General features: G+C 46.3%; 1 protein-coding gene across 1 annotated transcript; it reads right to left on the bottom strand.

Moving 5' to 3' along the window:
* Positions 1–22,459: 22,459 nt before the first annotated feature.
* On the bottom strand, positions 22,460–60,807 carry ONECUT1 (one cut homeobox 1). Its single transcript, XM_036441470.2, has 2 exons — positions 59,226–60,807; positions 22,460–24,434 (listed from the first exon to the last, which is right to left on the bottom strand). The coding sequence occupies exons 1-2, from the start codon at positions 60,337–60,339 to the stop codon at positions 24,145–24,147; spliced, it is 1,404 nt and encodes a 467-aa protein (XP_036297363.1). The 5' UTR covers positions 60,340–60,807; the 3' UTR covers positions 22,460–24,144.
* Positions 60,808–72,089: the final 11,282 nt, after the last annotated feature.

Genomic DNA, 72,089 nt, shown 5'->3' with positions numbered 1-72,089 from the left:
GCTGGGGGAGGGCAGGGCTGCACCTGGAGAGGGCGCTCAGGCCTCGAGCCAGGCCTGCGGGGCCAGGGACCCTGCTGCAGCCCACCTCACGCTTCCCCAGAAGCAAGAGGGGAGTCTTGAGGTATAATCACAGTTTCAGAAGGCTTGGGAAAAGCTTTCCCCAGGAACATGTCTTCCCTCCCCCCATAACCAGACACCTGGAATTCTCTCACTGACAGATTCCTTTAGCTGAAGACACGTGAAAGGGCATCTCTTCCCAAGAAAGGTGACATTACAGATCATTGTGTTAAACAACAACAAAACTTACACATCCTCCAGCAATAGCCCATACACACCCTGGCATCTGTGAGGTGGATGTGCCCGTCTGGTCCCCTCCTTGGATTTTTACCCACATGTGAGGAAACATTGTGGCTCCTTGCTCCCCCACCTCCACCCCAACCTGTACTCCCAACTTTTCTTTTTTCTCTCTAGCTTTCTTTATATATGTAATGTTAATTGATCTTTTAGGAAGAAAGAAATGGAGAGGGAGGGAAGGAGGGAGGGAGGGAGAGAGAGAGAGAGAGAGAGAGAGAAACATTCATGTGAGATTGACCATCAATCAGCCGACTTCTGCACAATTCCCCCGACTTCAGGGGTTGAGCCTGAAACCTGGGCATGTGCCTTGACCAGGATCGAACCAGAAACTGGAATGGAACTGGCATGGGGTGATGCCCAACCAACTGAGCCACACCAGTCACGCTTTTCTTTTTTGTAAATGATAGCCTGGCCAGGGATGGACCCTGCAACCCTGGCACATCGGGAGGACTCTCCGACCAAATGAGCTAAGTGGCCTTTCCACAGAGTGATGTACACAGAGGGCAGCTTAGCACTCGGAGATGGAGCGCATCCTCTGGGCCCTGCCCAGTGCTGCATGAGCGCCATACAGAGGGCAGCGCTGACCAAGAATGGTCCCCAAACTCTGCATTTCCTTGAACAGAAGAAATGGCCAAAATCACATATGGTGGCTTCTTTGAGTCAGACCCAGGCTCATAGGACAGATTATTTGTTCAATAAAACATGGTAAAATAGTTAGATGTTGGGGTAAAGTTTTGAAACTTGAAGCTCTTACATAAACTCTGAAAGCATGGTAGTACGCCAGAGGTCCAACCTTCCTCCACCTTGATTTGTTGTTGCTGCTCTTGACTTGTCACCCTGGGGCAGGGCTGAGGCAGAGAACACGTGGGAAGTAAATGGACTGGACTCCAACCAGAACCAGCAGGGCCAGGGTAGGGTTGTGAGTCAAAAAATGAAATTAGATCCATTTCCTAAGAGGAAACAGGCATGTTTCCTGTAGAAGTTTTAAATATTCTGATTTCTTTTGTGCCAACTTTTTCCCAATCCCCTCAGACCACATGTTTGTGACTTATGAGAGTCTACAGACAGAATTTAAGGAGATTCCCGTTCATGTGATCAGCATATAAGTAGATTTTGTGTTTCATGAGTTAAGATAAATGTGATCTGATTGAGCATTACCAGTTGATGCATGTGTGAGATTTTATAGGTCATTGTCATTTATCTCATTCAGCATTCCTGTGGGATATTTTCTCCATTTTATAAAATATACTGAGAATTCTGGCACATTAGAAATGTTTGGCTTGCCCTGACCAGTTTGGCTCAGTGGATAGAGCATTAGTCTACAAACTGAAAGGTCCCAGGTTTGATTCCGATCAAGGACATGTACTTTGGTTGCAGGCACATCCCCAGTAGGAGGTGGGCAGGAGGAACTGATTGATGTTTCTCTCTCATTGATGTTTCTAACTCTCTATCCTCATCTCTTCCTCTCTGTGAAAAATCAATAAAAATATATATATATATATTTTAAAAATGTTTGGTTTGCACCTAACTTTTATTTATTTATTTATTTTAAAATATTTTTTTTTTATTGATTTGAGAGAGAGAGGAAGGGAAAGGGAGAGAGAGGGAAACATTGATGTGTGAGAGAAACATTGATTGGCCACCTCCTGCATGCGCCCTACTGGGGAAAGAGCCCAAAACCTGGGCATGGGCCCTGACTGGGAATCGAACCAACAACCTTTTGGTACATAAGAGGATGCCCAACCAACTGAGCCACACCAGCCAGGGCTGCATCTAACTTTTAGACCTAATTCTAGGTTATAGGGAATTTAAGGGACAGAAAAACAAGCTAAACCACATCTGGAAGTAGCAGTCAGACACACCCACACATTTTACAAGTCAGCTGACCGCTGTCTACAGGGAGTCAATAGCATGAAAAAAGCCACTGTTGTAGAGTAAGAGATGATAGGGATTTAAAAAACAGATACAATGTATGGACCTGTTATTGGATCCTATTTTAGTTACTATTGTTGGAAGCATTACATAGGTCTTCCTTTATCCCCTCCCCTACCCCATTAGTCTCTTCCAGCCCGCTCCCTAGACCAGTGTTTTTCAACCTTTTTTGGGCAAAGGCACACTTGTTTCATGAAAAAAATCACGAGGCACACCACCATTAGAAAATGTTAAAAAAATTAACTCTGTGCCTATATTGACTATATATAAAGTAATTCTCTTGAATAGGAATCAAATAAACACAAAGAAAGTATTTTATAATTACTTTATTATGAAATATTAAGTAAACAAAATAGTGAAAAATTATAAAATTCTTGTCTTGTCTGCACCTACGGCACACCAGGCAACATCTCGCGGCACACTAGTGTGCCGCGGAACAGCGGTTGAAGAACGCTGCCCTAGACCCTATTTTAGACAAACCAACTATAACGGACATTTTTTTTTTTTTAAATCCTCACACAACAATATATATATATATAAAAACCTGGGCATGTGCCTTGACCAGAATTGAACCATAAACCAGAATGGAACTGGCATGGGGTGATGCCCAACCAACTGAGCCATATATCTATATATTTTTTTTTCATTGATTTTCAGAGAGAGGGAAAGACAGAGAGAAACACTGATGTGAGAGAAACACATCAATTGGTTGCCTCCTGCACGAGCCCTGACCAGGGCCCAGGCCGGGGAGGAGCCTGCAACCTAGGTACGTGCCCTTAGCTGGAATCGAACCCGGAACCCTTCGGTCTGCAGGCTGATGCTCTACCCATTAAGCCAAATTGGCCAGGGCATGGACAATTTGGGAGAATCTGAATTTGAACTGGAAATTATATATTTAAAGAGTATAATTAACCCTAATTATATTCTTTAATATATATTTAAAAATATGTAATTATATAATTTATCTTGGTTAAATATGAAATGTTACTTTGACTAAAAACAAAACAAAACGAACAAAAAAACACCCCAAAGTTCTTATTTAAAAAAAAATGTACATTGAAACCTTGACTGGCATGGCTCAGTGGTTAAAGTATCAGCCTGGGCACCGAAGGGTATTGGGTTCGATTCCTGGTCAAGGGCACGCCCCTGGGTTGCCGATTTGATCCCCAGCCCTGGTCAGGGTGCGAGCCAGAGGCAACCAGTCAATGGAAAAAATATCCTCTGGTGAGGATTAACAACAACAAAAAGATGTACACGGAAGCTAAAAAATAAACAGCCAACTCTTCCCTTTCCCATCCGCGAGAACTTTCTGAGTCCTTAAAAAGAAGGTTTTCAAGATCAGGATAGGGTCTTAGGGCTGTGCCATGTTTTCATCTTCATTGTGGTTAAAAGCGAGCATCCTCATTGACAACTGGGGGTGGGGTGTGTAGGGAGGAAATAACAGTGACTCAGAATGTGTGCAGCCCTGCGCGGCTGCCCTTCTTGAGTTGCCTCTGTTGTGGGTACTGAGCTCTTGTCTTAGGCTGTGCACTGTCAGCACTCGGGCCATGTGTTATCTAAGCCATGGCGTTATGCATCACAGTATTCAAGCCCTCTCACTCACATCCTGTCCCCTTCCGCTGCAGGGGTGGCAAGAAGCTCCAAAGCAATGCAATCGGCCTGCCCCCAACACTGCTGCCTGTGCTCTGGGCCTCAGCACAGGGTGGGTCAAAGTGAACTGCATGCACTCAGGTTGGGAGGGAAGGCAGATGTGAGTCACATGGGCCTTCAGGGCCCTCTCCAGCCTCCAGACTTCAGAATCATGCCCGTGCCTCTACATTCTAAGGCGTCCTTCCTCAGGAGGAACCACCGAGAAGAACCACCTGTGATCTGGGCCCTCCCACGTCCTAAGACTCCCACAGTGATGGCTTCCCTCAGTGGCCCCAACCTGGGCCTGGACCAGAAACTCCAGAACAGCTCCTGCTGGAACGGATTCTCTAAGCGCATCCCTGTCAGTCCTGATATCTCTCAAGCCTGGGCCGCGGGGATCCCTGCTGCTCCTGGCTGGCCCTGAAGGCCACGGCCTTGCACACAGCCTTCCTGCCTGCTGCTTTGCAGAGTGAGCCGTGCGGGTGGGGGTGGGGGAGTGTCGGAAGGCCAGGCCAGGGCTGCAAACTGAGTATTTTAATACTGGTGGGGAGCTCTCTGAGCTGGCACCGCCATGCCCATCTGTCCATTAGCAGCAGGCTATGGATTAGGAGTGGCAGAAAGGGTATCTTTAAATAGATTTCTTTGTTTGTTTGGTTTCAGGCCTAGTGATTGAGGTCACTCTGGGAGAAGCGGCGGGAGCAGCAGGAAGCGCTGGTCAGAAGCTCTGGGTTTTACAGTCTGTGGCCATCCCCTCCCACTCCTGTGGGGAAAAGAAAAGGTTTGCTGGGTGGGGTGGTAGAATGAGGAGCAAACATTCTCAGTCTAGGAAAATCAGAATATACGGTACTTCATTATTAAAACACACGTTTTATAGTCTTAACCATTGCAGGGAAGGTTCAGCTTAGTTACTGCGACTCAACTCCATCGGGCGGACCTCGGTGCCCACACCAGAAATCAACCAGGATTCTTGCCCCGTTGAGCCCGGTCCTTCACAGATAAAAGGCAGGAGCTTGGACGCTCTGTGGAAGGAGTGGAGGGAGGCCTGGACTCATCCAAAGTCTGGTTTTATTTTTTTAAAATATACATTTTATTGACTTTTTACAGAGAGGAAGGGTGAGTGATAGAGAGCTAGAAACATCAACCAGCTGCCTCCTGCACACTCCCTCCTGGGGATGTGCCCACAACCCAGGTACATGCCCTCGACCGGAATCGAACCTGGGACCTTTACAGTCCACAGGCTGATGCTCTATCCACTAAGCTAAACCAGTTTCGGCCAAAGTCTGGTTTTAAATCCTACCTCTGGCACTTGATGGCTGTGGTATTTTAAACAAGTCTCTTGTCCCGTCCTTGGACCCAGCAACTTCTAAAGATAGCTGAGATAACTCCGGTCTTAGACTTCGATGGGAGCAGTTCTGGGTTTTGAGAGAGAAAAAGAACTGAGTGGCGTTCCTTCCAGGCCCACAATTCTAAGAAAAAAACCACCACCAACAACAAATAATTGGCAATCGTCTTATTTAAAAATTATTGAAGTTCTTATACTGTTCCTGATTTATTGTTTCTCTGTAATTCATTCTTTGAAAGGTAGAATTTGCAGGTCACCTTTGTTATTCCGTAACAGTGGGGCATCCGCATCTCAGCGGAGGTGACGCCTCATGCTCCTTCCTGACGCCCCAGGCTGGGGTGGGGCCAGGGAGGGGTAGGCAATTTTGCCTAAAAGCCTTACATCACTGTTTACAAGTTCTTTTCTCCATGCTTCATCACTGAAGTGCCCGTAAAAACGGCATCTCCCTGTAGGCGGGGGAGTGTCATTGTTTTACCGCCCTCCCAATGTTCAATCTCAGCTGTTTTCCTTCTGGGTTTTTTTTCTGATGAGAAACTGGTCAAGTGCTGCCACCTACTGGTCCAGGTTATATATAACCAAGGAGCCGTGCTATGGAAAATGTTAAAACAGGTTTCTAAGACAACCTGCTGGGTTGTTTCTTTTCACATTACTCTGTTAGCAACCAACCTATGAGGCAAAGAAGGGGTCCACACCTGATTTTCAGGAAAAAAATGAATCTGAACATAATTGTTTAAATCAAAGATTTAAAACTTTTTTATGTTGAAATAATTTTAGGCAGAAAAGTTAAATAATATAGGGAGTTCCATTTATCCTTTGCCCACCCCCCACCCCCTAATATTGACATCTTACATAATTATAATGCAATTGTTGAAACCAGGAAGCTAACATTGATACAATACACTACAAACAGTACAAAGGGTCTGATACGAGCTTCTCCTATTCTACACATTTATTTGAATTTTGACTGTTTTCCCACTAATGGTCTTTTTCTTGTCCAGGGTCTGGCCCAGGATCTCATATTGTCTTGTCTCCATAGTCTCTTCTAAAAGTGACAGCTTCCAAGGCTGTCTGTCTTTCTCTCTTTCTTTCTCTCTTTCTTTCTTTCTTTCTTTCTTTCTTTCTTTCTTTCTTTCTTTCTTTCTATATATTTTTGTATTGATTTCAGAGAGGAAGGGAGAGGGAAAGAGAGATAGAAACATCAATGATGAGAGAGAATCATTGATCGGCTGCCTCCTGCACATCCCCCACTGGGGACAGATGCAGTCCTGACAGGGAATCTGAACTGTGACCTCCTGGTTCATAGGGCATGCTCAACCACTGAGCAATACTGGCCGGGCTTTCCCGTCTTTCTTGACACTAACACTGGTCAGTTATTTTTGTATAGTCCCTCAGTATGTCTGATACTTTCTCATGATTAGATTGAAGAAATATGTTTCTGTCTCTCACCAGGCATCCTCGTGGGAGTGGCATCGTCTTTAAACCCTGTGTGGTAATTCCTGACGCCCTGCCGAGATGCCCAGGGAAGACAGGGTGACTCGGGCATGAGCCCTGGACTAGAAGCGAACATGGGACCCTTCAGCCCCCAGGCTAGCACTCTCTCCACTGAAGCAAACCAGTTAGGGCCCCATCACTTTCTAAAATTATTTTTTAAAATATTTTCATTAATTTCAGGAAGGACCAGAGAGGGAGAGAGAGAGAGAGAGAAACGTCAATGATGGGAAAGAATCATTGAATAGCTGCCTTCTGCATGCCCCCACCAAGGATCAAGCCTGGTAACCAGGTATGTGCCCCGATTGCAAATCAAACCATGACCTTCTCATTCATAGGTTGATGCTCAACCATTGAGCCACACTATCTGGACACTTAGCATATTCATTAAGGTTCATTCGTGTTGTAGCATGTGTCAATTCTTTTTATACCCAAACTAGAGGCCTGGTACACAAAATTTGTGCAGGGAGGGGGTGGGGTGTCCCTCAGCCCAGCTTGCTCCCTCTCCAATCTGGGACTCCCCTCAAGGGATGTTTGACTGCCTAAACAGGCAGTCGGACATCCCTCTCACAATCCAGGATTGCTGGCTCCCAACTGCTCACCTGCCTGCCTTCCTGATTGCCCCTAATTACTTCTGCCTGCCAGTCTGATCACCCTAACCACTCCCCTGCCAGTCTGATTGATGCCTAACTGCTCCCCTGCCAGACTGTTTGCCCCTACCTGCCCTCTCCAGCAGGCCTGGTCACACCTAACTTCCTCCCCTGTTGGCCTAGTCTCCCCCCCCCCCCAACTGCCCTCCCTTTCAGGCCTGGTCCCTCCCAACTTCCCTCCCCTGCTGGCCATCTTGTGGAGGCCATCTTGTGTCCACATGGGGGCAACCATCTTGTGCATTGGAATGATGGTCAATTTGCATATTACTCTTTTATTAGATAATAGTCCAGTATATGGACATATCACATTTTGTTTATCCATTAACTAGTTAATGAACATTTGACTTGTTCCCATGTATTTGGCTATAATAACCAATGATGCTAAGTACATTTGTGTGCAGGTTTTTATAGGAACATATGTCTTTATTTATTTTGTTATATACGTACAAGTAGCATTGCTGGATCAAATGGTAATTCATGACTAACTTTCTTAGGAAATGCCAGATTGTTTTCTAAAACAGCTGAACTTTTTTATTTTTTATTTTTATCCTCACTAGCTGAATCTATTATATTCCCATCAGCAATGTTTGAGTCTTCCAATTTCTCTACATCCTTGACAAATAAAAGATAACAAGTGCTGACAAGGATGCTAATCTTCACCTGAGGATATTTTTCCACTGATTTTTAGAATGAGTGGAAGGGATGGGGAGAGACAGAGAGAGAAACATTGATGTGAGAGACACATCAATTGGTACTGCCCTGACCTGGGCCAGAGATGTAGCCTGCAGCAGAGGTACTAGTACACGCCCTTGACAGGAGTCAAACATGGGACTTTTTAGTCCAAGGGTTGATGCTCTATCCACTGAGCCAAACCAGCTAAACTAGAGCTATTTTTAAAAAAAATAGGTATCCTAGTGGGTATAAAGTAATATTTCCTTGTGGTTTAGATTTGCATTTCCCAAATGACTAATGATGCTGAGCATCTTTTCACGTGCCTATATGCCATTTGTATACTTTATCTTGAATTTCTTGCAGTTGTGGTAAGCAGTTAGACAGACATGAGCAGGCAAGGCATGGACCAGGTACAGAAGGTCAGTAGGGTGAAGTCCTGGGTGCCTAGCAAAGGACAATTGCAGGGTGGGACCTTGTTCCTAGGATGACCTTTCCTTCCCTAGAGATAACATCTACTAGTAGGTCTCAGTTGCATTTCAGCTCCAGGCCCAGAAAAGTAGCAAAACCAGACAAGTGACCCCACGACTGACCTCAGGTCCAGCTGCATTGGATAATGACCCTTTGCCCTGGCGCTGACCAATCAATCAGTGGAGACCTAGTCCCTGAAAGGACACACCTGGAAACTACTGTGTATTCTACTGCAATCTTTTCCTGAGGCCTTCCCTAAAATCTCCACCCTTAAAACCCTTAGGACTGAGGACCCACAACTCTCCCTCCAGAGATCATGCCTGTGCCTTTCCTTCCCTCCTTCCTTCCCCCCAAGCTCTATCCCTACCCCCAGCTCCTTACGTTACCTTCCTCACTCCCAGTCTCCTGGAGCTCTTCCATTACCCCTATAATTTGTTTCCTAAGCTCATCTATTCTACGAATGACTCCTTCCACCTCTGTAATTTTATAAATAAACTAGTGGCCTGGTGCATGGATTTGTGCACATTGAAAGAAAATTAATTAGAATAAATATTTTAATATCACTATTCACCCTTTTTCTTTTTCTTTTTCTTTTTTTGTTTTCTAAACATATTTTATTGATTTCTTACAGAAAGGAAGGGAGAGGGATAGAGAGCTGGAAACATCCTTGAGAGAGAAACACTGACCAGCTGCCTCCTGTACATCCCCTACTGGGGATGTGCCCACAAGCAAGGTACATGCCCTTGACCGGAATCGAACCTGGGACCTTTCAGTCTGCAGGTTGACGCTCTATCCACTAAGCCAAACTGGCTTTGGCTATTCACCCTTTTTCTATCATAAAAGTGTCAGAGATGAAAGAAAATTAGTAATATGTATATGAAAATAGTATAGAAATTGATTAATAAATAAACAATAACAACAAAGACATGATGTAAAAACAACAAAAATATGATATAAAACAACAACAAAAATATGATATAAAACAACATTGATAAAAACAATGATTGATAAATTAATTAAACTTATTCTAATGTCTCCCTGTATACCACATTAAGAGTAAAAACACTTTCAGAGTGCTTGCCTAATTTCCCTTGTGATGAAGTATGTCACATGCTCTTTGAACTCAAGAGAAAGCAACTTATAACTGACCATGTCTGAAAATGGGTTCAGGTAGGAATATTCCTATTTTGTCTAGAGTTTGTCCTTGTGATTTATTAATAGTCATCACATATGCTGGCATCATGGGAAACTGTCTTGGAATTAATTTAAATGGGAGGCCAGTGTCAGACGGGGACAAATCAATTCTTTGAATCAGAACAACCTCCCCTTCCACAGATCCTGTTAATATTTCAGATTTGATTATGTTAGGTCTCAATCTTTTGATAATAAATCTAGTACCATTTACAAACACCCCATTTACTATTAATATTTCTCAGTAGCATGATGATTACACCTACTTTCAATTTTAATTTATGACAAAGCCTTTGCAAAGGAGTAATATTGTTAAGAAATTCTATGAGAAAATTTTCCTTTTCACCATTATCCATTGAATTGATGGAATCATCACTCAAATAGGTGTGAAAATCTCCATCAAGTATACTCAGAATGTCAACAAAGACAACCAAATTCTTTTTTTTTCTTCTAAAGTTTCTTTTTTTTTAATTTAATTTATTTTTTTAAACATTTATTTATTTATTTTTACATATTTTATTGATTTACCCCCCCCCCCTCCCACACATCCCCTCCCTCCCCAGAGCTTTATGTCCATTGGTTGTACTTATATGCATGGATACAAGTCCTTCAGTTGATCTATTATCTCCCCCAGATCCTCCTCCCCTCCCCGCTGAAATTTGACAATCTGCTTGTTGCTTTACTGTCTCTGTATCTATCTTTTGGTTCATCAGTTTATAATGATCTTTATTATCCACAAATGAGTGAGGTCATGTGGTGTTTCCCTTTCATTGATGGGCTTATTTCACTCAGCATGATGTTCTTCAATTCCATCCAGGTTGCTGCAAATGATGAGAATTCCTTCTTTTTTATGGCAGCATAGTATTCCATTGTGTAGATGTTCCATAGTTTTTGGATCCAATCATCTGCTGACGGGCACCTAGGCTGTTTCCAAATTCTGGCTATTGTAGATTGTGCTGCTATGAACATAGGGGTGCATATATCCTTTCTGATTGGTGTTTCTAGTTTCTTGGGATAAATTCCTAGGAGTGGGATTACTGGATCAAATGGGAGATCCATTTTCAGTTTTTTGAGGAAATTCCACACTGTTCTCCACAGTGGTTGCACCAGTCTGCATTCCCACCAGCAGTGCACGAGGGTTCCTTTTTCTCCGCAACCTCACCAACACTTGTTGTTTGTTGATTTGTTGATGTTGGCCATTCTGACAGGTGTGAGATGGTACCGCATTGTTGTTTTGATTTGCATCTCTCGGATAATTAGTGACTTTCAGCATGTTTTCATGTGCCTTTTGGCCTTCCTTCTGTCTTCTTTTGAAAATATTCTATTTAGGTCCATTGCCCATTTCTTAATTGGATCATTCACCTTCCTTTTATTTAGTTGTATCAGCTGTCTGTAGATGTTGGAGATTAAACCTTTATCAGTGGTGTTATTTGCAAATATGACAACCAAATTCTTGATTGACAATGACAGATAAAAAAACATACATAAAATTGGCACTAGAGAGAGCTTTATATAAAGCACATGAACAAGTCAGCATTTATTTTTAAACTAGAGGCCCAGTGTACAAAATTTGTGTGTGGGTATAGTCCCTAGGCCTGCCCTGTGACCAGGGCCATCTTCCCTGGCTGCCTGCAGCCAGTCCCACCCCCTGCCACCACCCATCTCTAGTTCACTGTTCACCATTGAGTGATATGTGTCTGATGGCCTGGGAAAAGGACTGAGAGATTGGCTGTTTCTGCCTGCTTGCTGGTCCCGCCCCCATTGCGGGTCACCCTCTGTGTGTGGGGTGAGTGGTGGGGTGGGGTCCTAGGCCTGGCACCACCCACATCTCCCACCACTCACCCCCAGTTACCCATTCACCATCAGGCAATTGGAGCCTGCTGGCTGGGAAAAGTGACCAAGAGGTGGTTAGTGCACATCACTGTGACTGGTCCAGTGATTGTTCTGATCTTTCTGCCATTAGGATCAATTTGCTTATTACCCTTTTATTATATAGGATAGAGTCCTGGTGTACAGGTGGAGGGCTGACTGGACTGCCCTGATGGGGTCCCTGAATTGGGGTAGGCGACCCACTTGGGGGCAGGGATGGCTGGGGCAAAAGGCTGCAGTCATTCTGGTCTCTGGTCATTCTGGTTGTTCTGCATTTTCAGTCACTGGGCTTTTATTATCTAGGACTAGAGGCCCAGTGCATGAAATTCATGCATGGGGGAAGGCTCCCCTCAGCCCAACCTGCACCTTCTCCAATTTGTGGCCCCTTGGGTTTAGGGGATCAGGTCTAAACCAGCAGTTGGATATCCCTCTTACAATATGGGATCACTGACTCCTAATTGCTCACCTGCCTGCCTGCCTGATCACCCCTAACTGCCCCCCTGCCAGCCTGATCACCCCTAACCACCTCTGCCTGCTGGCCTGATCACCCCTAATGCTCCCCCCTGCCAGCCTGGTTGCCCCACAAAGCCTGCCGTTGAGTTATTTGGTTGTCTCTCACTAACCCCCTTGCTGGACTGGTTGCTCTATGCAGCCTGCTATTTGGTCATCCATCCAGTTGTTTTGGTAGCAACAGCCCATGGATTTTTATATATTAGGACTAGAGGCCCAGTGCATGAAATTCATGCATGGGAGAGTGTCCCTCAGCCCAGTCTGCACCCTCTCTAATCTGGAATCCCTCAAGGGATTGGGCCTAAATGGGCAGTCAGACATCCCTCTCACAATCCAGGACTGCTGGCTCCCAACTGCTCACCTGCCAGCCTGATCGATACCTAACTGCTCCCCTGCCAGCCCAATTGCCCCTAACTGCCTTCTCCTGCTGGCTTGGGAACCCCCAACTGCTCTCCCCTGCAGGCCTGGTCCCCCCCAACTGCCCTTCCCTGGAGGCCTGGCCCCCCCAACCACCCTCCCCTCTAGGCCTGGTCTTCCCCCCACCTCAACTGCCCTTCCCTACAGGTCTGGTCTCCCCAACTGCCCTCCCTTGCAAACCTGGTTCCCCCCCCAACTGTCCTCCCCTGAAGGCCTAGTGTTCCACTTTCCCCCTTCCCCTCAACTGCCCTTCCTTGCAGGCCTGGTTCCTCCCAACTGTCCTCTCCTGGAGGCCTGGTCCCCCTTCAAAGCCCCCCTCCCCCGACCCCTTGCAGGCCTGGTTGTCCCTAACTGCCCTCCCCTGCAGGCTTGCCCCCACACTTCTGGCCTCTCTTGCAGGCCTGGGTGTCCCCAACTGCTCTCCTCTGCCGGCCTGATCTCACTCCCAGTGGCCCTCCTCTGCCAGCTGATCTTACTCCCAACTGCCTTCCCCTGCTGGCCTGATTTTGCCCCAAACTGCCATCACCTGCCATCCTGACTGCTCCTAACAGTCTCTGCCTCAGCCCTTACCACAATGGCTTTGTCTGAAAGGAAGTCAGACATCCAGAAGATGGCTAGCTAGCCTGGTCTAATTAGCATATTACCCTTTTAATAGTATAGGTAGATTATATAGGATAGGATTGCTTAAATGAGGGGGAAAAGCTTTATTCAGCAGGAGGAAATGCTCTTGGCAGACAAAAATACATAATCCCTATATCTGGACTGATAGCCAGCCATATACATTATATTACCAAACCTGCCATTAAAAAATTGGACTATTTTCTTACACCTTACACCCAAAAGCTACTGCCCTTAAAAGCCCTCCTCAGCCCCTACCTTAGGTTCTGCCTTCGCAGTTCACCCAGATTTGATTCTGATTGGTCAGTTTTTATGCCAGTCAGTGTCAAAAGTTCTACCTCCTAGGCACCCATTGGCTCCTCACACTTCACCCAGATTTGTTTCTGATTGGTTGGTTTCTATGCCAGTCAGCATCTCCAGGCCAATCAACGGACCTAACCAGAGAGGTGGGTCTGATCAACAGCCCTAGGGAGGCCTGAGAGAAAGAGATATGCTGCTGCTGGCCAGGCCAGATATGCTTCTATGTCTCTGGATCTCTCTTTGGTTCATCAGTTCACTGTCCCCAGTCCAGGCCCTCAGGACCTTTGTGTTTTACCCTGTGGGGAAACAGACTTGGCGTGACAAAAACAACCGCGGAGATGTTACAAAGGTCGGAAAAAACCTAGGAGTTCTAAAGGTTGTTAGCACTGCCGTGTGGTTATGGCTGCCTTCCAGAGAGGGCTCCTGGCCCTCAGCTCTGCGGCTTCATCTTTGGGGGGAGGGAGAGGAGGAGGATGGCTGAGAAAGGACCTCCAAAAGCCACTCCTACATAAAAGCAATGGCAACATGGGCAAAATCATCAAAACGAACTTTTGCAGACAGAATTCTGGGATTAACCACAGGCTTGCAACATTCTGAGGAATGTTTATTAAAAAAAAAAAAAAAAAAAAAAAAAAAAAAAGCTGAATCTTAGTGGGTAGAGTTAGCTTTGTGTTATCTTCATCGGTGCTCATCTCAGCTGTGTCCCCCTCTTGGTTCTGTGGTGGCCTTGACAAGGAACAGCCCTAGAATCAGAGTGAAAACTAACAGATGGGATTGAAGTTCTTCCCTAAACACTGTTCTCAGAATTATTTTTTATTATTTTTTATTTTTTTAGAGAGAGTGAAAGGGAGGGGGAGAGACAGAGAGAAACATAAATGTGAGAGAAACACATCTGATTGGTTGCCTCCCACATGCATCCTGACCATAGCCTGGTATCAAGCCTGCAACCGAGATATGTGCCCTTGACAGGAATCAAACCTGAGACCCTTCAGTCCATGGGCTGACACACTAATCACTGAACAACTGGCTAGGGCTCATAATTATTACTTGATCCATCTGGAGGTTCCCTCAAAACCTCCATTTACAGTGCTTTTTAAAAAATTTAACCTAACTCGGAGTTTGCTGGATTCCCCAAACCTTGTCTCTGGACAAGAACAATCAGTAACAATGGCCTAATCTGCAGCTGCCTGAGACACTGGCCACAGTGGGGGAAAACAAGAAACTCACTATAAATCTTAAAAGGCAAAGCTGGGAATGAGATGCTCATAAAGAACTTTGATGAGCTCTGACATATTTCTGGGAATCAGAATACCTTTATGCACCTGTGTGGGATAATCTCCTTTACTTAAAGTCAACTAATTATGAATATTAATACAATAGCATGCACAGAATACCATCACAACACCTAGATTAGCATTCGGTTGAATGAACGGGGAATAGAGATTACACAGGTTGACACATGAAACTGACCATATCCGGAGAGAACAGAACTATAGAGGAGCAAGGTGTCTATGCACCATTAAAATAACGTTGATATTAATCCTCCTTGGGGCAGAGCCGAACACCCCTCTGGTAGGTCACACAGCTAGCAATCAGCACGTCAGGAATTCCAAACCTTGTTTCTCTCTTCCTTACACCAGGCCTCTTGATCATTCGCTGCCCTCTACTAAATAGAAGATCTAATTTCCCAGCCCCCCTATTATAGGATAGCAAGAAGCTAGAACAATTTCAGGGCAGGGGGAACAGGGAACGGGAGACAAGAAAATTAAACAAAGCCAAGCAGTATGGACAGCTCGCAGCTGGTTTGAAAAACCAAGCCATTATCTTCCCCAAACCAAGGGCACTTGAGAACAAATGGTTAGAAAAGCCTTGTTAAGGAGAGAATGCAGGAAAAGAGCGAAGGGGAGAGAGGAAAGGGGGAAAAAAGGGCAGTTTTATTTCACTCCCTAAACAGAAAAGACAACAGTCTCGGGATTTGGCAAGATGAAATTGCCAGGCGCTTCTCACAAATTCTGGGAAGGCCACAACAAAGTAAAAGGGGGACCTTGAAAATTAATCTGTACCAAGATATTCAGCGGAGGAATTTAAAAATCTATAGACAGAAATGTATATAAGGTAGAAACTCTCCACCCCTCTTGCTCCTCCGATTAACTAGTGAGCAGATCCATGCTTTATGTCGGATGATAGATTTGTTTGCCTTGCTTCTTTAATAAATTTGTATGTTTTACTTTCTTTTTTAAAATATTTTTTTATTTTTTAAAAAATATTTTTTTATTGATTTCAGAGAGAAAGGAAGAGGGAATGAGAGAATAGAAAACATCAATGATGAGAGAGAATCATTGATCAGCTGCCTCCTGCATGCCCCACACTGGGGATCCAGTCCACAACCTGAGCACGTGCCCTGACCAGGAATCAAACCCTGACCTCTTAGTTCATAGATCAATGTGCATAAGCCCCAACCAGGATGGGGATGGAACCTGCAACCCAGGTATGTGCCCTTGACCCGGAACTGGACCCACCACCCTTCGGTGCACAGGCCAATGCTCTATAACATGCTTCACTTTCTTAATAAATTGACTTTATCACAATGCAATCACCTGGAGTCACTCATTTGAATTCATTCAGAGAAGACAAGAACCAGGAAGGGTCAGCACTCTCCCTCTGACTCAGGCAGGGGGCTGTCTGATAACACCTTTTCGGGTGTGTTGGTTGCCTGTAACACCTCCAACTACCCATAGCCTAAGGCAGACTGACAGACAGACACCCACCCCCAACAACACAAACCATTATTTTACTGGAGAGGACTTCTTAAGGTTATATTCTCTAATAATAATTTTCTTTCTTCCGAGAGTCAATCAGGTTAATATCAATGGCTAAATCTACAAATAGAACACCGCACTTACATTTAAAAACTTCCTTGAGTTCCACTAGAGAAGACCTTCTTCTCCCCCATCCCCACCCCCACTTACTTAATCTTTCTTTATTTTATTTATTTAAAATATTTTTATTGATTTCAGAGAGGAAAAGAGAGGGAGAGATAGAGAATCATTGATCAGCCACCTCCTGCATGCCCCACACTGGGGATCGAGCCTGCAATCCAGGCATGTGACCCAACTGGGAACCAAACTGTGACCTCCTGGTTCATAGGTAGATGCTCAACCACTAAGCCATGCTGGCCAGGCAGCCACTAGTAGCATCGCTTTAAAACATGGCCTTGGCTTTCGTTTGCAAGCACGTTGCCTTCTCAGCTTCACCCTTCTTCCAAAGAAAGACCATTAGTCACTCCTGAGGTTTACAAAGAATAAAACAAAAGACAAGAAATTGTCTAAATTTAAAGTGCTGGAAAATCCAACATTTTATTTACTACATTTTGGTGACTACATAAATGCTGAAACATTTTAACACTGAAAAGCATGATGGCATCATCACTTGCTTTTTTTTTTTTTTTTTTCTTTTTTCTTTTTTTTCCTCTTTTTTTTTTGCTTAGCAAACACAGCAGATGATATTGCACGGCATAAAGGGAGAACAGTAGCGAAGCTTAAAAAAAAAAAAAAAAGAAAGAAAAGAAAGGAACCTTAATGCAGTACAGGAAATACTCATAAACAAACCAGAATAACGCCTAATGCATTACACGCTTTGTTGCTACACACAAAAATACAGAAGAAGCATTGGACACAGAGAAAGAGAGAGACAAAATATTAGCGAACAACCGTAACTGGGTACAATAATCATTTCATCTGAAATGTAGATGCAACGTAGAAACTACCACTGCTTTCTAATCGACAAAGAAAATGACAGCAACATTTGTTTTTATAAAAAATCTAAGCCCCTCATGGTTAGGTTGTTAAAATCAATTTAATCATTTATTTACTTTTTCTTCCTCCCTCCCTCCCTCCCCATTGCTAAGGAAGAACTCCCTCTGCTCTTGGAAGATTTTCTACTCTATTGACCTTTTTTTTTTTTTTCCTCCCCGTTATTTATATATATATTTTTTTACCTGATGATTGTCTTAGGCACCCTCCTTACATAATAAACCATCAAGCTAACTTGAACAGGGAAAACGAGTCACACTCAAACAACAGCTGAAGTCCAAGGGGCTTTGAAGAGAGAAGAGCGGGGAAAGGACGGCCTAAGGGAGCAGCAGGTGGGCTGACCTCGGAAGGGATGAGAAAACACGGGGCGATATGAAGACGATCACCGAAGCAAGTGGAAGACAATGCTTTAAAGTTTATTTTGTTAAAAAATACTCGTCACGTGGTTCCAAAGGCATATCTAAAATGAGTCCACAATGATTATGTAATAAATGCAGAACATCCACACAAAAAAAGAGAAAAAAATCGAGACTAGCACAGAAACAGGAAACACGACCTTGTGCATACCGCTCTGCTCAGCGTTTCCCCGCTGAGGGTCCGAGTCTTCTCCCGCCACCGCCCTCCTGGCTTTCTGTAACTCACTGCCCCGTGTCGGCAGGAAAAACACACGGTTAGTCAATGCTGACCAACAGAGCGCTGAATGGTCCTGCGACTCAGAGCAGACGTGTTGCCCTACTAAAAATACACAACGAGTACAAGGATGCTTGTAAGAAAGTGTAGCATTTGACCCAAAAGCTAAGCCCTCCCTTTCCTTCCCCACCCCAAACACCCCTGCAAAAGAATGTGAATTTCTTGTATTGAGAGGAAAAGTATTTACATCTATGGATGTGTGCCATGTAGCTGAAGCAACTTCAACTTCAGCAACATAGCGGGCGGGCACTGGGCCTGCTGAGGATGCCGCGGATTGGCTGAGAAGTCTGCGTGTGCTGATCTGAATGGAACCGGGGCCAAGTATCTGGCCAGCCTGGGCGCAGGGGCCAGAGGCAGGGGCCGCCTCCGGTGCGTGGAAACGAAAAACAGAGGCAAGATGAAGAGCGAGAGGAGACAAACTCAAGCAGGCCTGGTACGCTCGCCAGGGGACTCTGACATTTGAGGAGAATTGGTTGGGGGTCATGAGTAGCAGATTCTAAGAAACAGATGTGGGTTTGGAATATGCAACTGTGACCCATTTCCCTTAAACTGGGCTAGCAATCGGGGCCGAGCAATCCTGTTTTGCTTCTTTCTCTCATGAGTCAGGTCCAGGCCCCTGCCCTCGGCCTGGACTTGCTCTGTCAGGGCGGGAAGCCATTGTACACCCCTCTCAGCTCTGCCCCTGCCTTGAAGCCATTCAGAAACTTGGGGAAACTGAAGAGGATTTCCAAATTCAAGTTAGCTTGTCTCTTTGAGTTTCTATACTCTATTTCTCAGACCCGTGCGAATGGAAAAAAAAAAAATTAGCCAAGTATCTCACAAATGCCAGTGCTTTGGAACATAAACAAGTCTTAAATTCTTTGGAATTTCAGGTCTAACCTGCAAGGTAATCTTTTCTTTAAAAAAAACCAACAACAATAAGTTAAAGGAGGATCACAAATAACGCCTTTCTTCTTTCCAAGGGACAAAAAGGACTGCCTTGAAACACTCACTTTGGCATGTACAAGTCTTCGGAGGGGGCACAGGCAGTGTCCACAGCACACGCGGAGGTGCCTGCCAAGAGAAGCTGAGGCCGCACCCTGCCTTCAGCTCATCTTAGCATCAAGAACAAAAAGATTGTAACACAAAGCTTCGGCCGTTTGGGTTCTACTATATACATTTAAAAAACTACACAGTCATAAATTAAAGCAGTGATTAAATAAGCTCATATAAAATGTAATTAAATTAAAAAGAATCACAGCACATTATAGAGAAAATAGAAACCAGTTTCACAAAAAAAGAGATTATATATATATTTATATATAATATATTTTTTTACCCTGTGGAAACAAATTTTTACTACGAAACACAAAACTATCTAAGTAACCATCCAAATGAAAAGCATTTCTTATTCCATTCTTGCATTTTTTTTTTTTTTACACAACCCTTCACCCACGTGGGGGGACGTATCCAGAAATTAAGTCTTCCTTGAGCAACAGAGCAGTTCTGCCAAGAAAATCAACCCCAAACCGAAGCAAGGAGGGGGCGGACATCCCAAACATACAAACTATAAAATAAATAAGAATTATAAAGGTTTGTGTTTTGTTTTTTTTTGTTTTTTTCAAAGTAACCTTAACAATTATCAAACTAGTAAGTTCTGCCTTATCACATAGACTCTCTATACAACGTAACCCTAACACGTTATTACTATGAGGTATTTGGAGGAATTGGTAAAAGTGATGCACGGCCTGCCTGGTGAAGGGACTCGGTGAGGTGGGGGGGACCTCAAGAGGGAATGAGGAGGAGGAGCTTTGGTTTCTCAGCAAGAAATTGGGGGGAAAGTCATCCTTTGGTATCAAAGAAAGTTTCATTGCATGGTTGCACGGAAAAAGCACCACGGTGAATAATTATTCCTTTTTTTTTTCCTTTTCTTTCCATTAGTGGCCTTTCTAAGAGGCTGAGGTATTCAAAGAGTATAAGGTGAGAGAGGTCAACAGCGGTTTAACACTTTGGTTCAAGCAAGGCACTCGTCCTAGGAGTTTACAAAGTTTGCAACATGTTTGCCTAGAGATTTACAAGGAGAACTAGCAGTCATAAGAGTAGTATTTTCCTAATGTGTTGTTGTTGTGGTCTCATTATTATTAAGAATGAAGACAAGTTTACACACTGAGTGAAGAGTGAGGAGGGGCGAGGAGGTGGGAGAAGGGTGGGGTGGAGTTCCCTCGGCAGACGGAGGCCGTGCATGAAAATATCTTTGGTATTCTTTGGTATCATATCAATGTGATTAAAATCACCAATGGAAATCGAGTGAGGTAGCATCTTTGGTTCACACTATAAATAGTAGATCTTTACACTTTTTTTTCTTTTTTTTCTTTTTTCTTTCCTTTTTTTTTCCTTTTTTTCTTTTCTTTTCTTTTTTTTTTTTTTTACACGTGGAAGTAGCTATTTTTTACCTTCTGCTTCTTTGTCCTTCCTATTTAGGAAATAGTTACCCAATGCACTGTGAAGCTAACCACACCACAAGAATAATCCAGAAGGCCAATCGCATCTCAAAATGGCCTCTGGTGTTTGAATGCACCCTAAACAGCTAGATAGGAAAGGGGGAAGTGCTTTCTCTTTGTTTGCTAAATGCATAGTTTTCATCCTTTATGTACAAAGAAGGGAGGATCTTTTTGAGGGAAAATGCCTTATAAGCTCATGTGAAAATGTCCTAGGACTCTTTGGTATAGTCAAGTTTGCATTTAACCTGCAAAGATGGGTCATTCGCCTGGGGTAGCAATGGGAGAGGGGGTGGGGCGGGGGTAGGGGAGTGGTGGGGACATGAGTCCAAACATAGCATAGTGCTTTTACCTTTGTTCCCGGAAAATTAATTACGGTTTTCTGAGGGAAGGAGGCAGAGTGAGTGACATGTTCAGTTAGAACTTTCCCACACATTTTCTCTGGTTTTGGGGGGCCTATTCCAGCTGCATCCAGGGACCGGAACACTCAGTTCTCAGCACCCAGAATTTTTCCACCTGAACATTTACGGAAGTCTGGGCTTTTGTGGTGTTCACTCTTTCTCTTGGCTCCCTTTCAGGGAAGCGTTTGGTCATGAGAGGACATAAATGATTTCTGGCCAAAACCAGTCTAATTTCCATTCTGTGAAAACCCCCCAAAATGTGTTATTTGAAGTGCAGTTTTGGAATATATATATATATATATATATATATATATATATATATATATATATATGAGTTTTTAGGGGAATTTTGTTCAAGGACTGGGAAATGGTGGGTGAACAAAATTATGTGATCTGTTTAGCTATGTTGGGTTTAGAACCTGAGCCGTAAATTAGTGAGACAGAAATGGAAGCATTCCCTCTCTGTGACAAGTCAGAAGCAGAATAGAACCAGCTGTACTTGATGGGATAAGTGTATTGCTGTGAGAAGCTGAGTTTGTCCATTGTGATTTCTCAGAAGCAGAGATTGTGAAGATGTTTAAACAGTCAAGTAAAAAGATTGCTTTTCAGGCTTGGATTTGTGCATCTGTTTGTGAGAAAATATATCTCTAGGCCCTGAAATTGCATAATGGGTGCACATTCAATGCTGGTATGAAAATTATCTTTGGTGTTAGCAAATAGAATCACTGGTTATTTTTCAAAAAAGCATGGTGAGAATATTAAAAATGTAGTAATATTCTTTGACACTGTGTCTACACAGTACCAAAAGAATTGGTTGAAAACTTAAAATGTGGTTAGATTAACTGGGCAAGTCATGTAGTAAAATCAAAGCAAAAAAAAGTGGTCATCTGAATTCTACTTTTGTTTTTCCTGGGGCATTGACTTTGGTAAGATTGGGTGTAGATACAGCTTGAACTTCCCTGTTTTTAACATTCTCTTGTTTTAAATAAATAAGGCTTTCCTCCCTCCTAAATTAGATTATGTAGCTGTAACCAGGGTCCCCTCTATTCAGGGAAAGAGAAAACGTTAATCAGTTTTTTTCCTTTTAGTTTTTGTAATTGACAAGATTAAATGTTTAGCAAATCGTGGAGGTGGCCATTTAAATGGTATCTTTTAACAGCTGAATTGTAATTGTGCCATGTTTAGAAGGGAAATTTTTAAGCTGGAATTTGAGGTGAGAGAAAGAAAATAGACAGCATGTGTCAAGGTAAATACGTTCTTTCATGAAAGAGGACATAAGTATGCCGGCTTCCTTTCCCCCTCCAGCAGACATGGAGGAGACAGGCTGGTGTGGCCTCCTCTCTCCAGGTGCCTGCCTCTTCTAGACCTAGGCAAGATGGTTTAATTTTTTAAAGCATTTTAATGACTCTCAATAACAACTTATTGTTGCCATAACATTTAATTTTATATTTCTAGTTAGATGTGCTAATTAACCAAGACTATGCAGTTCTTTACCCAATAGTACAAAAGACATCTAATTATATGAGTGATAATTCAATGGAATTCAGAGAGAATTTGGTGGGAGGAGGGGGGAGAAGAGGGAAATCAAATGATTGTTTTCTTATTGAAATCAAATCATCACAACTGTATTATCTTTGGTTTTTGTTTTGTTTTTTCCTTTTCGCCTTGATTCCTATAGGCCTGGTTAAGTGATTTGAGAAAATATGAATTTAAATGTTTACTTTTGGAGGTTCAGGTCTAGTTTTTATATGTCCCTGTTAGAGAGTGGAATCTATGTTATAAAATTTTCAGCTTAATGCAGCAGCAGGAAAGAAGGTGGTACGCTCCGGAGGCTATGCGGAACGAAGTAAGCAGTTGAAGACCGGGAGAACTCCCATTTCTGGGCTGGACCTGCTATTTTTGTTCATGTCCAAGTCATAAAATGTTTGGGATTGGCAATAACATAAGTTTGATTATATTTTTAGGATTATTCAAATATTAGATAGTTCATTTTAATAATAAAGTTGGTCAGCTCCATTTTAGTTTGTATTTTTGAAATGTATTTGGTGTCAAAGGCATGCAGCAAATTTGTCAAATTAATCTAAGTATGGAGTCTTAGTTCCATGGTCTTTTTACCGAAAAGCATTACTTTAAACAAATTTTCTAATTCAGTTACCTGCCCTGTGTAAACTTAGTTTTCTAGTTTACAAATGGGATCCTATTTTTGGGAGCATCAACAGGTTTTCCCAGCTCTAAACAGATTCTGGAATCATGTCATATGTCCACCTAAGTGACATTTACGGGTCCCGAAAGGGAGTGTGCCACCTGGGTGTACATGCATACTGCATCAACCTCTCTGTGATGGTAGCAATTGCTTCCCTGAAGCGACATTCTTTCTTGCCAGTTCTGAAAACAAATATTTCAAATGCTTTAAGAGTCATAAATAAAAGTCATGATTCTACATGGCATGTGTGTTACAGCTAGATTAGTTCTTATGTATAACTTTACATAGTATCTTGTGTAAAAATAGCTTTGGTTATTAAAATCATTGCAATAAAATACCTGCACTATAATATTAAGTGTGTTCTTTGGTACCTAGGTGATTTTTTTTTTAATGGATGGACTCTTATTTCATTTCTTAAAAAGTATCTGAACAGTCCTTAACAAACAAAGAGAATGCACGAGTTTAGGTGTCATTCAAATTTTCTTTGCTGGGTTTGAATCTGCATTTAGGTTGCAGGCTTGGCAGGTTCAAACAATAGGCTAGGTGAGCGACATCACATCCCAATCCAATGAACTCAGACAACCCCACATGGATGGTTGCTCTCCTACCAGTACAACCCTCCCTGAAGGCCCGCCCTGCCTAAGTCCCTGACCACTGGTGGTGGTGGTGGTGGTGGTGGTTGTGTGTATGTATGTGTGTGTGTGTGTACACGCACCCACACACAGTACTGAGATATCATACACCTTCGTGGCGCAGTGGAACAGATGAGAAAGTCTGATCTTAACAGATGTCCACTCAATGGCTCAAAAGCACTGCTCCAAACCACGAAACAGCCAAGCACAGCGAGAAGGGTCATGGGTCGAAGGCGTGAGATCCAGTGGTGTTTTCCTGCTCCTAACTCTTCTTGCCAAGTTGTCGACTCGCTGAAAGGTGTGTCTCCGAACAAAGTCAGAATGCAGGTGAACTAAGTCTTTGGTTTCTTTGGACTATAAATAACACTTCTTTTTTTTTCCTTCTTCAAATATTTCTAAGTATAAACCTGCTATGTTGAGGTCCTGGTCTTTTAAAAATTTCTTTTATTTAAAGCTTTTCCACCGAGGTTTTAGTTTGTGGTGATTCCTTCATGCTTTGGTACAAGTGCTTGATGAAGATGAGTTGCCTGAATTGGAGCTGCCCTCGTCCTGCCATTTGTCCAGGCTCCTCCTCCGCGCGTTCATGAAGAAGTTGCTGACGGTGCTCAGCTCCAACCCCAGCTGCTGGGAAATGGTGATCTGCAATTCTTTGGACGGACGCTTGTTTTCCTTGAATATTGCATGTAGAGTCCGGCGCTGGACGTCTGTGAAGACCAGCCTGGGCTTTTTGGGGGTGTTGCCTCTATCCTTCCCGTGCTCTTGCTCTTTCCTTTTGCACGCTGCAAAGAAACACAGAGGCCGTTAGAACACACTGCCTGGGAAGATCCAGAAAGGCACAGCCAAGAAGATGTGTGAGCCACTCCACACGCCTGCTTTCTGCCTGCTGACCTCTGGTTTTAGCACCATGGCGGGCTGGCAGGGAAGTGTAACAAAATGATGGAGAATTAGGAGGAGGTGGAGTTCTGGCAGTCCTGCGCAGAGTCCTGGCTTTGAGGCTTTGACAGAATCTGCATTTTATCTGTCGTAAATTGGTTAATCCTACCTGGACCTCACAGTCCTCATCTGTAGAATATAGGGCTTGGGCTAAACAAACTTATTGTTTGAATTTTTTATCACCATCTGCAAAATGGATATAAGAATACCCACTTGGCTGGGTTGTGGTAAGGATGCGGGAAATAGTATGTAGGGTGTTCCCAAAATCTGTATACCCACACTGTGGATAATTATAAAGGCAATGTGGCACCTGGCTCGCTATACTCTGAGATGAGCTCCAGCCGCAGTGACAGCCAGGTGGGCATCTTCCTCATGAAGGTAGGGACTGCTGTCCTTTCATATCCCCTCCACCCTGCAGTTGGCTGTCCGGCCTAGTGCCGCCTCCCACCCCTGGCTTTTTGTAGAGCAATTGAACCTAGAGCTCTCTAGGTTCTCAATTCCTCACGAGATGGCTCACCATCTCCGACTAGATGCAGCCTCTGTGCTTTCCCCGGGTAGCCCTGCTCCTCCGCCCGCCCCTACCTTTCCTTCCTAACTACTCCAGATCCCAGACTTCAGAGTTTCCCTAAGACCTTAAGTGCCCATTAGCACGCATTAGCTCAGCAATCAGATTAGCTGGAAAGCTACTGGGAGAAGGCTGAAGAAGCTTCCAGTCTTTGGAGCCCAATCTAGGGGTATCCAAGTATTTTTTTAACCATATGCTACTAAGTAAAAAAAAAAAAATGATTTGAGTGTAGACTCCCTAATACTATTTATCTATAAATTAAATGCATGTATAGATAGATGTATATACTATGTTATGTGCATTATAAAGCACATATAAAATATAAATTTTTAAATAGGTAAAATAAACATAAGGAGACATAGGAATTATTTTCTACAGATGCATCAGCCCGCCCATGCCTTAGAGTGCATTCACTCCCCTGAAGGAACCACTGACCTGGCCAGAATTTCAGAATGAACATGAGGGAGAGATCTCAGTCATAAGAGATAGATTTTGGGGCAAGTCAGGCCACATGGTACCTTTCATGACATACCCCGTATGTCACTTTCCCAATATAAGAGAATAGCATCAACACAATGTGAAGTATTTATTAACTGCACAGAGCTATATATACCAAGCCAGCTGCATTTCCACAGAGTCCCTCCCACCATAGGCCTATAGCCTTCATTGGACAAGTGGATTAAGTACTTGCAAAAACAGCAGCATAGACCAAAAATTCTAATTAGTTTGAGTCAGTAGACATATGTAGACATAGCTGTATACAATACTGACGTACATGGCTGATTCATTCGCATTCAAAAGTGAATGTAACACAGGCTTTGCTCTTAAGGAGGTCAGTCACATAAGCATATAACGCCAAGAGTAGAAGAAGGGTACACAGGAGATTAGTTCTGCTTGAGGATATTAAGGAAGGCATCACAGAGGAGTGGGTGCATGTGCTGGGTCCTACAGGATGAATAGGAGCTTGCTAGTGAGAGAAGTGGGACAAACTCATATTCAGCAGAGGCAGCAGCATCCATGAAGGATTGATAAGTTTTAGGAGACTGGTATTCGTGGGGCAAGAGTGCACGCAGGAGGAAAGCTGTGGGAGACAAGGCTTCACAGGTAGTCAGAGATCAGAATTGTATTATCTTGTAGGTGAGGTGGAGCTATTGAAAGGTTACGAGTAAGGGTATAGTGTGATTAAACTTGAGTTTAGTAAAACTCCTCTGGTAGTGTCATGGGGGATTGAAAAGCAACAAGATTAGGGATAGAGATGCTGTGGTATGCCACCCTCATCCCCTCAGAGCTAAGGCTTCTGGGAGAATTGGTGGCTGGCTGCTCTTAGTTGAGGTTCATTCTGGCCAAAGGTTATGGCAACCTGAGGTGGGGTAGGGGGTTGCCCACACCCAGTGGGGATGTGGAGGAAAAAGGGTTGGTGTGGATAGTAGAGGTTGAAAAGAGTGAAAATGTGTTGGTTTGAGGTCATACAACCTCAACCCCTTGTATCAAGTTGGGACAACTGTGAAGGGTCACCCAATTCCAGAGCACCCTGTAGGAATGATTGAGGCTACTCATGTAATCACATTGACATTCAACGTCTCCCTCTGACCACTCCCCCCCCCCCCCCCCCCGCCCAGGGATGGCTCCCCATAGCTCTCTCCAATAGCCTTCCTGCATGCACATTGCAGAAAACTAGATCTTTCCCCCCAGAAAACATAGCCTAAGATGGAAGCCATTAGAGAACCACTGTGTTGAGGACCCCAAATTAGATAATGCAGTTGAGGGAGCAAAGAGATAATAGGGAGAAAATCCAAGAGGACTTAATGACAACTTGGCTGAGAGGATGGTATTCAGAATACCTTCCAGGTTTCTGGTTGTATGGTAGTAAGGAGACCATTAGGCGATGCAAATGGGGAAATACTTTTTACAAAGACAGTAATCACTTCTGTGTGGGACAGATTTGAAGTGCTTACTGGACATTTTGTTAAAGATCTCCACTAGGTGGCTGTCCTGGCAGTGGTCGCCAACTGGTCGTCCGAGGACCACTGGTGGTACGTGAGGTCTGAAAGATTGGTGACAACTGGCACAGGACAGGAGGATATATGGGGTGCCTAGCTAAGGGGAGAGATCTGGGCTAGGAATACAGACTGAGATGGTAAATTGCACACAACACATACCTGGGGTAAAGTAAATAACTGAGTATTGGATGCAGATTCAGCTTACTTGTCATTCAAAAGACAGAGTGAAGGGAAATCATGAAGATATCCATTTCCCGCCTAACCAGGATGTATGCTTGAATGACTTCTATGTGGTCCTTGCACTTGGAAGGACTGAGCAGGCTGAAGCTACTCCTGAGCCAGCATTTCTCCAAGGGCATCAGAGGAATATCTCAAACAGGACTTCCTTGAAAAGATGTTTGCAGGTCGAGTACACTTACAAAAACCTCCTCAAAAGTCCTAATACATGTTAGCACATGTAATTCTGTTTCCCAGATGTTCTTAACCAGAATTCTTTTTGGTGGGGACTGTTTATTAATGTCTCACACAACACTAATGTTGGGCAAACAGTTTGGAAATTCCTGCCTTGAGCTCTCAAGCATTGCAGACATCACAATATCAGAAGTTGGGAGTAGCCCTAGCTGGTTTGGCTCAGTGGATAGAGTGTCAGCCGACAGACTGAAATGTCCTGGGTTCGATTCTGGTCAAGGGCACATGCCAGGCTTGTGGGCTCAATCCCCAGTGGTGGGCATGCAGGAGGTAGCCCATCAATGATCCTCTCCCATCACTGATGTTTCTATCTCTCTCTCCCTCTCCCTTCCTTTCTGAAATCAACAATATATATATATATATATATAGTACCTGGAAGCAAAATTCCCCCAGAGCAGAGAGCCTGGCTGACTTGTTCTATATATTCTAGGGTTTCCTGGCATAGTGCCTGGACCTAAGGGGAGCTCAGCACCATGTGGGTACCCGAGGGGGTGCCTGTGACTAAAAGCATGTGGTATGTGGTATACCTGGAAAGAACTCTGAGTGGAAGTTGGAGTCACTGAACAAGAAAGCAGAGATATTGGTAGAATAAAGAGTGGACTAAAGCTTGTTGAAAGTCCCTGGTGATCTCAACAAGGATGCTAGGAGGAATTACCCTCAGAAATAAAATCATACTTCTAGAAACTTTACAGAACTATAGTTGTTAGGACTGTTAAGAGAATATAAATGAGAGCAATGATTAGGAATTTCCATAGAAAATTACCTGTTATAAGGTGGGAAAAGTCAGAAGAGAAAGAGAGAGAGGGGGGGGGGAGGGAGAGAGAGAGAGATAGATAGAGAGAGAGAGGGAGAGAGAGGTGTGAGTGGAACATGACAAAAGGAACTGCTGTTTAGGGAACAACAATATGTGTTTTAGGGGAAAGTTACACTTTTTGTGTGGGTATATAATTTTGATAAAAAATAGACAAGCATTTCCCATAGAGCTGGATTTACATGAAGAGGATTCCTCTTGTTTGTGAAAGGTAATACTGAAGAGGAAGATGACCTATCATGAGTCACCTCCGTGAAAGTGGGCAAGCAAATATATTTTCAAGATGCAGTGGCAAAGTGTGGTGGGAGCTGTCTCAGACAGACTACTGTGACTTACTTTTCTTTTCTTTTCTTTTCTTTTCTTTTCTTTTCTTTTCTTTTCTTTTCTTTTAAAAAAATATATTTTATTGATTTTCCACAGAGAGGAAAGGGGAGGGATAGAGAGCTATAAATGTCGATGAGAGAGAAACATCAACCAGCTGTCTCCTGCACACCCCCTACCAGGCATGAGCCCTCAACCAATGTACATACCCTTGACCGGAATCGAACCTGGGACCTTTCAGTCCACAGGCCGACGCTCTATCATCCACTGAGCCAAACCAGTTTTGGCTACTGTGACTTTCTTTATGGGTGACATCAACCGCAACAAGTCCTCTGTGGGAAGCATAAGTAGGCATGGATATTGGTAGAAGGCAAAGTATGCTATAAACAAAAGAGTATAAAGAATTTTTTTAAAAGGTCACTCATGAAACCACCAACAAAACAGCAAGAAAGCCCATTGCATGGGAGAACATATTTGCCAATGTTATATCTGAAAAGGATTTAATCTTCAAAATTTATAGGGAACTCATACAACTTAACAAAAGGAAGATAAACAATCCAATAAAAAATGGGCAAAGGACTTAAATAGACATTTTTCAAAATAGGACATACAGAAGCCCAAGGGACATATGAAAAAATGCTCAAAGTCACTAATCATCCAAGAGATGCAAATCAAAACAACAATGAGGTACTGTCTCGCACCTGTCAGAATGGCTATCATCAACAAATCAACAAAAGACAAGTGCTGGAGAGGATATGGAGAAAAAGGAACCCTTATGCACTGCTGGTGGGAATGTAGATTGGTGCAGCCACTGGGGAAAAAAGTATGGAGTTTCCTCAAAAAATAAAACGAAACTCCCATTTGACCCACTAATCCCAATTCTAGGAATACATTCCAAGAAACTAGGAACACCAATCAGAAAGGATATATGCATGCCTATGTTCATAGCAGCACAATTTACAATAGCTAAAATTTGGAAACAGCCTAAGTGCTCATCAGCAGATGAGTGGATTAGAAAACTGTGGTGCATCTACATAATGGAATACTATGCTGTTGTAAAAAAAGAAAGAAGAAAGAACTCTTACCATTTGCAACAGCATGGATGGAACTGGAGAGCATTATGCTAAGCGAAATAAGCCAGTTGGAGAAAGATAAATATCACATGATCTCACTCATTCGTGGAATATAATGAACAACATAAACTGATGAACAAAAATAGATCCAGAGACAAAAAAAAAAAAGCATCAGACAGACTATCAAACCTCAGAGGGAAGGTGGTGGTGGTTGGGAGGATTTTTTCTTTTTTAAAGAGATCAACCAAAGGACTTGTATGCATGAATATAAGCATAACCCATCGACAAAGACAGTAGGGGGCTGAGGACATGTGCTAAGGGGTGGTTGTGGACAAGGAGAGGGGAATGGGGGAAAAGGAGACATATGTAATACTTTAAACAATAAAGAATTTAAATTTAAAAAAGGTAACACATGAGCCCAGCCAGTGTTGATCAGTGATTGAGCATCAACCTATGAACAAGGATATCCCTGTTTGATTCTTGGTCAGGGCACATGCCCAAGTTGCAAGTTTGATCACCGATGGGGGGCATGCCACAAACAGCCTATCAATGATAGCCTTCTCCTTTCATCTCTGAAATCAATAAAATATATATTTTTAAAATGTTCGAAAAGAAACACATGAGGGTGAGGGCAAAGGACAGAGGCTTTCATTTCAGGCATACCTGGGGTCTGGTTTTATCCATGTTGGCAAGACAGAGCCAATGAAATATGAAAATATATTTTATTGATTTTTTACAGAGAGGAAGGGAGAGAGATAGAGAGCCCGAAATGTTGATGAGAGAGAAACATTGACCACCTGCCTCCTGCACACCCTCCACCGGGGATGTGCCCGCAACCAACGTACATGCCCCTGACCAGAATCGAACTCAGGACCTTTCAGTCCGCAGACCGACGCTCTACCACTGAGCCAAACCGGTTTTGGCAAAAGGTATTTTATTTTATGAACAATGAGTTTTTGAGGTCAGTGAGTTTGGGAAAGGCTTAAGTGATTGATGATTAAACAAGCTTCTTCAATGTAGGACTTGTCAGAATCTCCAGTACACTAATGTGCACGGATACTTTCTTGTTTATGGAGTCTCTCAAACTTATCTGACTAAGGAACTCTTTATCCAGAGAATTCCTCTCAGGAATGGCGTTGCTCAGAACAGTGTTTCTCGGCTTGTGGTTGGTAGATTCTCTGCTGGTCTGGGAACTGTTACTAACCAGAAGCCAGATCAGTACAGAAAACAGAGAATTAGCAATTAGAAAATTTTGTGGCAGTTTGACATTACTGCAACATTCAAGTATGTGATTGTTGTTCTAGTAATACGTTTTTATTGTATTATCAAAATTATTAGTCCAGGACAGATGGAAATAAGAAACAAACTAGTCCTTCACTAGATAGAGCATGAGAAGCCTTAGAACACATTTTATTGTATAAAATATGGTATACAATAACATCTTAGACTCAGCTCTCAGCCAAGTGTTTGTGTAACCAACTTATGTCCATTTCCCCAATTTAATGACATAAAAGACTTTACAACCTCTAAAGTGCTGATCGCGCTCTACAAAAGTCTGCCAAGCACGTGTCCAGGAATTTGTGGGCACAGGCATATTGGCCTGGAAAACATTATAAAGCCAGATAGATTTATAATACAACTGCTCAGATGAACCTGGACTCAGAGGATATGAGCACAAGTCCCAGCTCTGTAGGCACTGAGAGATGAGTAATATTGGGCAAGCCCTTCATCTCCTGTGAGCGTCAGTTCACTCAGCTGCAAACAGAGGGAATGGCCTTCTTTCCTCACAGGACTATAATAAGCATTAACCAAGATAACATATGTTGAAGTAATTATTAAAACTCTAAACCCTTCAGGAGTAATCTAGTTGTTTGCAAATTAATTTTCTGATGCTTTCTTCCTTTTTTTATTATAAATATTTTTATTGATTTTTAGAATGGAAAGAAGAGGGAGAGATAGAAACATCAATGATCAGCTGCCTCCTTCACCTAGTGGGGAATCAAGCACACACAACCCAGGCATGTGCCCTGACTGAGAATGGAACCAGGGACCTCTTGGTGCATGGGTGGATGCTCAAGCCACACCAGCAAGGTGCTTTCTTTCTTCTTTAGTCAAGGTGCAAACATACCTAATGAATTGACAACAGCAGGCTGGCACCTTTGCTTTGTGTCCAGCCTGTGAGATGAACTTGGGTGCATCACTTGGTCTCTTTCTTGGCATCCTTTAAATGAACAGGCTGTGCTCTAAGTCCCCTATAGGCATGAGTCGATGAATGCATAGTTTCAATATCTCTAGGTTTCCAAAGTCTATTAAAAAGTTTTGAAGGTAGCCCTGACCAGGTTGTGGATTCCATTGCTGAGCAGGGCACATACGTAGGTTGCGGGTTCGATCCCTGGTCAGGCATGTACAGTAAGCAGGCAACCGACCCATGTTTCTCCTGTCTCCTTTCTAAAATGAATAAACATATTCTCAGCTGAGGATTTTTTTTAAAAAATTAAAAAAAATTTTTTTTTTAAACTGTAGTCTGTCTTTAAAATATATACCCACACTTTTACTTTTCCACTGCATCTTCTCCATCCTTATGGCTTCTCAAAAAGAGCAGGTACTGGCTCTGCAGGGACATCAGCCAGTCCTGCAAGAAATCCAGATCCACATCCATCTGCATGACGGTGATAAAGCATGAACTCACATTCCTCACAGTTGCTTTCACTTTCTGAGTTTTTGAGCTTTATAGATGAAAACATTTATAAGTCCACACAGACAGACCCTGCAAACATTAAGCATTTGCCTTCCTGAAGGTGTTCTGCCCCACAGGCCTCTGAGCTAGTAAATAGGACTCTGAGCCATTAAACAATTATTCATTTGTATGTTTAGCAGGTTTCTACTTCTTTATTGAAGTTATAGGACAATTTCTCTAACTTGTTTGTCCCTGCGCTGGCTGCCTCACAGGGGATGGAGCCATGGCTCCGAGGGCGGCTGTCTCCTTGGGGCAGTGGAGCTGTGATGCTTGCGCGCACTCACTACAGGTGCACTGAGGGTCCAGGTGCGGTCGGAGCATTCTCCACATGCCTGGTCTCTGCGGGTGGAAGCTTCTGCACTGGTTGTCAGAAACTCTAGGTTCTGGCTCTGTCGTTAATTAGTTGAATGACTAGATTAAACCCCTTAATCAGATGGAGTCCAGCTTCCTTCCTTGTTAATGAAGGGATTGCACTAAATATGACCAGATGTGTGCAAACACTTCCAACTCCAAGGGAAGTAGCAGGCGGTACAGACTGCCCAGGACTATTGGTTGTGTGTCCTGAACGAGTCCCTGAAGTGTGAGGGGTGCACTATCCATTCTAGGGATGGCTGAGCCACCCTTCCAGTCCACGCCCCTCTTTTGTCAGATGATCCAGGTGCCACTGACGCTCCCTCCGCCCTGGCAGGCAGAGATGGGGTGGGCCTGGGCACAGAGGCCTGTGGGGCAGAGCACCTTCAGATGAGGTCGAGTGGGGGACAAGACCTCTGTGCTTAGTAAGCGATATAATCAGGAAATTGGACTTTGTAAATTGAGTTATTCTTAGACATAATTTATAAAGGTCCTTTAGAGAACTCCAGCTTATGTTAGTTACTCGAGGGAGGGATAGGAGACGCATGGTTTTTGGGAGGGATGTGGATGCACATCCAGACAAGGGACAATCAGCGGTCAGCACGCTGCTAGAAGCTGTGGTATCTGATAGAACAAGATGGAAATGGAGCAAAATGAATGGCTTGTCTGTTGAGTCCCCAAAGACCCTCTCTTGAAGCTGCTTTTCAAAGTAAATTCTACAGGACAATATATAGGGAGGAGTAAGCATGCAAATAAGACAGATTTCAATAAGTCGAAAGAGACAAAAAGGGGGAACAGTGGAAGTGAGCGTGGCCGGTCTGCCCCTGAGACCATCCCCCAGGCCAGCACATACCCGGTGGGGAACACAGAGCCAGAGGGTGGGCCAGGACAGCTGCAGGATTAGAGCTCAGACTCCAGGAGTCCAGGGTCATAATGTTATCTGATCCACCTTGAGTTATTTTGCTGTACTGGGCATACTTTTATAAGATCGGGCTCCTAACAGTTTTGGTTATGAGGCAGCTACTAAGTGGCCAATTCAGAGGGCACAGCGCAATGCACAATTTGAAAAGCAACTCCAGCAAGACTAATGGATACGGAGAGGGCGGCCCCTGCCCGGGAAGTAGACTCTTGTGCAGACTGTCCAGAGGCTGAGATGCCAGCAGAAGGAGACAAAGCCAACACCGCCTGCTGGCCGCATGCTTGCTTTGCTCATGTCTGTGAGTATGGGAGCCAGAGCACTGACGGAGATTCTTCTGGGCATGCACATGAAAGGCCTAACAAAACCCGGAAAGAGCAGTCATTCACAGTCAGGAATGAGCACAGTAAGCCATCCCTGAATCTTGCTTTATTTAAAACCCCTCTGTTAAACCTACTCCTCCAGTGAGGTAGAAATGGGTGTTATTTCTTTTTTTCTAAAGATGAAGCAACCATATAAGAGAGGGCAGGTCACTTGCCTATGGGAGCACAGCTGGTTGGGGGGCGACCTCCAGATCCACTGTGCCCTGGAGGAAATGTCAGCAGGGTGGATGAGCATGCAACCTTTGCGCAGGATGGGGAAAAGGCAGGAGCAGCAGGTGGAGGGAGTCCAGGGAACCCACAGCCACAGTATGCAGAGCAGGAGCCAGGGACCTGCAGGCACAGGCTGCCTGTCAGTCAGACCTGCGCCTCTGCAGTTGCCCATCCAGGAAAGCGGGCTGCATGAAGCTGAGATGGAAGTCAGTTGGACAGTGGAAGGGACGGCTCACTCACGCTGGCCTGGTAAAGGGACGGGAGGGAGTCCACTTTCAGTAGGTCAGCAGAGGAGCAGGATATAGGCTTTGGGAGGAAGCTGGAGGAACTGCTGACTCAAAGGAGAAGGAAAGGTCGGGGGGAGCAGGCTAAAGCCAGGACATGTCTGCTCCATCAAATTCAGGTGGGAAAAGTCACCCAAACCTGTCACCACTCCAGCTATTTGATCCCCCCCCCCCCCATGTGTTTTTATTGATTTCAGAGAGAGGAAGGGAGAAGGAGAGAGGGACAAAAACATCAATGATGACAGCCTGCAACCTGGGCATGTACCCTGACCAGGAATCAAGTCAGTGACCTCCTGGTTCACAGGTTGATGCTCAATTGCTGAGCCACACCAGCCGGGCCATCTATTTGTTTTTGGGTTTTTTTTTTTCTTCTTTTTAACAGAGCTATCTGTCTAGAACAGAGAACTGCTTCCCCATGCGTCTGCTGCCTGGAGTCTTTCTACAGTCAGCAAATAAAATAATTCCATCAACCTCTCTTCTCCAGGTAAAGCTGTAGCCCAGGAGAGGGGAATCCATGGGAACCTGTGAGCACAGGAGGGCAGAGGCTGCTGCGCCTGGGACGGTGGAACACGATCAACCAACACTTAATGGCTGCTTTCCCTGTGCTAAGCCCATGTGGGTTGTTACGGCAACTATGGGAGGTCCGAACCATTATTATCTCTAATCTCAAATGAGGCTCAGAGATGAAGAGACTGGTCCAAGGTTATCCTTACAGGAAGTGGTGGAGCTGGGATCAGTCAGTGTGGGTGGGGCCTAAGGATGGTATTGGAGGAGACCAGGTGTGGCCCAGGCACAGGTTCCTCAGCACAGGTTGGGGGAAGGGAGGGGGAAATCAGAGACTCATACATAAGTCCTCATTGAACTTCATCCATAGGTTCTTTGACTTTAAGTGAAATGACTTATAATGAAGCCAATTTTACCATAATCTAATTGCTATAAATAGGAGTTACATTCCTAGCATCTCATCAACATTATAATGAAACTACTTTATTGGAGGACTTGCAGTATCAGCTTTCACTTTGTGTCGTCCCTCTAACAGCCCTTTTTATGTGTTTTCAAACTATCTTAGTTCTCACAAACCTTGTCTTCTTTCTCTTTTGTTTTGTTAATCCTCACCTGAGTATATTTTTCCCACTGATTTTTAGATAGAATGCAAGGGAGGGAAAGCAAGAGGGAGGGAAAGCAAGAGGGGGCACGGTAGGGAGGAGAGAGAAAGGAAGAGAGAGGTGAGAGAGACACACTGACTGGTTGCTTCCCGCAAGCACTCAGACCAGGACCAAGGATAGAACCAGCAACCCAGGTAGGTACACATCCTTGATCTGCAATGGAACCTGTGGCCCTTCAGTGCTCCAGGCCTAAGCTCCAACCACCGAGCCACACAGACCAGGGCTGTATTCTCTCTTTTTTTTTCTGTGTACAGGCTACATCTGAGACAGATAAGTGTGAATGAATGCATTTTCATACTCCTATGCTACTTGTATTGTTGTCTTGCTGACCATTCATGCTTGCATGCATACATTCTCCGCAGCACAGGTTCAAGCTTTTTGATCCTGACAGGAAGAGACACCCACCACCTGACCCTTCCTTCCACAGAGCTCTTTCCCTGCACTGCAGCTTCAAAGAAACCAGTGTGAACAGAAGCTGCTGTCTTGCACCTGCTTGTCTAGTCAGTAACAAAAGGCCATGTGACTTTTCTGAAAGATAAGCTCAGAAATTCTGATTTTGTTGTTGTTGTCCTCATCCAAGGATGTTTTTTCATTGATTTTTAGAAAGAGTAGAAGAGACAGGGAGAGTCAGAGAGAAACATCTATGTGAGAGAGACACATTAATTGGTTGCCTTCCACATGCACCCCAACCAGTACCAGGGATCAAACCTGCAACTGAGGTACATCCGCTTGCTCAAATCAGAACTGGGACCCTTCAATCCATGGGCTAAAGCTCTATCCACTGATCCAAACCAGCTAGGGCAAAAAATTCTGATTTTTAAATTTCTAGACTCCAGTTAATGCCTGAGCCATTGGAATTTTATTACATCAATATCCCTCATCTTGAAGAGCTCCTTAACAGTTTGGACCCCAATAATTAGAAATATATAATATTGATGCCCTAGTTATGATGTTGATTCTAGAAGACAAAACAAATGACACACCTGATGAATTACATGCTTATTGTGCACTATTTTCGCATATAAGCCTACTATGAATTGTAAATCTTAGTTTCATGATCCAACTTCTTTAATTAATAGCTGTGTAGAATACCTTATAATAAGCAATTAAAAGTTATAAAATGGAAATCCTTCCAAAATAACCTACGATTTTGATTTTGCACTGTCAGCAGACATTTTCCACAAGTAATTTCAGATTAGTGGTTTGCATTTCTGGAAAGTTGTTGGTAGAGTCCAATTGTAAATGCTATTCTCCCAATGACATGTATTACACAACTAGCCTTACTAAGGTCTCCCAGGAGCTTGAGATGACAGGCCTTGAGAGGAAAACCATGATCTTCAAGGATCTTGACACTGACTCCAACAACCTTCCCCACCTCATTTCCCACTACTGCCCAGTCACTACCCCAGTGATCCACACCACTCAGAAGTCAGTGCTTCATACATGTGACCTTTCACGGCCCCATTCCTTTTCTCAAGTTGTTCACCCCCACCAAGATGTCCTTCCTTCTCTTTCTTTTCCACTTAAGAAGTTTCCTATGTAATCAAGACCCATCCTAAGCATCTCATTTTCTGCTAAGCCTTCTCTGTCTCCTCTCCCATCCAGAGCTGCTCTCTCCTGTGCTCATAGAGCCCCCTGAACAATTAGTTACTTACCTACCCATCTCTCTCACTAGGTCATAAGATCCATAAGAGTAGACCATGGATTATTTCTCTGGCATATTCAGCATCCTTGCTGAATAAATAAGCTGAATGTGGCCCCATAGAAAATGTAGACACCCAAGACACCAAGTCTTTATAGTATCTTTTAAAAATGTGTACACATGCCGGGAAAGGTTTGGCTCAAAGGATATAGTGTCGGCTAGGGGACTGAAGGGTCCCGGGTTTGATTCTGGTCAAGGGCATGTACCTTGGTTGTGGGCATATCCCCAGTAGGGGGTGTGCAAGAGGCAACTGATTGATGACTCTCTCATCAATGTTTCTAACTCTATCTCTCTCCCTTTCTCTCTGTATAAAATCAATAAAATATATTTAAAAAATAAATAAATAAAAATGTGTACACAGAATGCAATACATACTTTCCTTAACCCTTATTATTTTGGATAATTATTTTGAAGTTATTTTATGACACTCTGGGGGGATATTTCTGAATTGTTATTGACAAGGCAGTGAAAGGGGCTGAGACCTTGTAAAGAAAGCTGAAGGTTCAGAGGGGCTGAATTTGGGCTGGGGCATTTAAATGAGCTTGGAATAGGGCAACCAGCCCTGCCCAAATGAGGTGCCCAGGTCACTGGGTCCCAGGAGGAAGGGGGATGCCAGCTGTGTCTGTCCTTGCTAACTCTGGGTGGTGATTGATCCATATATACCTTAGTCAAATATAGAATTGATAAGGATCCAATGTATGGATAATGTCAGCAAATAACCACACAGAGTCTATGTGGTGGAAACCATACAAAAATTTAACAAGATGACCCTCAGGGAAATAGTTTTGGGGAAATTTAAGTTTAAGGGATGAAGGACATAGGTAAAGAATGCTTTACTAGTATGGATAAGATGAAATGACATACCATTTGTTTCTTCTTCTTCTAGTGACTGTCATGCCATTGGAATTTTTGAATTGGTGCCCTGAGTCCATGGGTGAGGGTCTCATTCCTTCCCCCTGGACTTCACGGCTGGCCTGAATTCTGCAGTGGGAGAGGCTGGAGGGACCCACACAGTTCTCATCCATGTCTATGAATTGGAATCCCCTGAGATTTTTGATAGCTCCCAAGTGATCCAAACACCTATCCAAAGCTGAGAATCTCAACTCTAAATTGTTGCTTCTCAAATTTGAACTTTAAAAAACTGGAACCCCTTGGGGATCTTGTTGAGATGAAGATTCTGATTCAACAGGTCTGGGCAGGACTCCCAGGTGTTGCCCAGCTGCTGGTCCAGCACCCCCCTCTGAGTAACCAGGGCTCAGGGCTCAAAACGCACAGAACGCCTTCCTATTGCTACTGATTTAGACTCGCGGATAGTGGGATTCCCGAACACACACTTTAACAAGCTTCCCACCCAGGTCATTTAGAGGGCCGATAAAGTTGGAGAGCCATTTGCTCCTAGGCTAATATTTCAAAACTTGCCAAGATCCAAAGAACACGCCCCACACTTGTCAAAAATGCAGATGGCTTGAATCAGAATTTTAGGAATGGCCAGGGAATCTACTCTAAGAAAAAAACCAGGTAATGGCTCTGATTTCAGGCCTAGGAAAGGCTGCTTGGTGGAGTTGGGGAAGGTCGGGTAACTCTCTGCGCTCTCTCCACAATGAAATGGTCAGTGTCAAACGCAGCTCCAGGGACTGTCATGGACAGCCTGCAGAGGAAAAGGGATGTGTGGGGGCTGGGGTGAGACCGCAGGCGGAAGAGTCCATAGGGTTCAATGCTGGAGGCAAAGGGTTTTGTTCTGATTCTGAGGAGAGAGGAAGTTGGGTGAGAACAGGGGGGAAAGGTCAGATTAATGGCTGTGAGTTTTTTTTAACACTATCAGAGCTTCCTCCTCCATCTACAGTTTGCTGCACATGTCTACAGGGAGGTTGGGGGCTGTGGAACAGGAGAGCACCCCGGTCCCGGTAAGAGCACTCCCCCCCACCCCCCTTCTTCTTGGCTGGCACCTGGAGGGAAACAAAGACTGGAGGGTCTGTTTACTTGCACATCTACACCCTTGCACCCAGGCTGTGACTACAGAACCCCTATTAGTCTGCACTGGCCCTGTGTTGTGTGTTACATTTCAAATACGTTGAAAGTATTATGTTACATAATAATACGTGGGCACATGGGTACACGCATATATCTATATCATAAAGGCCTGCTGCATGTTTCAGGCTGTGCTTCTCAAACTTTAGCCTGCATTAGAATCACTTCAAGGGCTTGTGAAACGGATTCCTGGGTTCTATGCCAGAGTCTCTGAGTCAGTAGGATTTCTAACAAAGCCCCAAGTGAGGCCTGGATGTATATGTGTGGGAAGAACTGCAGATGAGTCCTATCTAAAAATATTTTAGCAGGTTTGTTTATTTTATGGGTATGGGCTAAGCAATTTTGAAAGTATTTTAGATGTATTATTTAATTGAGTAAATGAATAAATGCATGTTAAGAGAGAGAGAGAGAAAAAGAGAGAGAGAGAGAGAGAGAGAGAGAGAGAGAGAGAGAGAAAGAGAGAGAGAGAGAGAGAGAGAGAGAGAGAGAGAGAGAGAGAGAGAGAGAGAGAGAGAGAAATGTTATTGGGTGCCATATTATCATTATGGAGGAAGTGACATATAAATATGGAATGGAAGAATGCAATAAAAAATCCTATGGGGATATATGGCAATGGAATATGGAGGTACTGGTGCAAACTCATGATTTTTAAAATATGTGCTTGAGTCCTAGCCAGTTTGGCTCAATGGATAGAGCGTCAATCTGTGGACTGAAAGGTCCCAGGTTCGATTCCGGTCAAGGGCATATGACCAGGTTTCAGGCTCAATCTCCAGTAGGGGGCATGCAGGAGGCAGCCCATCAATAATTCTTATCATTGATGTTTCTAACTCTCTCTCCCTCTCCCTTCCTCTCTAAAATAAATTTTTTAAAAAAGTGCATAAGAATATTTATGTGCACATGTGTATTATGTATGTATCAGTGTGTATGAACATTTGTGTGTGTGTGTGTGTGTGTGTGTGTGTGTGTGTGTCTGTACATATACATGCTTATTTTTCCTGATTTGTCTGAGAGGGCCAAAAACAAAGTCACACTAGAAGCCCTGAGCACATCTACCTGTGTTTCCCTAAAAATAAGACATCCTCCGAAAATAAGACCTAGCATATGGAAAGATAAGACATCTCCTGAAAATAAGACCTAGCGCAACTTTGGGAGAAAAAATTAATATAACACACTGTCTTATTTTCGGGGAAACAGGGTAGTTGCCCTGATTACACCTAGTTGTCCTGATTGTCTTGTCTCTAATACCATACCCCACCAAAATAAACCAGGGCTCATCAAACAAGGGGCAAATTCTAGGGTTGGGGCAACAGATGAGCTTGAAATATCTTGTTATAATGCCAGAAAGTAAAAAAAAAAAAAAAAAAAAAAGTTGGAAAAACACAGAAGCTGGACTAAATCTGGGACAGCTAGAGCACTGAAATAGTGAAGTACAGTAATGAATTATAAACCACGGGGGGGGGGGGAAGGAATGCATGAGTCTACACCAATGATAAATGGATATGTAAATGAGAAGGAGGGGGACTCTTGCTCACAGTAGAAAGATGAGAACTGACTATTAAATGGACAGGAGTATTGGAGATGGAAAATCATTTTGAAACCATTGTGATAAAGACTAGATCAGGCAAGAATCAATAGATGCTAAACCAATGGGGAATTTTGATGATGAGAAGGAGATTTGCATGGTTTTAAAGAGTATCCCCAAAGATTGTTTATTAGTTGTAAGGGATTGGAAGGGTGGGGGGGGATATCCCAGAGATTATACAACAGAGAAAGTAGACAACACCGTGACTGGATGACCAAAATGAACTCTCCAGTAAATAAGGAACAGATAGACTTCATGAGTCTCCAAATGAGATCCCTGGGGAAGGACACACCTCACCATGCAGCTTTCTGGGTAAGAATCACCTCAATCTACTTGAGGAATCATCAGATAAACACAAAATGAGAAGTATCTTTTTTTTTTTTTTTAAATGGAGATTGTATTCTTCTAACACGTCATTGCTATAAAAGGTAAAGAAAGGCTGTGGAAATGTTTCAGATTAAGAAAAAGGAAGATCTATGACAAACTAATATTTGACTGAATGGAGGATAACAATGCCATGGAAGACTTTACTGGGTCCACTGACAAAAGTAAACAGTGGCTACGGAAGGGAAGGGAATGCCCCATACCCTTGGAAATACACTCAAGTGCTTAAGGATAAGGGGCATAATATTTGTAATTTACCCTCCACGTATAGAAATTCAGGAAGAGAGAAAGAGAGAGAGAGAGAGAGAGAGAGAGAGAGAGACTGTGAACAAGCCAATGATAAAGCAAGTAGGGCAAACTGTTAACAATTGGTCAAAGAATATATGGATGTTCTTTTATCATTTTATTTTTATACCATTGAAAACTTTGAAATAATTTTCAAATAAAATTATTTAAAATCATGTTTTTTAATAATATTTAATGACATTGACCTTGCTGGGTAGCTCAGTAGGTTAGAGAATCATCCTGATACATCAAAAGTTGTGTGTTTGATTCCCATCAGGGCACATACAAGAGTCAACCAATGACTGTATAAATAAGTGGAAAAATACATCAATATTTCTCTCTCCCTTCCTCCTTCTTTCTCTAAATCAATTAATTTTTTTAAATTTTAATGACATCAAGGTATGTTCAGTTTTAAATTCTCTATGAGGTCAATTTTGTGAAAATTAAAAATGTATTTTATTTATGTACTTTTAAAAAGCTGAAAGGAAACAAACCAACATATAACCAGGCATGATCTTTGGGTTATGAAGTTATAAGTGTTGTAGTGTTTATAATGTTTCATATCTTCCAAAGTTCTACACTGAGCAAGTATTACTTCAATAATTAGAGAAAAATTAGCTTTCAAAGAGGAAAATAATATTTCAGTAAAGTTTTATGTATAATGTTGCTGACATTAGTAAGAACAAAAACAAAATAAAACCAAACCAAAATCCTGAAATCATTGAAATCTCCAATGATAGGGAAAATTGTTGGAGAGGTTGTGTAAATCATGATACTAAAATATTATACAGTCATACAAATTTATGTTTACTCAATCAATTTATGAGCCAACCTAAGTGCCTCAAAATAAGGGATTGATTAAATTATGGCATAGCTATAAAACAGAAAATGGATAGATTTTCTGACATGGAGCATTCTGCTATCTTCCAAATTGTGAAACTCTGTCTCTACATATATGTTGAATTAATGGATGCTACTTATTAGGTATTTGGGAGTGGGCAGGGATGGTGGAATTACCAGGGATTTTTATTGTCTCCATTCTTCTTCTTTGTCTTCCCTTTTTAGAGAAAGTGTGAGGGAGGGGGAGAGGAGAGAGAAATGTCAATGTGAGAGACACATCAATTGGTTGCCTATTGCACTGGCCCAGCTAGGGCCAGGAATTGAGCCTACAACTGAGGTATGTGCCCTTGACCATGACTCTAATCCGTGACCCTTCAGTCTTCAGACCAATGCTCCAACCACTGAACAAAACCAGCAGGGGCTCCACTATTTTTTTTATATGTATTTTCAAATATTCTACCATAAATTTAGTAACATAGAATTTTTAAATTTAAAAATGTTACAAAATAATATGTATGCATCATCTCATTGAAGAAAGATTAGAAGGATATTCACAACTAAGGGGGGTTATCTCTGTGTGGGGGTGTTAGAAGTGATTCTTGTTTTCTTTTTCTCTTTTTCAAAAAAATATATTTTTATTGATTATAGAGAGGAAGAAAGAGAGAGATAGAAACATCAATGATGAGAGATCATTGGGGGATCAAGCCCACAACCCGAGCATGTGCCCATGACTGAAATCAAACCTGGGACCCTTCAGTCCACAGGCCGACACTCTATCCACTGAGCCAAACCAGCTAGGGCTTGTTTTCTTTTTTCTTGATTAGTGTATTATAGTGTTACAAGAATAAGTTATTTTTAAAAAAGCATTGAGAACGCCGAATCCTAACCACTAGACCACCAGGGAACCTTAAAAAAGCATTGAAATAAAATTTTAAAATAAGATCAAGATATTGGACATGGTAAGTGTGTAAAAATTGTAAAACAATTTAGTAGGGCTATGCCATGACAAAAGCAGCATCCAATATTACATATGCAATATTATATTACAATAATTCACTCATTGGAAAAAACTTTCACCCTTGTTTTGAAGACCCTAAAGTGACATAGTAGTTGTGTCTGGGTATTGCATTACTTTAAAATAGGGAGGCTGGGTGGTGGATAGAATATCCTATATAATAAAAGCCTAATATGCTAAGTGTCTGGTCATCTGTTCAACCAATCAAAGCATAATATGCTAATGAAATACTAAGGCTGCTCAACCACTTGCTATGACATGCACTGAACACCAGGAGGCAGATGCCTTGACCAGTAGGTTAGCTTGCTGCTGGGGTCTGGCCGATGGGGATTGGGACTGAGCAAGATGGGCCAGACACGCCCTGGAGCCCTCCCGAGGTCCCTCCCTGGCTGGCCAACCTCTCATGTCCCTCCCTGGCCCCAGTTATGTACCAGTGGGGTCCCTCAGCCTGGCCTGCACTCTCTCAAAATCTGGGACCCCTCAGGGGATGTTGGAGAGCCAGTTTTAGTAAATCCCACAGGCAATTTGTGCATGAATTCGTGCACTAGGCCTCTAGTATTTTTATAAGCTTAAGTTTTGGACCACTTTGGTATATTGAGTTGACTTTCATAAAAAAGCTGGATTAAGCTCTTTTATGAGACAATTTTCAACATACCCCGAAGGGTGTTCACCCTGGGCTAATCCTTTAATTTCAATGCTCAGTTAATAGCAGTGAGTAGCACCTTGTCAGGAATGTATACATATTTCCAGGAAGGCAACTGTCAGTCAAAAGAGCAGACTTTTGCAAGAGGAAGCAAGAGGCATTCACTATTTCCCCGAGAGTGTTATTGTCTGGGAGATGGAAGAGGCCCTTGATTTTTTTAAAATATCAACACACACACACATACACACACACACACACACACAATCACACACTTGAAAAGCCCTATCTCCAAAGAATACACAAGAAAATGGTAACAGGAATTTTTTCTAGGGAAGGGGGACTGTGTAACTAGGGAATTGGTTTGGAGGAATATGTTTTTTTCTCTGTATACCTTTTCATGCTATTTAACTTAAAAAAAATTGATGTACCCATAGTAGGTACTCAAAAATAAATATCTATTAATTAAAAACAACTTTTAAAAATTGAGGTTTGTGAACAACAATGAAAACAACTAGAATAAAGCAAAATTTTCTTTTGTATGAGAAGATGCTTGACTTTGGACCATCCCAAAGTGGCCTGAAAGTGATAAAAACCAAGACTTGCCAACACTTGTCTGTCCCTCCAACATGTCTGTGCTTATATCTTCTCTCCTGTTGCCTTCACTTATAGACAGGAGACTCCTGACCCACAGTTACTGGAGATTACTTCTGTATCTCTACCAGCAGGAATGGATTGGGACTAACCTTTACCCTGGTTCTTCATAGTTATTGTATGCCCAACAGCAGGCAGTTGGCTAGAATCAGAGGGTCTATCACTGCCCACCAGCACTGGGCAGTGAAAACCAGACCTCAAGGGCTGAGTCCACAATATTTACCTCATTAGCATCACACTAACATCATTAAATGACATATTCTGGTGAGGCATAGACAATTGAATTTACATATAGAATCTGTGCAGAGGTGACAGATTGAGAGTGTGGACTATTCTGGAGTGTTATAACTTTATATTTACATTACCACAGCCATTCTATGGCTAAAGATCTGCCCAAGCACTCAGCTTCCCTAGAAAGAACCACAGGGGTCAATTCCTCTTTCTTTTTCACTCTACACAATGTCTTCTGGATTTTACTTTAGAAATGTCCCTCAAATTCTGCCCACCCATTTTCTCCACTTGTGTTGGCAATGACATATAATCAGACCTTCACAGCTACTTCCCTGCTACTGCCTCTTCTCCTATTATCTCCTACAGAAGCTTGCTTTCAAGAGGACAAGTCTCAAAACTTCATTCCATAAGAAAAACAACTTCTTTTAGCTCCTGCCTTTATAGGCCCAAATCCTTTAAACCACACAAACTAGGTTCTTTGTAGTCTCTTTTTTAGCCTTCTTTCCACTTTCCTTTCCTGCTTCCACAGAACCTGATTCTTACCAGAATCATAGCACTCGTCAGAGACATTATAAGTATTTATTAATCGACATCCTCCCTGCCATTTCCTCCAGGATTTGACACATTGTTCCTCTTTTCAGCTCCAACACTTAGCCAAAGTCCCGGCACATAGAAGGCACCCAAGGCCAGGCCCATAAGAGGCACCCAGCTAATGTTTTGGTGAGTGAAGGAAAATAGAACTTTTTGATGATGTGATAAGACCCTCCATGGAGCATCTGAGACTTGAATTTGCACATGAATCTCCAGGGGATCTTGTCAAGATGCAGATTCAGATTCAGTAGGTCTGGGATGAAACCCAAAAGTCTGCATTTCTCTTCGAGCTCCCTGAGAAGGCCAGTGCTGCTGTGTGGGAACCACACTTTCATGTGGGGAGGATGGAAAGAACAGTGATAATTTTTTAGATTGAGGAGAGTATGGAAACAATTATTCTACAGGAATCTTGAATTTTTGAGTAAATTTTTATATCAAAAGAGATCAAAAGAAGTGAAATATTATATAATGATATATAACATTATGTATTATGTAATAACAATATTATACAGGGCGGGGGCAAAAGTAGGTTTAACATAATTAATAAATAATAAAAAAGAATAAGAGTTTATTCTTGTTTTATTATTTAATTACAGTATTATTTTCCCTATGAACAACTGTAAACCCATCCTGGTATTTAAGCTACGGGATGATAGGTTATTTTAGAAAAAGGGTAAAGTAAATGATAAAGGGCAAAAATAAAAGTCATTTTCTCTTAAATTCCCAATGTCAATATTCTAATTCTCAGCTTGGAGTTATATTAAAATCATAGGGGAGGCTTTTTAAAAAAAATATATTTTATTGATATTTTACAGAGAGGAAGAGAGAGGGATAGAGAGTTAAAAACATCGGTGAGAGAGAATCATCGATCAGCTGCTTCTTGCACACCCCCTACTGGAGATGTGCCCGCAGCCAAGGTACATGCCCTTGACCGGAATTGAACCCAGGACCTCTCAGTCCGCAGGCCAACGTTCTATCCACTGAGCCAAACCGGTTTCGGCATAGGGGAGGCTTTTTAACCAACATGTATTCTCCCTGACCTCTCCTCCACCTGATTTGCTCCCCTAGAAGGATATGAAAACCTCTGCCCACCCTTGACCACCACTGAGAACCACAGACTCGGAGAAGCCTCCTGCTATTGACGGAAGGGGACTGTGCACTCAGCTGTGTCAGGGAAGGATCAGGCCTCCAGATCTGTGAGAATTCAGATCCTAGAAATCTGCAAAGGGATTTCAGGCGGGGCTTCCACACATGCTATTGTTCCCTCTGCCTGGGAGCCTCTTGTTTGTTTCTGATCCAAGTCCTACTCATCTTCCAGATCTCCAAAAAGTCACTGTCATCCCCTGAACCTCTTCTCGGCACAGAGAAACGACCAAGAAGAAGGATGTGAATAGTGATTTCTCTCTCTTCCCCAATAGACTGTGAGTTGCAAGTCCACTGTACACACCATCCCCAGGACTAAGCACAGTGCTGCTATAACAGCTGCTCAGATGAATAAAGAATGTCTCCTCTTTCCATCTCTAATGACATTTCCTCTTTCAATTTGTACAAAATAGGCCGAATATAATTGTGGGGTTTGTTTGGGTTGGGGAACCAGACGAAAACCATCTTTCTCTTCCCCAATGTTAAAATTAAGTAACCTATTGTATTGCCTACAAAACAATATGTATCATATATTTAAGACAGGAAGCATAATAACAAAATAAATATCTCTGATGAAGGCACTCAACAAAAGAACTAGAACATCAGCTGCCATGTGATCACCTGGCTTTCTCCTACCAGATGTAACCATGCTCCTGAATTTGTATTCATTATTCATTTGTTTTTTTTAAAAACAATACTTATGTATCTCCCAACAATAACTTATTTGGCATTGCTTGCTTTATTTTATTTTATTGATTTTTTTACATATAGGAAGGGAGAGAGATAGAGAGCTAGAAACGTCGATGAGAGAGAAACATTGACCAGCTGCCTCTTGCGCACCCCCTACCGGGTATGTGCCTGCAACCAACGTACATGCTCCTGACCGGAATTGAACCTGGGACCTTTCAGTCTGCAGACCGACGCTCTACCACTGAGCCAAACTGGTTTCGGCGCATTGCTTGCTTTTGATGTTTCTAAAAATGGTATTATTCTGGTATGATCTTCTTCATCTTGTCTTCTTTTTTTTTTTTTTTTTAAAGCAATATTGTTCTTAAGATTCAACTATGCTGTTGCGTGTGACTGTGGCTCATTCATTTTCATCACAGGATACTACTACATTATATAAATACATCACAATTTATTTTTTACTAGAGGTCCAGTGCACCCTCTCCAATCTGGGACCCCTTGGGGGATGACCAACTGCTGGTTTAGGCCCAATCCCTGTGGGAATTTAAGAGAAAATTACTTTTATTTTTTGCCCCTTTATCATTTATTTTATCCTTTTTCTAAAATAACCTATTATTCCATAGCTTAAATACAGGGATGGGCAAAAGTAGGTTTATAGTTGTTTAGGCTGGATCAAGCCTAAACTGGCATCCCTCTCACAATCGAGGACTGCTGGCTTCTAACCACTCACCTGCCTACCTGCTTGATTGCCCCTAACCACTCTGCCTGCCAGCCTGATAGCCCCTTAACCACTCTCCTGCTGGCCTGATTGATGCCTATCTGCTCCTCTGCCAGCATGATTGTCCCCAACTATCCTCCCCTGCTGGGTTGAGGGGACTGGGGGATTGAGGCTGGGTGAGGCAGAGCTGAGGGGATGGGGGACTCCAGCTGGATGAGGCAGGGCTGAGGGGACAGGGGGACTCCAGCTGGATGAGGCAGGGCTGAGGGGACTAGGCGCCTCCATCTTGTGGCTGTAGGCACCACCATCTTGTGAGGGCATGGCAGTCAATTAGCATATTCCTTCTTTATCTTCTTTTTTAAAAAAAATATATTTTATTAATTTTTTACAGAGAGGAAGGGAGAGAGATAGAGAGCCAGAAACATCAATGAGAGAGAAACATCGACCAGCTGCCTCTTGCACACCCCCTACTGGGGACATGCCCGCAACCAACGTACATGCCCCTGACTGGAATCGAACCCGGGACCTTTCAGTCCACAGACCGACGCTCTACCACTGAGCCAAACCAGTTTCGGCTTCTTTATCTTCTTTATTGGCTTTGGGCACCTCCATCTTTGTGAGGGTGTGATGGTCAATTAGCATATTCCCTTTTTATTAGATAGGATTTTATTTATCTATCTATTTATTTAAATATCTTGTGACATTTTTGTCTGTTTGTTTATTTATTTCCCTCACCTGAGGATATGTTTATTGATTTTAGAGAGAGGGGAAGAGAGAAACATTGATTTGTGAGAGAAACATTAATTGGTTGCTTTCCTATAGTTCCCTGGATGGAGGTTTGAACCTGGGTATATGCCCTGATGGGGAATTGAACTAACAACGGTGCATGGGATAATGCTCTAACCCAGCGGTCAGCAAACTGGCTTGAGAGCCACATGTGGCTCTTTGGCCCCTTGAGTGTGGCTCTTCCACAAAATACCACAGCCTAGGTGAATCTGTTTTGAGGAAGTGTCATTAGAAGAAGTTTAAGTTTAAAAAATTTGGCTCTCAAAAGAAATTTCAAATTGACATTTGGCTTTGTTGACTAATGCGTTTGCCGACCACTGCTCTAACCAACTGAGCCACCCAGTCAGGGCCATCATAATTTATTGATGCATTTCTTGTCAGTGAACATTTGGGCTATTTTTTCCCCCTTTTTATTCTTTTTTCTTCTAATGAACAATGTTGCTAACAGTGTTGCACGCATTTCCAGGAACATCTGTAAATTTATTTTGAGTTTATACCAAAGAGTTGGAATTTCTGTATAGGGGGAGATTCAGGTTTATAAGATAATGTCACAACTATCTTTTGAAGTAACAATGTCAACTTATATTCCCACCAGCAGTGTATGACTTCCTGGTGATCCATATCCTTGCCAACAGCTTGTACTATTATAATAGGATACAGGAACTGCAATCTTAAACTGCAGCATTTTGTGTGCTAGAAGGCAGCTCTCCTGACTGGATGGACTGTTTCCTCCTGGCCATCTGACAGGAGAGCCTGGTCCTAAGACTCTGCCCAAGAGATGGGCCCCTGGCCTTACATCCTGTTGAATCCTGACTTTGGGACAGAGCACTGAACTGAGAAAACAGACTTTGCTGTGGATGTGCAGTCACCGTAGAAGGCAATCGATCATAGAATGTGAGACCTGGAAACACCCTAAAGCCAAATCCTTCATTCTACATTTAAGGAGACTGAGGCCCAGAAAGGTTCAAGGACTTGACAAGTTCTCAGAGCTAATTAGTGCAAGAAACTGTCTCTAGGGCTCTTGATTTTTACTCCAGGGTTTAAAAATGTTTGTTTTAGTAATCTAAAGTGGCATAACATGTTCTATTAAATTAATAACGACTCTAAATATTCAAATAACTTTCCATTTATTTTTAAAAAGTGGTGGTTTGACTTAATTGACTGATACATTTGATAACATTAGCTTCTTTGCTTATGAAGTCAACAGGGTAACACTGAATTTCAATGAGATAAAGGCAAGCTCCACCATTATGGTTTTCAATATGCAAATTTAACAGTGTTAAAAGGCACCTATCTCCTGGGGAAAAGAATCCCCAATTTTCTGACTGACCATTTTTGTTTCTAAATCATCTCCCCCCATCCTAACACCCCTCCCCCCAGGGAAATGCTAGGCACTGCCTTAAGCAGTTTTGTAAGGAAGGCAAACGTCAAATTTAATACGTTTCAATTCATCCTACTCTTAATTAAGCTATGGCAAGAGGCTGGGAACCATCTACTCATTATGGCAAAATAGTCTCAGTAACTTGATGGCTTATAGTCTCATCTCACATGGCTTTACATGTGAATGTAGAAAAACACTGAAAAGGGGCCAGTTTGCAGCTGCCATGCACCTAATAATTAAACAGAGCAGGATCCTGGGCAAAGGAATCTGACTCCAGGCATCGAAGGCAGTAAAGTGGCACTAGGGAGGGGGAGAAGGACTGCTTAACAGCAAGGGTGTCTGCATGAAGGAATGTGGTTCAGAAGCCTGTAGTGGGCATTTTAACTCAGGAACAACCCACCCTCCAATGCAGACGACAGACAGACTCACTTCCCTTCCTCATGTCTACCCCAAGAACTTATTTACCATTTTAAAGTATCTTTTGATTTAACAATGTCTATAGGCTGGCAATAAAAAATTTCTGTGAGCCCATCCCTCTTTTAACATCAGGAAAAAACTCAGGAGCTGCTAGTTGCCGCGGGGTGGAAGAGAACACCCAGTAACTTTGTGAGGGATGCTGCGCACACGGCACTGAGGTACTCCTGGTTCAGGTTTTCCTCCTAGCAGTCATTTTAATCAGCACTTCCCCTGTTTAATGAGCTTGTAGTGCCATTACATAATCACCCAGCTCACTAGATTAATGATGAAAAGAGGAACTGATTTTTCCAGTTGCATCATTTGAAGTAAATGTTAACTTTCTTTCTGAGTCCTTAGTTAACCGCATTAGTGTGACAAATATGTCTTTGTCTAGCATAAGTAATTAGAATGTAATCACTTTAACTGCATCTTAATTACCCCAAATGAATTGAAGGGACATTTAATAGCAAAGATTAAATTGCCTTAATGAACGATTTTTGTGACTCCATCAATACTTGAATCGCGTTAGCCACTCCTCTCACGCACTTTACCTGAAGTGAGCACAAGGGGCCACTAGGTGGCGCGCTTCGCTGGTTTATTTATTTGATCCCCCCCCCCCCCCCCCCCCCCCCGCTCCCCCCGATCTGTTTTAGAAGACAACAGGAAAAAGAGAAAAGCACATAGTTTGTTGTGTTTCTTTGATAATCCCTCTTTGGGACTATGAGCTCATCACCAGATGTGAAAACGAAAGCAGTGATATCAGCAACTCGATTCTGAGTGCTCTATGGCATATGCAAAGGGAGATGAGAAATACATGGATAACTGGAAACATACAGTATTTGATGCAAATTGTAAGCTGCCCTCTGGATGATTGCCAACATATATACAGAGTTTTAGTCAATTTATTATTTTTTAGTGCAGAGTCCTAAAATAGGAATAATAGGCAAGCTTTGGCATAGCAAGGCTGGGGTTGATGTGAAGCCAAGAAATGTAATTGCTGTGCAAGTGCAGATCAGAAGACCAATGCCTGAAAGTATGGGAGGTTTGGGCATTTGGGCCTTCCTCCAGGCATGGGTCCCAATGGGCCAGTCCTACCCACAGAACACATCTAATGAGATGGGTCTTGCCCATCAATAATTGTTTAAGTGAACAAATAGACAGGGAGACTTGGGTTCCACATCTAGTTCTGTTATTGCCTTACATTCCCTCTGGCTGATTCTTCAAAAGAGAGCAACAAAAAGTCTCTCTGACAAGTCTTGAGTAAAAAGGAAATAAGTTCCCAAAAGTAACTCTCTTTGGGAGTCCCAGAGTGAAGACACACCCTTTAACTCCAAGGGTGAGTCTTTATTACGCAGAGTCTTTAAAGATTGGGTGTTTATGACAGAGAATCAGACATTTCTGCGTTTGGGGCCAATTAACCTGGAAGACCTGTACTAGTAATAGAGGCACAAGGAGGAGGTTAAGAGGGCTCTGGGCCATGCATCAGTGATTTTCAGCTGTGCTACCTCAGATAAGTTATTTAATCTCATTGTACAGAGAAACAGGGTGAGGGTGGTAACTAGCACATAAATTAGTGGCCCCCAAATTTTGCTGCACATTGAAATCACCTCAAACTTTTAAAAATCCCAATGCCCAGATTATGCCCTATTGCAATTATAACAGACTATCTAAGGTTATAGCCAGGAATCATTTTTTTAAAGATCACTAATGATTCCAATACTTAGCACAATTTGGGAGCTACTGGCATAGACAGTGAATATTCAATGAGAACATCTATGTGCCTAGCATATATATCTGACAAATAGAAAGTGCACAGCAGACATAAGCTTCTTTTTTATCAATTGCCATGAAAATCTGATGGGTTGTACTTCAGGGTCTGGTTCTGTTCAGCTGTTGTCTTATCAAATTGTCTCACCTAAATGAGAAGAAGATTTTTAGAAGCTAATTTGTTCCAACTTTATGACAATATAACATCTCCTGAGGGGAATATCATGTGATCACTTTATAGCAAGACCCTGTGATAAAACACAAATCTTTGTTCATATCAAAATAATCAGATTGTCTTGTGATTGGTCATCTAACCCAATCTTATCATTTCAGGAGGAAATAAAGCTTCATTAGTATTAGCATGTGTGTGTTAAAAGTAAAAACCTGTACAAATATATTGATAGAAGGCAGGAATTTATGATTGCTCACTAAATTTATTCATATTACAAATAAGTCTTTTTCTTGTAACTGAACTCTTTCCATGTGGAAATAACATAGCTTTTCTCCTCCCACATGTGATTATTCATCTTATTCAAATAGATACAAAACAAAATAGTATTTAATGAATACTTGTTGAATGCTTTTATCCAGAATTATACAAAATCTGCCCTCTAACTACCATGATTTCATTAAGACCCTCTTTCTGTTGCTACCCTATGGGATTTTTCAATTTTACCAAAAGAGTGGAAATTCTACTGTTTTAACAGGGTCTGCATTGAAACTAGTCATTTTCCACCCAATCCACCAGGCTTCTTGGTTAATTTACACATTAAGTTGGTGTTTATTCTGATATGTGTAGTTTGCAAAAACCACTGAGCACTGTTACTGGAAGGGCAAGGCTTCTAACTATGGATTCCGAGGAGCAAGACAGCAACAACCTCCCTGCTAATTACCTACCTTCATCGGATTTCAGGATTTTCTTTCTTTCAAGGAAATCAGCATTAAATTTTACCGATATGCTTTGTAAGAACTGTTTTTTTGAGCACTTTGGGCAGCAGTGTCTGTTTGATTAGCTGAACTCACCACAAATGTGGAAATGATGACATCAAAACAGCCCGTGTAACAACCTCTTTAAAGACTTCATAGATTAGAGATGACTATAGATTTTCCCCAGCATGGATCAAAGGGACTGAATTGAACGTTTTAGCCTAATGATCCAACCCCTGTCACACCCATAGGGACTCGAATTCCGATTTTATAAGTAGGTGTGCACTCAGACGCACACAGAAAGCTGCCAGAGAGGGAGGTAAAAATCAACCACCTGATCGACGAGAATAGGTTTGATCTTTACGATTACGTGATTGTGATGGTGTATATTTCTGGCGGGCTCTTAGGATCTCTCACAAACGTCTGAATAATAGCGGTTAGCTTTCCTTTTCTCGCTGTATCCCTTCAAAGACATCCCAGCCACCTTGCAGGGGCGATGAGAAACTGGATCCACCAGACAGCACGCCAGCAGGGCCCTGTCCAGGGTCCTGACGCTGCACCAAGGCTCCAAGCCGGTGAGCCTGCGGACGCCTTTCCATCCACTCAACAAGGGACCAAACAAAGACCTTCAAGCTCAAGGCCTCCTCCAGCAGCCTCCCAACTTCCATCAGCTGGAAGGGGAAACAACAAAACAAAGGAACCGCTAACCCGCCCTCCAGATCCTACAGCCCTCAGCCCCAACCTCCTTCTTCAGACAGCCAGACTCACCTCTACTCTGACCCCGAGTTTCTCAGATAAAAACATGCCAGCAAAGGTATCATTCCACCAGAAAACCCAAACTCGAGTCTTGTTCGGATAGGTTAGAGTTGGTGTGTGGGGTGGCAATTCTGTGTCATCCCTGGGGCAATAGTAAAGCATTGTTGGGGACCAAGACAGATCCACTAGCTATCCTTTTCTTTCTCCTCCACATTCTCTTCCTCTCAAAATAGGTACCGTTTTTTGAAATCCCTGAAACAGCTCCGTGCAGGTTGAACCAGGGAGGATTGCTGGGCGCCAGGCCGGCCGCCCGCAGGGGGCGCGCTGCTATCGCAGCACAGCCCAGGGAAGGTGAGCCCGAAGGAGAGCGTCCAGCTCCCTGTGGCTCGCCCACGGCTGGGAGCTTGAAGATGAAGTCGCGCCCTGGGTTTTTAGTCACTCTGAGGCTACAACACAGCCTGCGATGGGATGGCACAGTCCGTCCCAATTGCCGACTGCAAAGCAGCGATGGCAGGGCTGGGTTTCTAGTGATCACAGCAACCCTGGGCCAGCCTGGGAGCTCAGCCATCCCCCCCCCCCCCCCCAATCACCCTCCCGGTGCTTCCAAGGGGCTCGGGGCTGCACCTCAGACAGGTCAGCCGGTCACCCTTTGAACAGGCCCAGGTGTTTACTTATCTCAGGTGGCCATCCTCACCTGAGTGGCCACACAATAACCATCAGGCCTCCTCAAGCCCCAAAGCAGCCCTCCCCCCCCCCCCCCGCCCCCAGTCAAACCACATACACTTCTTTCTCTCCTCACTGGGATGTTTGTGCTCCCTGGTGGGGACAGCAAGAGGAAACTCTTGTCTCATATCCTCCAGGATTCAGACATGGGCTGCAAGAAAGGCTCACTTAGATTTAGAACCTTCTTCTAACTCTCCCCAAGAGTGAGGCCTTTTGGTTTCCTGCTGTGCTGGTATGTGTGGGGTCTCCGGCCACCACCGTTAGGCCTAAGGGTGGGGTGGGGGGAATCCCTGTCTGACTACTGGACCGGTCCCCAGCCACTCGGGAGGAGGCCCTCCCAGGCCTTTAGAAGAGGCACTCCTCACGGGATCCAGCCCAGCCACCTCCCAGCCCTTTGTTTGAGTGGCGGCTTGCTGGGAGCAGCTGCACTGTGCCCCAGAGACCTGGGGCTGGAGGGAACTAATGCACTTGGTGCCTTCTCTTCCCACCCTACGATCCAGGCACTCCCCACACCCAGTCCGGGCTTTTCTCCCAGGCTCTGGCCCGAGTCTTTGAGGATGGGGAAGTGGGGTTCCCAGAGCCAGCACCGCACTCCTGCTGGGCTCCCGTGGCCCCAGGAAGCATGAGGACAGTTGAAATGTCACCCACCGGGATAAATATTAACAAAAAGCAAATGGACTTGCGCAGGGGCTTGTTATCAATCAACCAGGCCGCAAGGCCACTTACGGCAAACACAGTCCAGGTTGACCCGGGCCAGACTTTCTCATGGCCACCTCCTGGCCTGACAGGCACCCCCCCCCCCCCCCCCCCCCGCCCATCCACCCCTTACCCTCAGGCCCTTTTCTAAGTCACTCTGGAAGAAATTCTGGATAGGAAGGGGGCGTAGTCCGGGTTCCGGGCGATCCAGTGGGCTCCGTGGCATTTGGAGGTTTCCTTGCCTCCAGGTACCAAAGGGTCCGAGGGGCCCAGCACACACCCCTGCCCGAATCCCGAGCCTTCGGGCCTCGCCTCCCAGTCCCGGGTGCTGCGCCAGCTGGCGGGTGTGCTCTGCAGTCTCCTCCTGTGCTGGCAGCTCCACTAGCGTGGTGGACGCTTTCTGGAATCTTTAATTGGAAACTAATCTCCTCACATCTTAATAGGCGCCCACGTCAGAGGCGGGACGCCCACCCACCCACCCACCCGCGCAGCCAAGACCTCCCACCCCCACCTGGGACGAGGGAGGAGCGGCTCGAATCTGGTTGTGCTGCACTTGAATGGGGGCAGCAGCAAGTATTGCATTGAGGGAACATATATTGATTTTTAAAAGGTAGTTAATTTGGTGAGAATTTCCTCCTGTCTCCCTCCCGTCTTCCACCAGCAGATGTAATTTCCTAAGGAGAAGGCACCTCCCCAAACACATTGCCACGTGTGGAGAGGGCCTGACTCTCACCAACTTGCACGGAGCCCAGGGCACAGGGAGGGGCATAGAGAAACCACCTCTATGGAACCGATGACCTGCCACCTCTGGAACCGATGACCGCGGTGTGCCCCGCCTGGCGTGGGGTAGGGACTAGGTTGACAGGTCTTTGAGTGCAACAGCAAGCACAGCCGCCAGGAGCTTCTGGGAGCCCGGGGAGTGGTGGTGGGGAGGAGGCAGCAAGGTTGCACAGCTGCAGCCAACAAGCCTGGAAACCCGTTTTGAGTCTCCGGCAAAGACCAGTCGGAAACAGCGCTAACAGAACGCCTCATAGTTCTCCGGTGACTTAAAAGTAGATCGTGGCTTTTGCAGCAAAATGGTATTGCTCCCGGTTCCCTCCGCACCAGCCCTGGTCCCAGCCATCCTTACCCCTTTAAGCTAAAGAAAGGGAAGTGAAAGGGTCAACGTTCCATGCGGGTCTTAGGATGCCGGGTCCGTTTGGAATTAGGGGTTCAAACGTGTGTCCTACCAGAATCCTCAAACCGCCTCCCCCCCCCCCCCCCCAAAAAAAAAGAAAGACTGCGAGCCTGGGGCAGAGAATGACAGGGCACAGGCTGCTGGATACCGGGCAGGCGCCCACTCGATAGCCTCCTCGGTTCCACGAGCCTCAGCCAGCACGCTGCCCGCGCCTCCCCTGTGCGGGTCGCAGTATTTGGGCTTCCCCTAAACAGCACCGGGGCGCTCAGGCATGGAGATCAGAGGGCGCTCATGCAGGGCAGGGACCAAGACCGGGTGTCCAGGGCTGGGGGCGGTGGGGGGGGGGGGCGATCGTCTCTGAACAGAACCTGAGAGAGCCTGTCCTTCCAGGCGGCAACAAGAGGCAACGAGGGAGGAAGGGTCAAGGAAGTCCCGGAGCAAGCGCCTACCCGGGGTGGCGGGCGGGCTCCCTGGGGGCACCCCTCCTTTCCCACCAGCCCTCCACCCCCACCTCCGCAGGCCGGTGCGGGTACTGCCCGGGGAAAGGTCTCGGAGCCCGGCTGGAGTCTGGCGCGGGCGTGTGAACGGGCTCTGACGACCTCAGGCGCCCGCATGGGTGGAGCGGTCCGGGAGAGGGGCAGCCGTTTCCCCACCCTCCCTGGGACTCCAGCGGCCCCCGCTCTCAGCCGGCCCGCGGGGGTGGTGGAGGGCGGGAGAGGGCGATGCGGCGGCAGCGCGCGAGGCTGGCGAGGGGAATCGCGGGAGCCTAGAGGGCAGCCACTCAGCCTCTTCCTTCCTGTCTCCCAGCGCCTGCCTTCCCCGCGTGGGGTCTTTGCTGGGAGCGAAGGAGCGGCGGGTCGCTCGGGAGGGGAAGCCGGAGCGCCCGGCCCCGCAGGTGGCTCCGGGCCGCCGGCCGCCCGAGTCTCGGGTTCGGGGCTCGCCGGCACCTGCCTCCCTACGGCTCCCCATTGGCCCGCGCGCGGTGGGGGAGGGGGCCCCGGCCCCCGGCTTTGATTTTAGTCCGTGAAACTGCTCCGTGCCCTCGGCTTTGAGAGGATTGACTGTCTCCCGTTCTCCAGGGACGAATTAATGGAGAACGATCAGTTAATTAACAAACCCGCATATCGGCTTTTACCTTTCTCTTCGCCGGGACTCGGGCCGTGGCGCCCGCCGGGGCTAAAATTGGGGGGTTGGGGGTGGGAGTGGAGGGATGAACCCAGGAGTCACTCAGCTCAGCCCGGGTCTCATCAAACCGAGTCCGCCGAGGCTAGCCCTGGCTCCGCTTCCCCTCCCGTCCTCCGCCCTCGGAGGTCGCAGAAGCCGCACCAAATCCTCGGCGCCATCCAGCCGCGTCCTCACCTCGGCCGAAGGAGGCGCGGGGAGCGCGGCACCGGGTCTGTGCAGCGCCGCTGAGACCTTCCGGCTCACCTCCCAAACGCTTCGGGGTCTCGGGTCCGGGAGACCTTGGCTCGCCGACTCGGGGGCCATCCCCACACTCCCACCCTTCCCTGCATTGGGATTTAGCCGGGGGAAAAAAAATCATGCAAAGGAATAAAATGAAAACGAGGAGTCCTAGGCGAAGCGGTCTCGGGGCGGACCAGGACCCCCGCGCAGTCGGTCCCGCTCTTCCTTCCACACAGCCCCTTGCAAGCGCGCGCGAACCCAGACTCCCCACCACGCACCCGCCGGCTCGCGGCTTTGGAACCTTCTGCCCTAACTTCCTGCGGGCCCCTCCCGCCCCAACGGAGTTAGGGCGGGAAGGGGGGTTCCCGTTACCGCATCGAGTTCAGATCAACACTGGTAGGCAGCCCCAGCCCCAGCCCCAGCCCCAGTGTCCGACAGAGAAGCCACGCACAGACGGGGTCTCCCCAGGTGTGGGTTATTTTTCTCCGCCTCAGGCAGTGCGGGTTTCCCCGCGCTCTCCCCAGCACAGACGCGCCCCGAAGTCAGCTCTCAGAGCCTTCTACAGCCCAACGCACCAAGTCCTGGGGGAGGCGGTCTGCTGCCTGGAGGACCCCCCCCCCCCCGCACTGGCTCTTCCAGGCCCCAGGACCCCACCTGGGGGGGCAGGGAGGAGGGGTGAAGAGGCCCAGTTCTCTCTTCTTCCCACCCTCCTTGGGTTCCTAGACGCCTCCGTTCCTTCTTTCCCCGCTCGCCCCACTCCTTGGCCCCCGCTCACTCACCTGCTAAGCGGAGCGCGGACATGCGTTGGAACTCCGGCTCCTGCAGCCACTTCCACATCCTCCGGAACGTCTCCCGGCCCGACTTGAGTTTGCTCCACGGTTTGGGGTTGCGCAGCAGGTCCGAGAGGGTCCCCTGGGAGCGGCAGAGCACCCTCTGCGCGAAGATGGCCTGCGGGATGCTGTAGCGCTTGAGCTCGGTGGTGATGCGCTGGGCAACCTCTTTGGTATTGATCTCTTCCATTTGTCCCGAGTTACTTCCACTGCTGACCTGCGCCCCGGTCACCGAGGGGTTGGGCTCCCGAGCCGTGCCCAGGAGCTGCCCGTGGCCCTGGGCGTTGAGGTGGGCGTGCGGGTGGTGCGGGGGGAGGCCGTTGATGGGGACCATGCCGGCCGAGGTGGGCGTGAGGTGCTGCTCCCCGTGGCGGCCCAGCATGGCCGGGTGGTGGGCTTCGAAGCCGTTGGGGGTGAGCATCTTGTCGGCGGGCATGGCGGCGCCGGGGTGAGCGTAGTGGGGGAGCCCTTGCTGGGAGTTGTGGATGCTGCCCAGGCCGGAGCCGGAGAGGGGCGAGAGGCTCTGGCCCATGCCGGCCACGTCCTTGTGGTAGGGGGTGTAGAGGTTATTCATGGAGGCCAGCCCGCGCTCGTCCCGCATGAGCGTGAAGCTGCCGCTCACGTTGCCCGCCAGGCGCTGGTGGTGGTGCGGGTGGTGGTGGTGATGGTGGTGGTGGTGGTGGTGATGGTGGGGGAACTTGTCCGACACGGTGGAGATGGGCGGCAGCGGCTGCAGCGGGGTGAGGGTGGTGTAGGTGGTGGGCATGCTCATACCTGGGGGGGTCTCGCAGGCCATGGTCATGGTGGGGTGCAGGGGGCCGGCCAGGCTGTGCTCGGGGGCGCGGTGGTGGTGGTGGTAGTCGCCGCCGCCGCCGCCGCCGCCGTCCAGCAGGGACGCCATGCCCATGGAGCGCGGGTGCGCGGGGGGCAGGTGGCCGCCGCGGTGCGCCACGGAGCTGCGCGCGTGGGGGCTGCCGCCCAGCAGGTCGGCAGGGGCGGGCACCGGCTCATGGCTCACCCCGTGCAGCTCGCCGATCGCCTCCATGGTCAGCTGCGCGTTCATCGTGATCCGGGCGAGCGGGCGGGCGGCGGACACAACATCGATGAGGCCGGACAGCGGCGGCGGCGGCGGCGGCGGCGGGCGCGCGGAGTCCGGTCTTCACATCGGCTGCCTGCCTGCCGGCCACTGCTGCCTTCCTGGCTTCCTTCCTTCCTTTTCCTCTCGCTGCGGGGCTCTGTCTGCCTCTCTGTGTGTATCGCCTTCCCTCTTGCCCCCACCTTTTTCCTCTGCGTTCGCTTCCCCTCTCTCTTTTTTAATATTAATTTTCAAAAAGGATCTTCGCCGTTGGGTGAGCGCTGTGGCCCCCAGCCCCCTCGCCCCCTGGCCCCCTCTCGGCCCTCTCGCTTAGAATCGTGAGCTCCCCGGCTCCCCTGACGCAGCCCGCGCGCCTTCCGCGGCCGCCGCCTGCCCGCGCCGCTGGCCAGCTCGAGCCATGGCTGGGTCACTGGTGCAGACTCTGTGGCCGCGGTGCCGCCGCCGCCGCCGCCGCCGCCGCCGCCGCCACCGCCGCGGCCCGCCCTCCCGCCCGCCGGGCGCAGCGCGCAGGCGCGCGGCCCGGCCCCGCCCCCTCGGACCCCGCGCGCGCGGCCCGTGACGTCCCCTTACAAATGCGGGCGGGGGTCCCGCGCCTCCTCCGTGGCGCCGGGTGGCCGGGTTGGTGGCGCGCACGTGGGAAGGCCCAGCATGCAGGGCGACCTGGGCCGCCGCCACAGCCCTGGGAGGAGACCCGCGTCCCTCTCGGCTCCCAGGCTCGGGTGGGCTCTCCTCCCCGCTCCCCGGCTGCACTTGCGGGGCTTTCCTGCCGGGTGTTGCGCCGAAGAGCCGTGGGCAGAGCTCTCTCTCCAGCTGCTGCCTCCCGGCGCAGTTTGCCCGGGATGCGGGGGCTGTCACCACTCCTTCCAGCTGGCCCACTAAAAGTGCATTTTCCGGAGGACTTCTGGCAGTCCACGTTTGCCCTATCCGCAGGGAACAAATATCTTAGAGGCCTGGGTCAGCTCTGTGGCTGTTGACCCAGAGATCTCGGACCTCCTGGATAATCCTCTGCCCACCCCTCTCTCCTCTTCCACCATGTGGGAGAGGAGAGCTCGGTGCCCAGAGTCCCAGCCTGGGCCATACCTGGCTGTCTCCCGCCGGCTGGCTCCTTCTCTGGCTCAGCGGACAAATAAGTCGGGCGCGTCTGCTTCCAAGGACACGAGTGTGTGTGTGTGTGTGTGTGTGTGTGTGTGTGTGTGTGTGTTGGGGCGGGGAGTGTCTTGCTGGGTTCCCATGCTAACTTCTGGGTGCTGGTGGGCCGTTCCTGTGACTTCTTCTTGGCCCTCCTGCTAAGGCACCCGGGAGCCACTGCTTGCAGGAAGGACTGATCCCCCGCAGGGTAGACTGGCTCTCCTGTCTCTTCTTGGCCCGTAGGGACGCCCTCTTCCCGTCCATCCGCGTGAGAAGCCTCCAGATTTGAAAATCAATTCAGCTTCAGGGCGTAATTGTCGACTCCTCACAATCACACTGCAATCTGGAAACGAACTTGGGCCTTGGGCCTGGCGGGGACGCGTGGGGAGGCCCCCAGTGTGGGATGTACACCCGGCCGCCACATGCCGTGGCTTTCTTTCATTTACAAAGGAAAGGGGAAAAAATCTGTAACAAAAGGCAGGCCGTGTCTGCTTAGGTGCTTTCATCCCTTGGAGAAAGGACAGATGTGCCCATTGTCAGGCTCTTGGCAGTTACGACCGGGTCAGCGCCAAGCCTCAGCCCGGGGCGAGAGGTGGTCACAATGGGGGCCTGCCTCTCAAAGCCTGGGTATCTGAGCCGGGATATGGAATCAAGTGTGTGTGGCCTGCCCCAGTTCAAACTCAGATGGTACTTCTCTTTACTGGGATGCCCGGTCAGAGCCCAACAGTGGTGTTTCCACTGATAATGCTCCCAGACCCAGGAGACACCAGGGCTGGGATGGAAGTAGCAGAGGTGACTGGTTCCCCTAGGCAAAAGCTTGGGCAGGACCACCTTTGGGGGAACTTCCCACCAGCTAAGGCATGGGCAAGCCCATCTGTTTGCCTAGGTTCCTGCCATCACCAGGACATCATGATCCAGGTAGCTCAAGACTGGTGGGTACAGTCAGTCAACCTGACTTCCTTGAAAATGGCCCTGACCTGGAATTGGTTAACCTGGCTGATATGATCACCAGAGACACTCCTATCTTGTCCAAACAATGCCTGTGGAGGCCCTGGAAATGGGAATCTACTTCAATGGATTTAGCATCTACTTGCACAGTGAACGTTTAAGAATTTAAGGTCCCAGAGAGAAAAAAAAAAAAAAACCTTTGGGGGAAATACACTGACATAAAAGAACTCAGAAAACAAAATCACTCTATTGAAACTTTTATCTAGATTTATCTATTTAGAGAAACAAACATAAAGTATATTTTCTGCCTAGTGGCTCATAATATGTTAGTGAGAAGCTGCATTCTTTTTTTCTTATTGCTTCTGTTCTTTTTTTGTCATAGCATTGAGTGTGTGGATCTCATATGAGAGCAGACAATGGGTTAATGTAGCAGGCAGCTTTTGAGCTACTAGTAAACTATTGTCCCCCCCACACCCCCATCTTTTAATCCATTGGAAATTATTGACTTGACTGTATGACAAGTCTTTTCCCAAAAGGCAGTTTGTTAAAAGAAAGAAGTAAATTGTGCATGGTTTTCTCTTTGTGTATCTAATTAGGGACTTGATCTTGGAAACCCTCCCTCACAGGAAGCTCCTGGCTGAGCCCCTGGAGGCTACCTGAAAAGGGCTGGGATCAGGCGAGCAAAACTCCCCTCTCCCTTTGTGAAAAGGAGGACTGCTTCAGTGCTGGTCGCTAGAGGAGAAGCAAAGGAAAGATTTAGACAAGCATTATATATGTTGAGCTAATATTAATATGTGTGCAGGACTTGCTTTGGTTTGAAAATCTCCCTAATCTTTCTTGGTTATTCATGCTGTTATATTTAACCATGGTTTTCCTGTAGTTGACTGAATTACAGTGTTCTCTTAGAAACATTTTATTCTTACTTGACTTACTGGAAATTTTCCCTCTATTAAGGAAAATGGTGGATTCTCTTAGGCCAGATTAAGATGAGAGAGAGAGGGGGGGGGGGGAGAGAGATATTGGACAGATTGCCAACTGCTGAGATAGCTTTTTGTCATTTTGTCTCTCTCTTCCCTTCTCCCTTCCAGTGCTCAGCAGAATACCTAGCGCCCATAGGTGCACTGTGGGGGAATGAAACAATTAAAACCCAAGGAGAAGTTCCTTGAAACTACTTGATTGATCAAGTGTAGTATAGTATGCTGCACAATTCTTTATGATAGCCAAGAAGTTTGAGAGGAGGGCTTATTGGCAACTTGTTAGACTTTGAGTAGCTACAGGGAACTAAAAAAAAAAAAAAAAAAATAGTGTCAATCATCATCACAAAATTACATGCATGTATATAGTTAAGAAAAAGGGAAATAAGACTCTTGACTAGATGCTTGTTACTGGTAATATTTTCAGTGTGGAAACAAGGATTTCAGACTGCTTATTTTGTAAATATTGGGGGTGGGGTGATGGTGATTGGGCAAGTAAAATCTTTCCCTTGTGGAAGCCAGAGTTTGCCAGGTGACCCCATTAAACTTAGAAAAGAGAATGAACATAAGTCCATTCTTCCAAATGCTGGCCACACAAGCTTTTCTGAAGACTTACATCAGTTTCAGAGCTCCTGCTTTAGCTTTCTTTGTGAGCAACAGAGAGCTAACATATGGCCCCATCCTAGCTCTCTAGCCCCTCTGAGACATCAAATGTTTACTTCTCATTTGTTGACATAAACAGCAAGCCTGGGTGTCAAGGTCCAGTAAGAGGCTGACTCCTTGGCCAGAGTTTCGGAAGGTAACTCACCAGTGTTTCTGATGCTGGAAGTAAGTCTAGAATTAAACTCCTGGCGAGGAACCATTTCTTTGGTGTCTGGCAACAGTGTACTGGCCACAACTTGATAACGGGAGGAGTGAAGGATTTGGTGGTGTTTTCTGCCAGGCTCTCTTGTCTTCCTCCCACCTTTGGAGAGATTTAATTCAGAAAATTTCTGTTGGCTTAGAATAGAACACCAAGAAATTCAGAAGGGGGTGGTCTGGTGATTCACATTGAAAACCATTTAAAAAATTAATCAATGACTTCGCTGTACTCTCCAGAGGCCAAGGAAAGGGTAACCAATTATTTTTAGTCCTCTTCATCAATCTTTGATCTTCTACTTAGCATATAGTTTTTAATTCATCGGTTCAGTTTTTTCCCTTCTTTAACCTGAATTAAGGGTTTTGCCCATGACAATGTGTATAATCTATACTCTGTGTTTTTGTACTCTCCTTTGTTTTATTGCCTACCTACCCTCTCCAAACCCAAAGAGAAGAAAAGGTGCTCTGGTGAAAGGCTCTCCACAGCTGGTGCCAGCTCCAGCTGAGGGCGGTTCGGACAGCACTGCCAGGAACTCCCACCCCTTGTGAGCATCTCCAGCTACCTTATCTCCTGGGCCATCGGATAAAGGAGAAGTGGCTCTCTTGGGTTTAAATCCGTTCTAGTGGTCCCAGTTTCAATGAGGACTTTTCAGGGCCTCAGGCCCAGTGCACTGAAGGGAGGAGGAGTCCTAATATCTTGGAGGGGTCCGAGGCTCCCTGGTGAGGCTTCCCTGCAGAACCCCACGCTGCTTTCCTCAGCTACTTGGATTCTGGGGGAGCTGGCCTTTCTCTTGTCAGACTTTCCGTGGATTTTGCTTTCTTTGATCTTTATATGGTTGAAGTACATTGCAAAGGAGGTCTGTTGTGGAGTAAGTGACGGATTTTCCAGGTTTGAGGCGGTGGTTAAGGATGCTCTTCTGGTGCCTAGAATGTAGATTAGGAAGTGCCAGACTAGAGAGAGTGCCAGGGTTCAGGGTTAGGAGGCAGGGCAAGGGGCAAGGGGCCCTCTTGCTCAGAGCAAAGAGGGCAGTGGGAGACCAAACTGGGCTCACGATGGTCTCCAGATGCACCATCCCGGGCATTGTAGGACAGGAAGGAAGGACACAAGTCACGGGTTGCAGCCCAGCCCCAAGCGGGGACAGGACCAGTTGCATTCCCCACCCCACTCTGGGGCCCCTTGGAACTCTGCGGCCAGCCGGCGCCTCCAGGCCCCTTCGGCAAACTCCCCCACAGCCCCGAAGGATGGCGAGAGCAGCTGCACTTGGGAAGGAAAACTCTTTAAACAAATCATTTTGGTGTCTAATCAATTAGTGTTTGCGCAGTCAAGTACCATAGATTTAACAGAATAATCGTTACCGCCCTTGTCTTTATTTGACACGCGGACACCTAGATGATTTAAAAATGAAACACCGGTGTTCCTGGCTCCCCACCCCTTTGCCTGCGCCTCCCTCCAGGCCTGGCGGCCCGCTGGCCTTTTGTTTCCTTCGGCCTCGCCTCTTCTTTCTTTCCTTCCTTCCGCCGGTCCTTTCCTCTCTACACTTGGCACACTTCCCCTCTTTCCTTGCCCACCCTGCCCCATCCGCGATGCTTGTCTCTGCTTGTCTCGAGAATGGCTCTGCCTTTGGCCCCAGCGCCATCCCCATCCCCGCGCAGGACGAAGGGCATGGAGTCCTCCAGCGCCCAGAAGTCTTTTCCCGGGGACCCTCGCCCTCTAACTCTGATGCTCCCCCCCCCCCCACAACCATCCAAGACCTAAGTGGCCGGTGCTGCCCTTTAGCAGTGGGCTGCGTGCCTCACAGGGTTTGCCCCATATGTGCGGTGACATGCGCGGTGACGTGGGGCGCGGATTGGGGCTGAGATGAAAAGCTGAGTGTGGCCTTGGCCCCCAACCCCTGAAGCCTGGCGAGGAGTCCGCGCCCCGGAGGAAGGAAGGAAGGTGGAGTCCCTGGAGACCTATGTTTGAGGATTGTGTTGCCGCTGAGGCACACTTCTCTGGGCCAGGGCCAGCGCCCAAGATCTAGGGGCCAGATGGGCCCCAGGAGCTCCTGAGTAGATGCTCCTGTGTCTCCCTCCCCACCTCGTGCCTTTTTTTAGGGCGGGGAGGGAGACATCTATGCGTGCGCATATATTTGTGTAGAGGCGCTAGTTGTGCACCCTCGCGGTCTCAGGCCACCAGGCCTGGGAAGTGGGAGCCCCAAGAGGGTTGTAAGGATGGCCGCTCAGACTCAAGAGACCTGGAAGCAGGGCTGGGAGGCTGTGGGGAGGATGGGGCGTGGGGAAGGGCGCAGTGAGAATTTTGACCAAGAACACCTCCACTCCCCAATTTCTTTCATCATTTAACCCAGCAGAGAGGCAGAGCCTGGCACATCTGGGGAGTAGGTTGGAGACATACCAGCTGTAATTGTAAAGGCGGGGAGAAGGAATGAGCTGGAGGTGAAGCCCTCCCCCTTCACCACTGCCAGACATGGGGAGCTCTGAGGCCCCAGCCTGAGCCTGGAGGGTCTCAGAGGCCCCTGGAACTGCCTCCCAGCACCGGTCTCAGGCACTCACCTGAGAGGCTTTGCTCTCAACAATAGATGATTACAATGTACTTGACTAACGTCTGTATTCTCCTGTTTAACATACATTAATCCAAAAGTAACAAAAAATCAATATTGCTAACAATATTGCAAACAAATCCTAGTCTCTCTCGTACATAAACCTCTCAGATTTTCAGTCACTTCTCTACCCACTTGAATTTTGTTATTTCTCCTAGCCCACTGGAGCCCCTGGCTAGCCTGGAATAGCCTTCTCTAAAAGTCTTGATTTTTTTTTTTTTTTTGCCATGGGGGAGGGGGGAACCTGGAACCCTCAAAATCCAAGCCCTCCTCTCTCCCCAAAGCCCTTTGAGGACTCCAAGAATTTACCTTAAATTCTGTCCCTTTATGCACCAGTGGGTATCCAAAGTCACTGCTCAGTGACTTTAGATTTTGTGTTCCCTCCCCAACAAAACCCCCTATACAGCCGCCCTCGGCCCCTCCCAGAGCTGGAGAACCTCCCGGCCAATCCCCTCACCTCAGCCGCCTGAAGCTAATTACAGCCCGAGGAGGTTCTTGTAGGGAATTTATTATGATTCTTCTTATTTTTTTTAAAATTGGTGTTTTCCACCTGGAAAACACAAACCAGAGGGGCTGGCTAATGAAGGAAGTTAGGTTTGCAAAAACACTGTAAATAATTTAGTATTGTATTTCAAGGAAAAAAAATAGCTTTCTTAAATCATCCCCGCAAATATAAATTGCAGACTTATAGTATGGTCCTGGTAAGTCTAAATTTTTAAAGGAGCAATATTCAAAGAGACATAGATGTCTGTATTAATTATTTATTCGCTGGTGCCTTCCTTCGTTTCTAACTTATTATTAATTAGGCGCCTCTAGTCTTTCGCAGAGCGCTCCACTGAGCCGGTTGCAGCTTTAAATATGAATTAAAAGCAAATCCAAGCTACTGTAATGCGAAAATTATTCCGTGTCTTGCATGGCAGAGATGAATAGCCGCGCGGATCAATACCGTGAAACTCGGCTCCGAACGACAGGGTTATTGATAGCTTATATTAATGATGTTAATGACGGAGAAAGGAAAACAAGGGCCCACCCGACTCAGAAACTTTTTGCCGCTGAAACCCCCGCAATAATAAAACGGGAAGAGGGCAGGACACGGGCTTAAGTGTAATAAGAAAATTATTTATGAAACCGGATAAATGACTTCAGAGCCTTGATGCATTTGAACCTAACGCTCGGCTCCTGGCGGCCCTGGCTCCAGCTGGGGAGACCGCGAAAACCCCAAGCGGCTGGGAGCTGGGGGGCGGGGAGGGGGCGCTTCCCCCTCCCGACAACTCCCCCCTGCCCAGGCAGCCTCCGGTTTGCTGCCGCCTCCCCCAGTCCCCTGCGGGAGCGCCCCTGGGGCTTTTTGAAGTTGGTGGAGTGGGGGGGCTGGAGGCTGGTCCCTGCTGAGCGGAGGAGTAGGTCCGTCCGAGGTCCCTGCAGCCTTTGGCTCCTTCGCTTCTTCTCTAATGCTCTTGGCACCCGCTCCGGAGAGGAGTCCAATGCTTGGGGCTTGAGCGGGACACAGACCTGGCTCTGCACTGTGGCCTCCCACCCATCTGGCCCAGGCTCTCAGGAGCCCCAAAATGTAAACGGGTAGCTGGTTTTTGGAGGTGGGGTTTTGGATGAAGAAAAACTGCTCTAAGCAGGACAGAAAAACTGGCAAAGATGCTCACTTTCCTCCTTCGTGCCTTAGTTAGGGCTCTGCCAGGGTTTAATTGGGCTTTGCCTGCCAGCGCCTGGCGAGTGTGGGATCCTTGAGACTCAGTTCCCCGCCTGCGGAGGAGGGAAAGGAGCGCGCTGGTTTGGGCTGCCCCCGCGTGCAATTCCGCCTAGGCGCCGCCCCTCCCCTGATGGTCTCAAATATCGACCCACTCTCCTTTTCTCACTCGCCGGGGGCCACTGAGTGGCTAGGGAGGGGGGTTAGGGTGGAGGAACAAAAGGTTAAATACTGACCCTCGAGGACAGCAGGAAAGGTCAGAGCCCCAGGGTCACCGCCAGGCGCTGAGTAGCTTGGTTCCCTCCCCCAGCGGGGACCCTTGGCCCTAGGAGGCGCGGAGTGAGGCCAGGTGATGCTAGGTTAGCGGGTGGGTGCCCGCGGGACTTCCAGGTCAGGTCACCGAGACTAGTCTTTTGGATTGGAGTAGGAAGTTGGGGGGCTTTTAATTTATGCTTTGGACTGCCTTTTGTCCTGCATTTCAGGGGGAGGAGAAGGCGCCTGCAGCTGCAGTAAAAGACCCAGGTAATCTACGGGGCAATCAACCACAGTTTTCCTCCTAAGGATGGGTAATATTATGTATTTTCTTTATTAAAATCTGCTTTTCCTCCTTCTTTTCCTTCACTTCATCCTTCTTTTCACTTCTCCTTTCCCCTTTCTTTTCCTCCTTCTGTTTGTTCTTCCCACCTCTCATTTCTCATTTTCTCTTTCCTCTTCTCCCCCCTCTCTTTCTCCCCACTTCTCTCCCCCTGCCCCCTAATGTCTCCCCTCCCATTCCCTTCCTCCTTCTCTTCCTTCTATAGGTAGGTGGAGGCCTGGCCGCATTATATAAAAAGTGCAAACTCCATTTGGCATTGATATAAAATGATTTTATTTTTGAAAAAGGAAAGAGGCAAAGGAACACCAGAGTGTGGAGGGAGCATGGGTGCCTCTGGGCCCTCTCACTGTGACCAGCACTGCTCTGCTGGGCCTTTGCAGCCGTGGGTGTCCCAGGGCTCAGGGTCTGGCTCATTTCTGGAGCCTGGGGCTCAGGCTGGGGGTAGGGGGAAGGGAACCGGGAGAGTATCCTCCTCTTGCTGAGGCTCCTCATCAGCCCTCTCCCCCAACATCACCAAGATTTTTGAGTTGGCTTATTTTTATTTGACTTTATTCTGAAAAAACAATTTAAACAAAGTGAATCGCTGAGGCCATAGTTCCTCAAAGCACCTGCAGATCCTTACAGCTATTCTAGGGCACCAGAGGTGGCCCAGTTGAAACCATCATCGAGAGGAGTAGACAAAAATAAAATTTCCTGCCACCCAGCAAGAGTCCCCTGTCAGCTACCCAGTTTGATACCCAGTAAAGTCTGCTATCAACCACAGTGTATGTTTCAGAGGAGCCCCGATGCAGACCGGCCACAAAGCCACACAGTCTGCCAGCGAAGGCCCTTCCTCCGAGAAGAGCCACAGCAGACACTGTCCAAAATCACTTGATTCTGGGGGAAAAAATCAATATCGAAATTAGGTTTATTGTCTGTTTATATGATTAAAAATGACAAAGTGTTGCCTTTTATTTTCATAAAAAGACAGAAGGCTGAACAAAATAATTTACTATCGAGTTCTGCTCGTTTCATTTGCCTGGCAAAACCTGGAGGCGGCCAAAAGGACGGCAAGTGGCCGCTCCATGCCTCCACGCCCCGCCGTGGAGGGATGCTCGCTGTGGTGTGGTGGGAGGCGTGGTGTGGAATACATTTCCTAATCCCCAGGCTCCAGCCACGCTGGTCCAGCGGGGCGGTCTTCGGTTCTGCTGCGTCCCAGAGAGATGCTGGCCGTCTGCCCCCAGCCCCTTCTTTAACGTAAACCCAGCTCCCAGGTCTCCTTCTCAGAAGTAATTCTCAGGATGACTCTGCTTTAGCGGTTGCCTTCCTGGCTCCTGGACCCCCATTCAGCCACACTGGATCGTTGATCCTACGAAGCACTGCCTCGTTTGAGCTTGTGGGTCGGGTTGTTTGACGGGGATCAAGGGGTTCCGAAACCTCCGTGGTCTGGATTCTCCGATTGTGACGGCCGATGGATGATGGATAAGGCTGTATGGGGGCACGCACTGGTGACACCAACACAGGGGTTATTTATCTATGTTAAAAACAAAAGGGAAAACCAGCCAAACAAACAAACAAACAAACAGGCACCGTGTGATTCTCATCTTAAACCACCCCTCCTACCCCCTCACCCCTCAAAGCCCAGTTAGAATCTCCCCTCCATCTCCCCTGCCGCTCTTCGCTCTTCGGGGAGAGCCCAGCGAACGCAGGACACGCTCCCCTCCGCTCCCCGCCTCGTTCTAGAACAAGGAAGCCCCCAAACACTCTGGCCTCCCGCGCACCTTTAGGGGAGTAACTAGCGGGCTGGCCCCTTGGAGCCCCTGCGCGCGCCTTCCCCTTTGGAAGAGGCGCCTTTTCGCGGGTTCAGGAGCCTCAGACCCACTGGTTAAGGACGTTAATGGGTTCTCCTTTTATTCCGCACCGGAGGGGGCTGATCTCCTGGTGATTGTGGAAAATGAATCCAAGCAAACCGTCTCCCCCACGGAGTCCCTGGGGCGCAGCTCCCCCGACGCCTTCTCTTGGGTCAAGGACTCCAGGAGACGCGGACGTGGATGCCCTTATTACTTGAAAAATCTGTCAGGCCTCCAGGCCAGTGGTCCAGCCCCGCCGGCTCAGCCCCCACTTTCGGCTGGATGTCTGCGGTGCCGCCGGGCCAGGCCACCCTTGCGTCGGTGCAACTTGCCCGGAGGCCCGCCCGACGGGAGGCGGCGGCTAGGGCACTCGGTTTCTGACAGGCAGGCTGGCGGAGGTCGCCTTGGGGTGGAGGAAGGCAGCCTGTGCGGCCTGGGGCTTCTGCAACTGGGCAGGCAGCTCAGGCTCCTTTCTGCATAAAGGCAGATCCAGCCACCAGCTTTCTGGGGGAACAAACCCGGCCTCTCTTTTCCTCTCCGGCCCCTGTCTCCAGCCTCTTCCCCCTACCGGCCTCCCTCTCTAGCCTTTCGCCCCAAGCAGCCAGTCCGAGGGTCAAAGGTCAGGGCTTCACTAGGCCTGCCCTCTTCCCAGCACCGCTGCTGGCTCCGTGGGTCCAGAGTCGCCCAGCCCATGGCCCACCCAAGAGCGAACAGAAGCAGATCTCAGAGCTCCCTTCTCCTCTATGTAGTCCTCTCTGATGACCGGGAGTCTCGGGTGGGGGGCGGGTTAATTTAGGAAATTTTGTTGAGAGTATAAAATCATTTGTGGTTATTTGAGATGGGGGAAGAAGGGGTGTCTAATGATTTCTGTAAGTATCGTTACAGAAATGACCTGGGGTGGTTACCAAAACTGGTGTGGTTATCATTTCTGTTGGCCGAACCCAGGTCAGAGCTGGAAAGAGGTTGGCTAGAAGCAATCTAGAAGAGACAAAGGAAGCCCAGCTCTCCAGGTAGGCAGATCTCTTCCAAAGGGGTCGACCTTTCACTCGAATGGGGGCAAGGCCAGCCGACTAAAAAGCAGATTTCTAT

The sequence above is a fragment of the Pipistrellus kuhlii genome, unplaced genomic scaffold, assembly GCF_014108245.1.
Source record: "Pipistrellus kuhlii isolate mPipKuh1 unplaced genomic scaffold, mPipKuh1.p scaffold_m20_p_1, whole genome shotgun sequence".
Lineage (NCBI taxonomy): Eukaryota > Metazoa > Chordata > Mammalia > Chiroptera > Vespertilionidae > Pipistrellus > Pipistrellus kuhlii.
The sequence above is the reverse complement of the archived record's forward strand: the minus strand, read 5'-3'. Positions and strand labels throughout refer to the sequence as shown.

Excerpts from the sequence above, each read along its gene's own strand:
- ONECUT1 (XM_036441470.2), bottom strand. The coding sequence starts at position 60,339 with ATGAACGCGCAGCTGACCATGGAGGCGATCGGCGAGCTGCACGGGGTG. Across the intron at positions 24,435-59,225 it reads GTCCGCGCTCCGCTTAGCAG|CGTGCAAAAGGAAAGAGCAA; the intron begins GTGAGTGAGCGG and ends GTTTCTTTGCAG.